The following is a 58195-nucleotide window of genomic DNA, read 5'->3' as shown; positions in this document are numbered from 1 at the left end:
ATCATAAAATCAGAAATCCAATCAATAATTCAATAAAAAGTTTTGTGAAACCGTTTAAAAACCATTAATGCATTACCAATAAATTAATAATGTTTTTATTTAAATTTGATTTTTTGATTAAATTGATTTTTACATATCCTATTTATAGATGAACAAGGTTATAATTTTTTGTAAGAAATGTAATTGTTGAGATGCTCAAAACTTCACATCCTTTCAAAGAATACATAAATAATGTATCTCGTGTTCATTTTACAATGAACTAGTTTTTTTTACACTAATAATTGAATCACTTATTAAACATAATTTTATATGAAAATTCGTTGTTCTCTTTCAATGTTTCCTAGAAAGAACACAACAAAATCAATACTAACCATTACATAAGAGCTCAAATTTCAAGATTAGGAATTAATGAGATTTATTGGGTTTTGAATTAAAATCCTATATTGTTGGATTATCATTTTGAGCTTTTAAAAAATCAATTGAAAATTTTATTTTGTTATTGTTTCTAAGCTATTTATTTTCATCACAAAGTTATATTACAAAAATTAAATTGAATAACTAAAACATCATCTAAGAACAAGAATATTATGATTGTTTCAATTTTCAAAAGAAAGGCAGAATTAATTTAATTGAGAAAATGTGGTGATCTATTTAGAAAACTTTATTCCACCAAATAATTTAAAATTTCTAATTATATCTTGTTAAAGATATATCTCAAAAGTTTAAAGTAAACTTTTAAAAAACACATATATTATTACTTTTTTTTATACTTAACTTGTTATTTACAATATAATTATGAATATAAAATTTATAGTTTCAGGTAATAATATATTATCGTTAATTATACTAATAAGTATTAATTTAAACTAATAAAATATTATCCAAGTATCCATGTGTTTATAATATATATCTTTTGATGTTTTTATATAAAATTTTATTCACTCTTTAAAATTAAAGAAATTTGATTTAAAATTTTAAAATATCTATACTATAAAAAGTAAAAGTTTTCTTTCTCTCTCCTTTTTTTTCTCAACTTCTTTTACGTTTTTTTCCCCAATAAATTTCAATATTGCCTTTAAAAAACTCACTATTAATTAAAATAATTTAGGGGCTCAAATTTTGATTAGTTTCCTCGTTAAGTCACCCCTAATTGTGTGTGCATAAATTGTTAGAGTTCGGAGCCTAAAGGGTATAAAATATTAACAAAAATTTCAAAACGGTATATTAAATTTTATATTGACCAAAACGATAAAATCGCTGCACCAACAGCGACTTACCCCACCGGAAAAAGCAAAATCGCTGCCTAAGCAGCGATTTATAGATTTTTCTTTTTTTAGTAAAGCGATTTCAATTTTTTTCTTAAAATAAAGAAATCACTGCTGGGAGCAGCGATTTCAAATTATTATTTTTTTAGCGATTTCCTTAATTTTTTTTTAAAAAATTGCTACCTAGGCAGCGATTTTGTAAAAAAATATTATTTTTTTCTATAAATCGCTGCTTAGGCAGCGATTTCATTTATTTATTTTTTTAAAAAATCACATTTTACAAAATCGCTGCAGAGGCAGCGATTTTGCTTTTTCTGGTGGGGTAAGTGATATATTCCTTTTTAAAATTGTAACTGATGAAAATTCAAGTGATATATTCCTTTTTAAAAATTTAATTTTCTCTATTCTATTATTGAATAATTGTATTATGCAAATATTGACATTTTCAATAAATATTGATAATGTGGCTAAGGAGTCCTATTAAATGTTAAAATATTGACATTTTAAAAAATTTCTATAAATTTTATAACGAATCTGGTTGCTATCACGTATTAATTGAGAAAGGTAATGAAATGAATTATAACAGAATGTTTGTAAAAAGGGTATAAAATGGTTGTTGGAAAATATATAATAAAGATAGTGAAATTATAATATCAAAATAATAATAATATAAGAATTAAGATAAATACTATTACAACATTACTCTTAAGTAATATATACGTATGTATATATTTATATAATTTTTAATTTGTGCTAGACACTGTCCTAAAACATTATTTTAATAGTATGAAATGTTTCTCGAATTTAATTAAGTCTTCTCTAATTAATTAGAGGATACAGAAATCAACAAATTATAAATACTACAAAATTAAGCAAGTCATCGGAAGGAGATATTTGAAATCGGCTAAGTCTTACTCTTCATTTGGTTGTCTTTCCTCAAGATTTCATCAACTTATATATAGGGGAGTTTAGGCCTTCAAACTTGGAGAAGAAGATAACATAACTTGGGGAGAAAGGAAATTAATATTTGGAGGCGAAGAAAATAAACTCGGGGACAAAGTATTATGACATATGCACATTCGTCATCAACTTAATGACGTAAATGCTTATGTCATAGACTAAAATATCTCAAATTAATTCAAAATATCCAACAAGGGCCACCAAGGTTAACCCTAAGGGCATTTCGTAGCCAATAAGTTAACGAAGAGTATTTTTGAAGCCCTCTCTTCAAATGTAAGCAAAAAAATCAAAAGGAGCTAAACTTCTCTGAATGATTCAACTTTTCTTTATTTTCTTTTTGCTTTCCATGGCCGATCAGGATTTAGGTATAGATTATTTCTACTTTTCTTTTAATTTTCTACTTACTTTTACTTTTTTTGTTTCCTTACATGTGAGCTTTATACTGCAGGTGTTATACTCAGAAAAGCGAAAATGTACCAAGAGTACATGCAGATGGTTCCTATCCCCGCAAGGAAGGCCTCTGTGATTCCTTGTAACTCATGGATAGGGTTGACTGCATCAATCAAGAGGTTATATGGGCAACCCCTGCACTACCTGACCAACCTCTCCATAAAAAAGTGGGATAGCTTGAGGATTGGGACTAGCGATGAAGATGTTCCATTGGATATACTCATCGATCCAGCTAAAGCTGAAGCAGGCATTTGGCTTATAGAAGAAATGCATAGAAAAACTACATCTCCTTATTTCATTGCTAGGCTCTGGCATGCTGATCCTATATATCATGCTAATATTGATGAAATTTTCCCAGATTTGAATGATCCATCCAAATAGATTCGGCTGCAAATACCAATCCATCTTATATATGGATTTGGTTTAGAATCTTGAATTTCTAATTTATTTCTACATGTAATACCTATCTACACATGAGCATAATTTTCTCTAATACAAAAATATGTACGTTTTGAAAAATGATTATAGTATGAATGCTTTTGAGTTTCTCTCATGTTTATTTATGCTAAAAATCATTACTTATTTTGAATATAGAAATTTAATTAAAAACTATATTCTATTGAATAAGTAACTGGTGAAATACTAAAATTTATAAATTTAATTGAAATATTAAAGTTATCAAATTTGACTCCTCTCCATTTCTCTTCTTCCCTTCCCGAAGTTTTCCTCTTTTTGATTTTGTTTTGGTTAGTCTTTTTTTAGATGATTCTTTAATTGAGTTTAGCACTTTTGACTTGAACATTGATGTAAATATTTGGTTGATTTAAAAATCTGACCTTTTAGATTTGTTTGGCCTAAAAAAACAATCAGGATTTAGACAACTAATATTTTGTGTATTAATTTCCTTGAATTTTTTTTAGCAATTTCATAATTATAGCAACATATATCTTGTCCATAAATACATTTTAAAAGATTTTTCTTCCTATTTTTTTACCTACCAAGCATCCATCTTCCAATTCCATATCAGATAATTGATTTTCTAAATCGAATCCAATTTAAAAAATTAAATTTCCTGATAATAAAATGATTTTTTTTCTCTGCTTTCATGCTATTGGTTGTCGTCAATTTTTTACATCAAATATTTTTAACACAAAGAGGGAGAAAAAGAGATGAAATAAATGGTAATTTTTAAATTGATAAGAACACATCTATTTGTATACATTAATTATGGTTATGATACACTTTACTTAATTAAATTAAGGTCAGTAATTTAAGTATAGCTTACCTAAATTATAGTGTAAGGAGTAATTATATCTTATTTCTATTCTTTTTTAATTACAATAATTCCTTTATAATTTCGGATACATAAAGCACCATCTAACTATATTAATTCTGATACAAAAAGAAAAAGTATCAATATCTTACACGCAATAGGGAATAAAAATTGATAACCTAATTAAATCTCATAAATTACGTTTATATTTCTTTTTTACTTTTGATATATAAAGGTAAATCCTAACAAGAAAGAAGAAATTCAAAATTTTAAGTTGCTTTCACCTATTCAGTGAAGTAACTTTTCAGATTTGATTAAAAAAAATTTGTCGAAATTTTGGGTAACCGAGGTCAGTTATGAAGGATACAAAAGTGATGAAATTGTTGTTGGACAAAAGATTTCTTTGGTGAATTATCAAATTCATCAAAGATCTTTTCAATTTTGATTCAAGATTGTCAAAAAATTTTGAGATTGAAAATTCTTCTCCCTGTTCATCGAAGATCTATTCAATTTTGATTCAAAATTATTGAAGATTTTGAGATTTAAAATTCTTCCCCTAATTTTTTGGAGATCCTTTCAATTTTGATTCAAAATTATCAAATTTTTTGAGAAGATACATTATGAATATCTTCACTATTTTTGTTATTATTATCATCATCAGTGATTTAAAGAGGTCCTTGAGCTTCTCTGAAGGCTCTCAGCCTCTCCCTTCGCGCCACCACCGCCACCATTGACTATATATTTGTATACTAAATGTCAAATTCAAATTCTCATTGCTTCTGCAGAGTAAAGAAACGGAAAAAGTAGAAGAACATAATATTGATAGAGCAACTGTATGAATTCACATGTATCAACTTTTATGTATTTATCTATCATTTTCATAAAATTATGATACATTATTATTTATAATTTTAAATTCAGGATGAAGAGATCTAATAATATCTGAAATTATATGTATTGTGTTGTTTAGTCAAGTTTGTAATTTATGATCTCGAGATAGATATATTATTCATGATACATTACTATTTTTAAAATATTTAATAGATTGCTAAATACAATCCAACTTGATACATTAAACTATAAAGATTGCCCATAAGGTGTTTGATTTTAGATCGTTGATATGTATATGATACATGTAATAAAGCTTGATAATTATTAAATTTGATATATGTTATGTTTATGCACATCAATCAATTTGATACATAGTGATTTAGCTATAGAACATTAGGTTTATGTATTGAGTATATTTATTGGGTAATGTGTATATACAAGTAGCCTTCTAATTGAATAATTTTGGGTGTATGTATAAGGTTGTAAAAGATTGCCATTGATATGTATAATCTACTTATTTTTGGATGTGATACATAGTGCTTTAGCTATATAACATTATGATTTATGTATATAAATTTAAGATATATTACATAATTTGATACATGTAAATGATACATTAGATAGGGTTGATGTATCAATTGCATTCATATTGAATATGATAAACACTAATTGAAGATTCAATAACATTATTATGTCTCAATACCTTAAATATGAACATGATGAATAGCATGAAATTAAACAAAGGTTTATATAGGAGTGATGTATCAAATCAATAATAACACTAACAAAGACTAATTTAAGTGTAAAAAAAATAAACGAGATACATTAAAAATCTGTATCTTTGATAGTGATGGTCTTGTAAGAGCTAATTTCATTTTTTCCTACCTCTTTTCAAATTACTAAGATCTTTAAAATTTACGAATTTCAGATACATCACTGGACTTTCGGATACATCACTAGACATTTAGATACATAGGTGACGGGTGTATTCGAAAGGATAGGGATGTATCAAAGAGGGGATATGACATCCGAATACATCACTGGATTTCACCAACAGATATTCGGATACATAGATGAGGGATGTATTCAGAGAGGGTAGAGATGTATCCGAGGGGAGAATATAATGTATCAACAAAAGGAGCGTGATATATCCCAAAGGAGACTTTTGAAAATTTTTAAATGAAAAGAAAATTTTGAAATTATGGTAAAATAATATGTTTATTAGATAACTTTATAAAGTACATAAAAATAGTTTAATAATTTTATATACCAAAAAGAAGAAATATATTTGTTAATCAATTGAATAAAAATAAGGGCAACTTTCACATATAGCAAACGAAAAATTCATATTTGTATACTATAGTAAAGTTTGCATAATTGCGCTCCATAGCAAACAAAAAACTGTAAAATTCGCTATACATATACAATTATATAATTCGCTGGCCTAAATTGTATAATTCGCTATACATATACAATTATATAATTCGCTGGCCTAAATTGTATAATTCGCTGGCCTATTTCGCTGCAATTGTATAATTCGCTATCCTATTTCACTGCAATTGTATAATCCGCTGCCTATTTCGCTGCAATTTTTTTATAAAATTTGCTTTGCATATAATTGAATCGAATTAAAATGTATGTATATTGCATAATTATAAGTGTATAGCAAGAAAATATATGTTTTTCTCTCGCTTTATACAAAAACAGAAACACAATATATACACTTCTGTTGTATAAAGCTAGATAAAATTGTATTTCACTGCAATTGTATAATTCGCAATTGTATAATCGTTGGCCTTTTCCTCTGCAATATTTGTATAAAATTTGCATTTGTCTACAATTGAATTGAAGTAAAATGTTTATAAATTATATAATTAAGTGTATAACACAAAGATATCTCTTTTTGCATATGTATATACAATTTTCTCTCGCTTTATACAAAACAAAAATAGAATTTATACACTTCTGTGTATAAAGCGAGAAAGGCGAGCAGAGGGAGAGTGGCGAGCGAGAATTTTGGGAAAGAGGCGCTTGACAAACTTTGGCTAACGTTTGCTATGGAACACAATTAAATCAAACCCTAGCCACTTCATTTATTTTAGATTATTAGTTTGCTATTATATATAATTTTCCCTAAAAATAATAGGAAGATTATGATTATATAAATTTAAATAATATAAACATCAAAAAAAATTTCTCGTGTAATTATTGATGCACACTATATACACATGAAAGTTACTGTATACAATTATGCATAATATTAATGTTAATTGTCATAAATGTTTTAATATTTGATTGTTATACAATATTCAAACATAATATTTGAGTAGAGTTGTTATACATAAATAATTTAACAAAGAATGTATCACTATAATGAACATCGTAGTTATTAGAATATCTTTTAAAATAAAATATAATATGAAAAATTGATTTTGAAAAAAATCAAGTCACTAAAATAACAAATAATTGTTATGTAAAGATTTGATTGTATTAAATAGATCTTATTAGAAAATTAATATTTTTTTATAATACTCATCAAATATAAAACATTAATTTTTTGTAAACAATTCTAATTTATATTCCATTCTAGTGTTTCTTTTCTATTTAAGGAAACTTAAACTAACTTTAAAATTTGTTACTTTTTCGATGCATTTTGTTAAATTATTCTTATTTTGTTACGCTACGTATAAAGGGAATTGAAGCTTTTATATTATTGGCAAAAAGATATATAATATATTACTTCAATTCAATAATTTATTTATTACGAGCATATCTTAATTGAAAAAAAATTTAAGAATGATAAAAAAATATTAAAAAGTATTTTTATTAAATAATTTCCCTACTCCAAAAATTAGAAAAAAAAAACAAACATCTATAGATTACTCTGTAACATAGTCGAGGCAATACATTCGAAAAATAGAAAAAAACAATCAAATGTAGACGAAGCAAACAAAAAGAAAACAAAATTGAGAATCACTTATTTTCTCATCCACATAAAAAGAAAAGTAAAAGATTATCACTTTTAAAAAATAACGTAATATTTTAATTTTCAATATTCACTTGAGATGCCTAAGACCGCCATACTTGAGTGATATTTAGTACATTATACATATATATTTTTTTTATGATCATAAAATTAAAAAAAAATTCATGTTTCATTTGAGATAGATCATATTAAGATTTCGTATCGAGTTATGAATCCAATTTTTATAATCATATTCAATTCATCAAAATCTTTGAAAATGTGTTTTTTTCTTTCGAGAAAAACAAGTTTAGCCACGATGGTCGATCGATACATCTTCGTCAAAAATTATACGATATATTCAGATATGATTTTCTTAAATGTGTATATACATATTATACGCTTACACTTCTTGGCTTCTATAAAGTTTTTCCTTTTTATGTTTTAACATCTTTTCATTAAAATTCTGGCTCCGCCACTGTCACTGCGACTCAATAAACCTCATATTCACTCTCATACCCACACTACATTTTTCACAGTATTTATTTAGATCGTATGCAAATATCTTTAATAATAATATTATTTACTTACCACAAGTAAAAGAAGACTAACTTAACACACCCATAGAGTAAATTTATTAGAGGGGAGTAATTTTAATTTTCTTTAGATTTTTAATTCAATATTTACTACTTGTATTGGAATTTCAATTAAATTTAGATCGTATTTTCGGGTGAAAGAAAACATATTGCACCAAAAGATACATAGGCAGAAACAAGAAGGACAATTTGGTCAATTCACATGTTGTTTGTATATAAATGGATGAATTTATGTTTTACAGGTAATTTAGTTTGAAAGGATTTGCACGGAAATAGTACAATTATTCTCTTTGTTTGTTTGGTAGAGAGTATCTTATGCTTTTATGAAGAAAAAATAAACTTCATTAATGGTAAATAAATATAATTAAACCTTTTTTTTAGGCATATTTTTCTCCCCCAATTAATATTTTTTTCCTTTTTTTCTCTGAAATTCTCTGACTTTTTCTCACGAAGAAAAAATCAAAGCAGAAAAAGAAGATTTGGGTCAAACTTTGCGTCTGTAAATGTTTAAATGCCAAAATCTTCTTTTTCTGCATAATGGGTTTTTGATTTCACATTCTGGGTATTCTTCTTTTTTTCCCTTCAAAAATTTATAAATATATTTTTTATTTTTTTTATTTGTCCGGGGAATTAAAAGGTCGTTTTCTAAGGGTTTACTTTTTTTTTTTTCTCTCTTTTTTAATTTGATTGGTTTTCATTTATGTGTTAAATGGATTGGTTGGTGATGAGAAAAAAAGGTTGCGTAATTGAACAGATCCTAAAAGTCAGTTCTTTTTTATTTTCTTTGAATTTTTCTTTGCTTTTTTTTAGTAATTTATATTATTTATTTGTCAAATTTGGGGAAAAAAAAAAGAATTGGGTTTTTGGGAAGGTGTGAATTTGATATTTTTTTCATGTTCAAATGAAAGATATCCTTATTTTGTATTGATTTTGTTTACTGATATGAACTTTTTTTTTTATTTGGTTTACAGATCAGAAATCTGCTAAAATTTTGTTGGTATTGTTGAGATGGATTTAAATAGTAAAGAGAAAGTTGAAGAAGGTTCAAAATTGGATGGGGTAGGTACTGTTAGTAATAACAATATGGAATCGAAGAGTCTTCGAAGCATTAGTGGCAAAGATATGATATTCAGGGCTGATAAAATTGATCTGAAAAGTTTGGATGTTCAATTGGAAAAGCATTTGAGTCGAGTTTGGTCGAACAATTTAGAGAAACAAAATCAACAAAGGCCTAAGGAAGTTTGGGAGATTGATCCTTTAAAGTTGGAAATTAAGTATCTTGTAGCTAAAGGAACCTATGGTACCGTTTATCGCGGTACCTATGACAATCAAGATGTTGCAGGTAAAACATTAGTTGCTATGTTTGTTTTTTATGATCTTTGTTGCTACATGTTGTATTGTGATAATTATTGGGACTTGATCTGTCGTCGTCTATGTAAATAGTGTAAACATTCAACATAGTGCATCATTTAGCCTTTCTTGTAGCGTGGGTGCATAATATTATATCAGAAATGCATACTTTTATAGAAAGATCACGGGTTCACATGCCTCATATTTTAGTCTATGAATTAGTCCTTGTTTTTCAGTGATATTGATGTTTATATTTTGATGTCGTTCATTACCTTTGATACACAAACAAGTAAAAGAAACTAGAAAAGATTCATTGTGATCGTTGATGAAATAAGTTGAGCTGGATATCGATTGTAATTGGACTGTAGTGGTAGCGAGTTCTGTGAACTTTGATATTGGTATTGATGATATCCATTTTTAACCTTTACGAAACTGATTTGGATGTTTAGAAAACTAAGTCCAAGTCCACTAAATTTTCTCTGTTTATCAGATAGTGACAAGTAATACCGTAAAAAGCTGTTTTTTTTGGTGGATTAACTTGTTTGAGATGAATTTATTGATATTCACTACCAGTATGCGAATCACTGAACTGTATTGTTGGCATTGCAGTTTGCGATAAATGATTATTGCCTTGTATTATAATCACGTAAAGCACTATTTTTCTGATAAGATATATAAGATTGACATTGAAAGTTCCTTTTATTCTCTTCTCAACAATAAAAAGAAGGTTCTTTTTATTCTTTTCTGAGGGTGATTGGATAAAATTACTGTGAAAAAACTTGATGAGTTTATGTTCCTTGTTCACATCATGTATAAGCATTTAATAGTGGAAAATAAAGACAGTTGAGAACCATGAGGTCTCATATTCAAAATCCTAGCAGACACAAAAAATACTAGGTGATTTCTTCCATCTGTTTTTTTGTTGGTGGGTGGTGATAGGTATCCTGTGGAATCAGTCGAGGTGGGCGAAAGTTGGCCTTGACCATACGGTTATCATAAATAAATAAAAAAACACAGAAGTAAAACTCTCAATTCATTCCATAGTGGTCTGCTGAAAGGCCTATACCTCAACGTCAAATATCTTCACCAAAGTCCAAGCTGAAAATATACGCGTAACTAGTGGTTTAATAGAAGGGCCTACACACCTGCTAAAAGTTTTCTAAATGCGTCAAGACTTCTAGGATTTTGTCAGGGAACATTTTTTCTCAATCAAGCTATTTAGGCCATAATTTTTTGGGACTTAGTTGTTGTTGTTGTTAGCTATTTAGGGCAGTATTGTCCGCTTCCGCAGCGAAATCTTCAAAGAAGCTGTGTTTGTGGTGAAATTTACTGCACTTCTTTAGAGAGTGATTATTATCAAATAGTATTCTCAAAGTTTTTCAGGAATTTTACCAACCACCGGTAATAGTTTCTTATGGAATGTTATTTGTGTAGTGAAACTATTGGACTGGGGAGAGGATGGCATGGCCACAGCTGCTGAAACTGCTTCTCTGCGGGCATCATTTCGGCAGGAGGTTGCTGTTTGGCACAAACTTGACAATCCAAATGTTACCAGGGTACATCACTTTTCAGCTTTTAATTATGAGTACTTCTACTAAGATGTTGCCATGCAGCTTAAATCAAGCTTTGGCAATTTTAGATATGGTACGTAGGATCTAATTAAAGAACTCAATGTTCTGAATTTCCATTTGATTGTATTTGCTGTTTTCAGTTTGTTGGTGCTTCTATGGGCACTTCAAATCTTAAGATTCCTTCGAAGAATCCTTCTGATGGTTACACTACCCTTCCTTCTCGAGCTTGTTGTGTTCTTGTGGAATTTCTCCATGGTGGAACATTGAAAAACTACTTGTACAAAAACAGGAAGAAGAAGCTTGCCTTTAAGATTGTCCATCAGCTTGCTCTTGATTTGGCCAGAGGGTACGTCTTTTTCCAACGTTGTTTTCTTGATAAATATACCCAATGATGCTTATATTCTTCTTCCAATTGTGCAGGCTGAGCTATTTGCACTCAAAAAAGATTGTACATCGTGATGTGAAAGCTGAAAATATGTTGTTAGATACTAGTAGAAATTTAAAAATTGCTGATTTTGGAGTTGCTCGTGTTGAAGCACAAAATCCCAAAGACATGACCGGAGAAACCGGAACCCTTGGATACATGGCCCCAGAGGTATTCCTACTTTTATGAGAGTTGTTTGGTTGGCTTTGCCCGTCTGAGATATATTATGTCAGCATGATATTGTCACTTGTCTACCCTCTCCCTATATCTTTTCAGAAAATTCTTCTTAGTTTTTCGTTAATGTTATTTCTACGTCACATTAAATCTACTTTTTCTTTATCATGTACTAAGGATTTAATCACATGCATTGTGTAGGTACTTGATGGCAAGCCTTACAACAGAAAATGTGATGTATATAGCTTCGGTATTTGCTTATGGGAAATTTATTGCTGTGATCTCCCATATCTAGATCTAAGCTTCGCTGAAGTCTCTTCTGCCGTTGTTAGACAGGTTTGTCCTCTGATTAAAACTTTGTAACTCAGTATCTTTTCTTATCTTGCTCCGTCTCTCCAACAATTGTTGCCTAATGTCATGCACAAAACATAGCTTCGATATTATATAGTATATACCTTTGAGTGTTCATGCACTTCATTATTAGAGGGCATGCTTACCATTCTCGACTCATTGCTCATGTGTTGTGTTGCTCGGACTCTCAAAATAGTTGCTGCACCTGTGTCGTATCTTCCAAAACGCACTATTTTGGAGTATCCAACACACACCAGTCGACATTTTTGAAGAGTCCGAGCAACATAGTCATATCTTGAGTTAATACTGGTCTGTTATCTTTATGTTTTTCTTGATGTATGAAAAAGACGCTGCTTAAATTATTCACATGTTATAACCATCCTGCAGAATTTGCGACCAAATATCCCGAAATGTTGTCCAAGCTCTGTATCAAATATCATGAAGAAATGCTGGGACGCAAATCCAGACAAACGACCTGAAATGGATGAGGTAGTGAAAATGTTGGAAGCCATTGACACAAACAAAGGAGGAGGAATGATACCCGAAGATCAAGTTATACAAGGCTGTTTCTGCATTGTTCGTAGTAAGGGCCCATAGTCCTTGTTTACTCTACTTTTTAGCCCTGTTGCTCATGTTGATGATATTGTACTATTAATTCATTCGGTTGCTTGAACTCTTTGAGCATGATGCTGGAAAATCTTCCTCAATTGTGTTGTAAACGCGTATAGCTGGTGAAAAGTTCAAGAATTTTAAGTTTGATCTTTTCACGAGAACCTTTCGTTCTCCTCCCTTGATGTGGATGTAGAGCTCAGACATCACTATGTTTCACCAGATTGCAATTATTTCTTCTTTTTCTTTTCAGGGAAACTCCGATGTTTCTAATCCACTGGCCCGACTAACCTTGATTATGCCAGAGAAGGCCAGTATGGGGATTCTAGCGTTCCCTATCGAAGAGAAGATTTCATTTTTAAAGCAATTCTTCAAGTATATAGTTTGGCTAAAGATTCTGTTATGCCATATGGTAATGGCAATGGCAATGGCAATGGCAAGACTACAGATTGTTTTTTGGTTTTTCTGTTAAAGTTGAACATGAGATTTCAGAGTCATTGGTGCTAATAATATGACCATTTTGCCCTCTTGATTAGTACAATTCAATTGTTCTTATTGTAGCAAATTGGCTATTTGCTCTGATAAAGGTCAAGAATCCAATCTAAGTTCTCTAAGCTTTTGGCTTTTTGTGTCCATTTGTGGTCATAATGTGCAAAAAAAGTTTCTTACTATAAGTGGGATTTTCCCAAATTGATCATAAAACATTGAGTATTTGTTTTGACTTAGGATTATAGTTAAGTGGATTCCAACACACAAAACCATTGGGAATTAGTCCAAAGACAATTAGAATTGTCTTCTCTTTTTGTTCTTTTGCTTGGTCTCGTCTTTTTCTTTGTATTAGCTATTAATACTTTGTTTATTATGCCTTAGAGCTTATCGAAAATAATTTCTCTGTCTTCGATATAAGATAGGAGTAAATCTGCATGCACATCACCTTCAGACTCCATTTGTGACTTTGTATTTGCTACACATACTCGTTTATTATGCTTTACTTGAATTGAGAGCTTATCAGAATCTTCAGTATAAGATAGGAGTAAAATTGCGTACACATCACTTTCAGACTCCACTTGTAGATTACATTGAGATTGTTATTGATGATGTATATGACCTCCTCTTTTGGCTTTGGATATCAATAACTATCTCATCAAAGTAAAACCCAAAAATTTAATTTTATGTTATGATGATCGAGTTGTGAATGGAGTGTGATGAAAGTTCTGATAAATCAGATTTTGAGTCCCACTTGAGAGAAAAAAGAAGTGATAAACGATTTTTTCTTATCTGCCTAATTGTTATTGAAAAAAAGTTAATCTATACATGTATTATCACGGTGAATTCAATTTGACAAGATATCTTATTTATTATGGAATGGATATAAAAAAGAAAAATTATTATTTACATCTATGTGAATGATTCAATTTACAAGATATTGCATTTATTATCGACTAACTGTAAAAAGAAAAAAATATATGTTATTTTAGTTTACGTGAATGTACGATGCTTCATCCATCGTATTGCTTTAGACTAGGCTCCTTATTTATTATCGAATAAAACTAAAAAAAAAATTATTGTTATATTCTGCATAAATACATAATACTGGTTCACCATATTACTTTTGGCCAGACACTTTATTTATTATTGAATGAAATATAAAAAAGAAAAACCTATTATAATGTCATTAAGAAGGATTATTCTTTAGGACACGTGCACGCAATTTGACATCTTGTTATAACTTTTTTTTAAAAAAAGTAGTAACTAAATTGACCTTTATCAGATAATAATAAAAAACCATAAGATATCAATTATATTTTTATAAAGTTGTTGAGGTTTATATATGTATATTTTCCCCCATTTCAAATAACATTAAAATATCAAAATTCTTGCTAGAAGTGGCGCTTTCAAAATTCCGTGACTCTCAGTCATCTATCTTTTTTTCACCTTGAAATTTTGAATTGGGGGGAGTCCGGCTCCCTTTCCTCCCTATGGTATGCTCCCCGGCGCAGGCCTACCACGCTTCGCAAGCAACTCCGTCCTAGCAAAGTAAAGTCTCTGCCCCTATCGCTTGATTGATCTGATCAGACACTTACTTTTTCCTACTTTTGACAAAAGAATAAGAGCAGAAATTATCAAATAATTATTTTTTCGCTGATCGGTCAAACGAATATTTGTCTTAGATTATACACATAAAGGCTTATGATAATATTTTCTAATTTACGTACTTAAAATAAGTGAAAAATATATCAAACTTATCCCTTAAGAATATATTCCAAAAATTTTCTTAAATTTTTTTTTCCCTACATGCAGAACACACCCATAGAATATGCTTTCTTTATACAATTTTCAATATATAAATAATATATTTTGTGATTAGTAATACAACGTGTTACGTATAAAATAATTTAGAAATAGCGTGAAGCAATTTCTATCGCAAATTATGATAAAAGCATCTTAATCCAAAATCTGCTTTTATTTATTTAAAATGTTTTTTCCAAAAAAAAAAGGCCATGATAAGTGGATATGTTTAATTACATAACATTAGCGTGAAATTTAAGTTAAATTATTTTATTATTTGAAAAACGTTAATCAAGATAATTCTTGTTTAATACGGCGTTGGCACTAGCTAATTATGTGTTGGCTTACAATTAAGTTTCAAATTCCATTAATATGCTTAGTGATTTCGAAATTAGACTGAAATTATATGTAAGGGTACTCCATGTTAAAAAAAAAAAAAGAAGGAAAAATTATCTAATTAAATAAATATTTTTATCATATTTATTAAGTCTTTTTATAATTTGTAATAAGTATATTTTTTCTCGCTAATTAATAATTTCATATCAGATTTCAAATCGAACACAATACATGTCTTTTTTTGCTATCATTGAAATAAGGAGAGAAGCGAGCGAGAACAAGAGAGAGGTGAATGAGATTTGTGTATGTATCCAGATACACGTGAATCACACTAAATACAAATTATATGTGACATCAAATTTGCGAGTGAGATATGAGTGACGAGCGAGATAAGAGAAAGATAAGTGAAATTTATCTATGTATCTAAAATACGTACAAATTCATTATGATACAATATATCTAAACATTGTAATTACATTAAAATTTAATAAGATATGTAATATTAGAAAGTACAGTGTATTTTTTTAAATTAGAAAGATTTTGTTATGTTACCAAAGAAAGGAAAAAGGCACATCATGTGAAATGGACTCTAAAAGACAAAATGGGTCGATTTTCCTTCATGTGCGCTAGATATATATGTAAACGCTTAACCAAATTTGATTTTGCAAAAAAAAATATTTTTTTAACCTACCCAAAAATTTTGTCCAAATTCATATAAAAAAAAATATATCGTCTAGATACATTATAAAATTATGGCTAGATACACGACACTTGAATTTAATCTTCTTCTTGGAACAAAAAAAAAATCCAAAAACTTGCTTACATAAGGAAATGTTTTTGTGAAATTATCCACCGTCCAAAAATAGCTTCTTCCTTTTTCCTTTCTCATCAAATTTCTAGACGTGAGTGCACCTATCTGAAAGAGATTATAGAATTTTGGAAAGAAGTACACGTATCTGAAAGAGATTATAGAATTTTGGAAAGAAGTACACGTATCTGAAAGAGATTATAGATTTTTGGAAAGGTATCGATCACAATAATTTACATTTTAATAGCTTAAAGTAATTTTTAAAACAGTATGTTGTTGTTTTTCTTTTTATGTATGAATTTATTTATTTTTATGTTTTTCCATATTAATATTGTAATTTTTTATAATTACATATTTCTTCTCAATGTACATGAAGTTATTAAAGAAATACATTCCAATTAAGATAGATCTAAATGGTAAGAAAAATCAATTACGATAAGACCTATTTGGTAAAAAAACCAATTACGACAATTTAAACCGTATCAAACAAATCAATCGAAAAAAGTATGTAATAGGAGTAGTAACTAATACTAATATCTTACTAAAAATAAGTTTTTGGGTATTGGAAGTGATATTTTAAAATATTTAAGGACATTCAAATAATTAAAATAAGTGATCATTTAAATATTGAAAATAAATAACATTTGATAAAGAAATGATGTTATATTAAGTTAAATAAATAAAAGTAGATAATTAAAAATGAATAAATTGCATATTAATCAAAATAAATAAAAAAAGCTAACTAACATATTTATAATTTAACACAGATAATTTGAGACGAAAAGAGACACAGCATATATATATATATATGGGAGACATTCCTCATTAAACTCATTTCCCTTTTTTCAATTTTCTGCCAACTTCTGCAAAGTTTTCAAAATAAAATATATTCACTTTCCTTCTAAATTTCTACACAATCTCCTCAATTAATTTTTAGTCAATATTTTTGCAGAGATTAATTTAATTATAACACACACAAAAAAAAGATGGGGTTGAAAAGTGAGTCAACATTTTTGGGTGATTTTCTCCGGCAGTGTGGTGGCTACGCCGTGATAGACGGTGGACTTGCGACGGAGTTAGAGAGGCACGGTGCCGACTTAAATGATTCTCTTTGGAGTGCTAAATGTCTTGTTAGCTCTCCTCATCTCATAAGAAGGGTACGTTATTTATTGTGTTTAGTTATCGCATTAATTTATTTGTTGTTTTTTGTGATTCAGTTATCGTATCTATTTGTTTTTGTTATTAGTTTTTGCTTTTAATATTTGTTATGATTTGTTGTTTATTATGTTTCAGTTATTATACTGATTTGTTATCATTTTTTTGTTTATTATGTTTCAGTTATTACAGTGATTTGTTCTTGTTATTAGTTTCTTACTTTTAATATATGTTTTCACTTGTTGATATATTATGCTTCAGTTATCGTATTAATTTGGGATTGTCATTGTTTCTTTTCTTAAATGTTCTACATTATCTTTTGTTAATTGTCATAATCTTTTATAACTAATTTGATTTATCGCATGTAAATCAAAAATTCTTCTGAATAATCCTTTCAATCGATAGAAATAAAATTTATGTTTTTTCTTTTAATTAATAAAAAGAAAGAAACGATAAAAATTAGTTTCGTGTACGTACGTTCAATTTTTTTTTATATATATCGTCATGACATGTTCATCCTTAGCTTGAACTTTTTAAATATATTATTATTATCCCTTAGCTTTTTCTTGATTTTCTTAAAAAAGTCATAATTGGAATTTAAAAAACTAATTGAAGAACTAAAATATGTAAAACTATTTTCATCATCTTAGACAGTGACAAGACTCATTCTTGTGTTAATTAATCATTCTTTATTAGAAAATTATATCATAAATATATACATTTTGTTAATTTCTTCGTAATAATTTAAATTTTTTCTCGTTAGTGAAAAAATGTTACTCCGTTTCTTTTTTATTTATGTGGAAGATTCGAGCTGTCCTATGCTTGTTGTTTTAATTTTTTTTTAATATTAGTTTCTGTGGAACATGTGAGGTGTTACACTACATTTCTTTTGACATCAACAACGTGGATGCTTTTGTATTTGACACCTTATTATTCTGTTTCAGTTTTTATGCTGACACATCTAGAAGTTACGACAAGAATATAAGTACGTGAAAGTTATTAAATTCTATCGAATTCGTATTATCGACTCTAAGTCGCCACCCCTAACATGGAATATGTGTACATAAAAGATTATTGATATTTAAAAAGTATAGTGAAAGTATTGCTAATTCTATCAAATTTAAATTATATAATTTCGTCTTTGCTTGATGTGTATTGACATAACCAAACCAAGGGAAAATATTTTTATTTCTTGGTTAACAAGAGGAATGTAACAACCTTTAACAAAAATCCAAGATAATTGCTTTGACCTATTTGTGCAAGACATCTTTAATTATGTATTGCACAAATAACAAAACATATAACAAGCACTACTATTATGCATTTCTTTATAATTCAAAGCTTTCTAATTCCTTTGAATGAAAAATACACTACGTCGAAAATGAGCTTTAGCGGCAATTAGTTGACAATTGTCGCTAAATATGTACTTTTAGCGGCGTTTAACATTTCTTGTATATGTCCCCATAGGCTTTAGCGACATTAGATCTAGTGTCACTTAACTAATGTCGGTAAAGACTTTAACATTCTTTATTCATGTGTTATTGCCACTAAAAGTTGTTTATCTTTTAGTGTTAAGAAATGTTACAGAAAAAAGTTGGTAGACCTAGGGCTTATATCCGCGGTGTTGATTAGCGATTGGCTCGTCTTTATCCAATTATGTTTGTAGTCAAATGGAGCTAGGTGGAAATTTATGGGTTCAGACAAATCCACTAGCTTTTTCATAGACCCTATATTTATATCAAAAAATTAAATAAATATATGTATATTAACATTTGAACCCCTAAACAAAATTGATCTAGAACCCCCAAAAGCATAACTTTGGGTCCGCCTCTGTTTGTAGTACTTGGATAGTATTATACTAGTTTAGGAGACTTATGTTGATCTCTACAGCAGTAGCAAATCTGCAGCAATCGCGACTCGTGTCACTGATCAACCAAAATTTTCACAACATGGATGAATCCCATGTTTCCATAGCCTAGATATCCTTTAGGAGATGAAGAGTATGTTTTTCTCGCGTAAATCGTAACCCAGGAGGAGGACAAGCTAACGGACTATAACATGAATAATAAAGATCAAAATAATTATGATTGTTATTCTTTTTCGATGTAACAGGTGCACCTAGATTACCTGGAAGCTGGTGCCAACATTATAATCTCTTCATCTTATCAGGTTTTTGCAATGAGCTTATGTATTTCCTTTTATTGCTCTTTGGCTAATTAGATAGCTAGTAATGCTCACATTAGTTGTTTCACTTTCGTTTGCACGAGACAGGCAACCCTTCAGGGATTCGAAGCCAAGGGAATTTCAAGGGAAGAAGGTGAAGCATTGCTCAAAAGAAGCGTGGAGATAGCATGTGAAGCGCGAAACATATATAATGACAGAGCTTCCAAAGGTTCTTGGGATGATTTTATTGATGGAGCCGGTTTGAAACGCAATCCGGTCTTGGTTGCAGCGTCTGTGGGAAGTTACGGAGCTTATTTGGCTGATGGTTCTGAATATAGGTGAGTTAATGTTCAATGTCTTAGTAGAACGGTTGAGGTGTATTTTGATTTAACTTAAGATAATGTGAAATTGATATTACTCTGCCCTTCGTGGTTTTGTAGTGGAATTTATGGTGATGCGATTACTGTGAAAGCTCTAAAAGATTTTCATCGAAGGAGAGTACAGGTTCTTGCGGATTCAGGTGCTGATTTGATTGCATTTGAGACAACTCCAAACAAAATCGAAGCTCAGGTATTAACGTTCTTGATCATATATACTCTTGCTCATTTTCCCCCCAAGTCGAAGTTATATCCCTTAGTAGTGTCAAGTGTGCTTAACTTCATTTTTTTCGTTTTATATAGGCTTATGCTGAGATTCTTGAGGAAGAGGCTATCAACGTTCCTGTGTGGTTTTCCTTCAGTTCTAAAGACGGTATCAATGTAGCCAGTGGCGATTCCATTGCAGAATGTGCTTCAATTGTTGATTCGTGTAAGCAAGTCGTTGGAATTGGAATCAATTGTACCTCTCCGAGATACATTCAGGGGCTGATCCAATCAATCCGAAAGGTATAGTTACTTCTTTGGTTTGTGAAATTGATAGAAACGTGTCGTCATGTACCAAGATTCATGTTGAAACTCTGAAATGTTGATTGGTTCCATGGACAAATGATATTGCAGGTAACAAGTAAACCAATACTTGTATATCCAAACAACGGTGAGACTTATGATGGAGTAAAGAAGGAATGGGTGGTAAGTCTTTTCAATACTCTATATAACCTTTCTTGTTTCTATAACATGTACGTCTATCAAATGATTGAACAATCGAGAGTCAACGTTTCATAAAAAGAACCTAATGAATTGTTGTAGGCTTCAAGGGGCGTCGTAGAGGAAGATTTTGTGTCATACGTGGACAAGTGGTGCGACGCTGGGGCGTCACTCGTTGGAGGTTGCTGCAGGACTACCCCAAATACCATTAGAGCTATTTCCAAGGCTCTCTCCAGGAGGTCTCGCAGTGTTTAAACCAAGTTTTTTAGGGCTAAATATGTTAAAAGAGTTATGGAACTAAAATGATTCTGTTTTATATGTTGTTTCTCACTACAATGGTGATAGTGCTATAATTTTCTTACATTGTACTTTAGGCATTTCAATTCAATTTATATGACCTTGTTTTCTATTTTGGTTCGTTGGTTTTAAATTTTTAACTTTTTTATTTTACTCTTGATAAAATAAATATAAAATTTATAGCTAGATAAGTATATATTCTAGAAATTACATAATAAATTAGAATTTTCTTTGAGTTTTTGTGAGAAATTTGAAGTGAAAAAGGTGAATGAAACTTTTTCATTATCTTATGGTCAAATATATGTGTTGCAATTAAAACTAAATAAAGAAAGGAACTCCTCGCACCATCGTTGCTTGGCTTTCGAATTTATTGTCTGTGACAAAGTGACTGTTGTCTTTTATATCAACTTCCACGGGCCAAATTCATTGATTGATCCTTAAATTTGCATCAAATTTCACTTAGATATCTTAACTGTTCATTTTAGAGACTTCATGTAAAGTCTCGTTATGTCATGTTGACTTTTTTTATTGATATGTCAAAGTGAATGTAATATCCTCAACAATAGCGTGTGAAAGACTAAATTTAAACAATTTTTTAATTTTATTTTCTCTTCATCTTCTTCAATTCTCAAGTCACTACCTCCCTTCATTGGTGGTAAATTTTTTTAATTCAAATTCGTTTTGAAGTCATTCTTTTTCATCTTTATTGTATTACTATTTTGAATTTATCATTGTCTCCCTCTGCCTTTTTTACGGGATAAATGAATACCAACACTCATATTTCATATTTGATCTCTCCATCTTCTCTTCCCACACAACAACACTAGAAAGAAAGAAAAATAGTAAAAGAAAAAAACACAAAAGAGATCTAGAGTGTATGAAAAATAGACAATTTTTATAACACTTTTTTCCCCGAAAAAATATTTTATAATTTATCTTTCTTTCTCTCCTTGTCTCCCTCCTTTTCTTTTCTCTCAAAACAACACTAAGATAGAAAGAAAAAAAATCTAAACCAGTAGAGAAGACAGCTACCATAAGAGGGAGGTGTTGAATTATTTTTTAGAATAATATTTTTATTTTATTTACTAAAATAGATTTTAGAATAATTTTTAACTTAAAATAACACATGTAATCATTTATCATGTCATCAATGAATGTATCACACTTTCCTTCGGTTTTTTTCTTATTATAAAAAAGTGTCAAAAAAATATAACGAAATCCTAAAAATTTGATCTGATGTCAAATAAATAAGGACATTTTTGGACCAAAATATTGATGACGAGCATTTTGGACCAAACTACAAACGGGGGACATTTTTGTTCCTTTCACATAATTTTAGGGCATTTTTGAACCAAAGTATTGATGGTAAGGACATTTTTTAGCCAAACTATAAACAAAGACATTTTTCTTCTTATCACATTAAGGGTATTTTGACCCTTTTCCCCTTTTTAAATAGCAAATGTTCATCTTATTTTAATTTAGAAAAAAATAAAAAATATTTATTATAATTTATACTATATTTCTTGTAATTATACTTTATCGTTATATAAATATAAATTAATAATGGATATACAATGATCTTTGTATATATGACATATATTATATGTTAAAAGGGTTCATGAAGTTATTCAATGTTAATTGATAAGATGAGATTAAGAAAAAAAAATATTTCCTATATTTTATTTTTTAAAGAGATTTTAAAAGGAAAAAAAACCAAGAATGTGATTCTTTTATAATTATTTAATTAAGAAGAAAATGTTTTTTAAAAGAAAAAAATACTATAGTTATTTGAAAAAGGACAAGGCATTTTGACCCATTTAGTAACTATAGGGGCATTTTTAAACTACAATATTGACTGGAAGGATATTTTTGAACTAAAATATTGATAACAAAGGCAATTTTGAATCAAACTATAAACTAAGGACATTTGACATCTTAATCCTTTTCCCTTGTTTTTATGATTATATCGTATAAATCCGTTGTTTGATAATAATAAAAAGTCTAATTTTATGTAATAACCAATCATGATTCTGATGTTACCCTGATGTATTCTTTCTATTTTATAATACATTTTCATATTAGTTGTATTCGTATTTTATATATCTTCTGGATTTATCATTTAATTATTAAAATGTGATTGATACAATATATATATATATATTATCTAAATATATGCCACTTAAAGTAATACTGCTCTGGTTAAACATTTTAGTTCTCATCAATGGAGTTTATCAGAAAGAATGGTGTCAGTTGTAAGCTCTTGAAAAGCTGAATAAACACCTCGAATAGCAATGGCAGCAACCATAAATCTATCTCTTTCTCCGCTTCTCTCTACTACACAAACTCAATCGAATCGAATATCAACAACAACTGACTTAATAAAATCCTCCAAAAATCTGAACGAAATCAAACAACTACACGCCCATTTCACAAAACAGGGGTTCAATCAGGACCCTGGTTTTCTCGGTAAACTCATTGCTAAATGCTCCGAATTGGGTTCCTATAATAGCATGGAATATGCACAAATAGCTTTTGACAGTTTCTGTAGTGGTAATGAAGAAGGTTATGATAATACATACAAGTTCAATTCTTTGATTAAAGGGTATTCCTTAGCGGGTTTGTTTCATGATGCTGTATTGATTTATGTAAGAATGGTTGTTGAATGCGTGGAGCCTGATGGGTATACTTTTCCTTTGATTTTGAGTGCTTGTGCGAAGGATGGGAGGTTTTTTACAGGAATTCAAGTTATGGGTTTGGCTTTGAAATGGGGTTTTGGTGATGATGTGTTTGTTTTGAATTCAGTGATACATTTATATGGTGAATGTGGGGAGGTGGATAAAGCAAGGAAAGTGTTTGATAAAATGTCTGAGAGAAATTTAGTGTCTTGGACTTGTTTGATTTGCGGGTATGCGAAGAGTGAGAATGCTGAAGAGGCGGTTGCTTTGTTTTTCGAGATGGTAGAGGAGGGTGTTATGCCGAATTCTGTGACAATGGTGTGTGTGATATCGGCTTGTGCAGAGTTGGGGGATTTGAGATTGGCGGAAAGAGTGTGTGATTATATTGGGAAGGCGGGATTGAAGGTCAATAGTGTTATGGTAAATGCTCTTATTGATATGTATATGAAATGTGGATCTATGGATAAGGCAAAAAGGCTTTTTGAGGAATGTGTTGATCGTAATTTGGTACTATACAATACAGTTTTATCAAACTATGTACGTAAACGGATGGTAAGGGAAGCGCTCGAGGTCTTAGGGGAAATGCTATCCTGTGGAGGACCTCGTCCGGATAGAGTAACTTTGTTGTCTTCTATATCAGCTTCCACAGAGATGGCTGATGTTTTCTTAGGAAAGCAGTGTCACGCTTATGTTTTGAGGAACGGGTTAGCGAATTGGGATTCCATTGGTAATGCTATTATTGATATGTACATGAAGTGTGGGAGTCAAGAATGGGCTTGCAGAGTTTTTGATCAGATGTCAAACAAGACAGTAGTCTCATGGAATTCACTCATTGCTGGATTTATGAGAAATGGTGATGTGGAGGCTGCTTACAGAACTTTCAATGAGATGCCTGAGAGTGATCTTGTATCATGGAACACCATGATCGGTGGTTTGGTACAGCAGAGCATGTTTGAGGATGCAATTCATCTATTTCGTGTAATGCAGAATGAGGGGATTAAAGCAGATAGAGTGACAATGGTCAGTGTTGCATCTGCCTGTGGATATTTAGGTGCTAATGATCTTGCTAAGTGGATATACAATTACATTGAGAAGTACGAAATTCATCTAGATATGCAGCTAAGTACCGCACTTGTTGACATGTTTGCTAGGTGTGGTGATCCTTCAAGTGCAATGAAAGTGTTCAACAAAATGAAAGAGAGGGATGTTTCTGCCTGGACTGCAGCGATAGGGGCCATGGCTATGGAAGGAAATGGTAAGCGGGCAGTCGAACTATTCTATGAGATGCTTCGGGAAGGGGTGGAACCTGATCAAGTTGTGTTTGTAGCTGTACTAACAGCATGTAGCCATGGGGGCTTAGTAGGAGAAGGAATGGAAATTTTTACGAGTATGAAAGAGATACATGGCATCTCACCACAGATAGTGCATTATGGGTGCATTGTTGATATGCTTGGCCGCGCTGGGTTATTGAAAGAAGCTGTTGGTATAATAAAAAGCATGCCAATGAAGCCCAATGATGCAGTTTGGGGGGCTTTTCTTGCTGCTTGTAAAATGCACAAAAACGAGGAGATAGCAACTTATGCAGTTGATATGATCTCCGAATCATCCCCAGATAAAGCCGGGATCCATGTGCTTCTTTCAAATATTTATGCTTTGGGAGGGAAGTGGACTGATGTTGCGAAGGTAAGGATGTCCATGAAGGAAAGAGGGATAAAGAAGAACCCCGGTTCAAGCTCAATCGAGGTGAATGGGAACATTCACGAATTTACTTCAGGTGATGAGTTTCACCCGGAACACACACACATTTGCCTAATGCTAGACGAAATGAACTGCAGGATTAGAGAGGAAGGTCATGTCCCTGATCTAACGAATGTTCTGTTGGATGTTGATGAACAAGAGAAAGAATTCTTGCTTAATCGACACAGCGAGAAAATAGCCATGGCATATGGACTCATCTCTACCTCTCGGGGACACCCCATTCGTATAGTCAAAAACCTTCGCATGTGCTCAGATTGCCATTCATTTGCAAAATTTGTTTCAAAAGTATATCATCGGCATATTGTTGTCCGAGATAACAACCGTTTCCATTTTTTCCAAGGAGGGTTGTGTTCTTGTGGTGATTATTGGTAGCTTAGCTGTAATATGTATATGTTTGTACAATACATACATTGTATTGATACTTTACTTGTGTAATGAAAGATCAATTCCCTTTATCCTATTCCTCAATTGTTAGAAAGAATCGAACAACCCAAGACATTTCTGATTTGTTATTTAGCATTTCTTAAAGTTCATAACAACAAAAAAGATATGAAATTTGATCAATATTTTTATCTGTCAACATGAAATAAACTCAAAAGCATTCATAAGATAATCATATTCCAAAACGTGCATATTTTTGTATTAGAGAAAATGATGCTTATGTAGATGAGGATTACATTTAGAGAAACTAGAAATTCAAGATTCTAGACCAAGTCCATATATAAGATGGATTGCTATTTGCAGCAGAATCTATTTGGATGGATCATTCAAATTTGGGAAAATTGCATCAATGTAAACATGCTACATAGGATCACCATGCCAAAGCCTAGCAATGAAAAAAAGGAGATGTAGTATGCATATGCATTTCTTCTATAAGCCAAATTTTTGCTTCGGCTTTGGCTGGATCGATGAGTATATCCAATGGAATGTCTTCATCATTGGCCCCAAACCTCAAACAATCCCACTGCTTCATGGAGAGGCTGGTCAGGAAGTGCAGTGGTTGCCCATATAACTCCTTGATTGATGTAGCCATCCCCATTCAGGACTTACAAGGAATCAAAGGTCTTCCTCGTGGGGATAGGAATCATCTGCTGGTACTCTTGGTACATTCTCGCTTTTCTGAGTATAACATTTGCATTATAAAGCCCATATGTAAGGAAACGAAAAAGTAAAAGTAATTAGGAAACTAAAATGAAGGGAGAAATAATCTATACCTAAATCCTGATCAGCCATGAAAAGCAAAAAGAGAACAAAAACCAGTTGAACCATTCAGAGAAGCTTAGCTCCTTCTAATTTCTTTATTTTATTCGTACCATCGAAGAGAGGACTTATATATAGAGAGATCACCACATAAGGATAAAACTAGATCACGTTTTCTATATGTCCTCTTTTGGATGATTCTGTAGAATATAATCATTGTCATATCACGAGGAAAATAAGAGCTATAGTGTACGAATTCGTTATTTTTCTTTGTTCGATCAAATATTGAAAAATATGTTAAAAGCATCAAATTAGTATATTCTCATGATCGAATATATAAAAATATCAATTTGATGCGTTAACACACATTTTTCAATATTTGATCGAAAAAATAAAAATAGAAAATTCATACACTGTAGCTCTTATTTTCCTCCTGATATGACAATGATTATGTTCCATAGAATCATCCAAAAGAGGACATATAGAAAATGTGATCTAATTTTATCCCTATGTCACGTGATCTCCATCACCTGACTACTCTCCCTATATATAAGAAGTCCTCTCTTCGAGTGTAATAATAGAAAGAAATCAGAAGGAGCTAAACTTCTATGAATGGTTCAACTTTTTTTTTATTCTCTTTTTGTTTTCCATGGCCGATCGGAATTTAAGTATAGATTATTTCTACTTTCCTTTGAGTTTCCTACTTGCTTTTACTTTTTTTATTTCCTTACATGTGGGCTTTATAATGCAGATGTTATACTCAGAAAAGCGAAAATGTACCAAGAGTACATGCAGATGGTTCCTATCCCCGCAAGGAAGGCCTCTCTGATTCCTTGTAACTCATGGATAGGGTTAGCTGCATCAATCAAGGGGTTATATGGGCAACTGCTGCACTACCCGACCAATCTCTCCATAAAGAAGTGGGATAGTTTGAGGATTGGGGCTAGCGATGAAGACGTTCCATTGGATACACTCATCGATCCAGCCAAAGCCGAAGCAAGCATTTGGCTTATAGAAGAAATGCATAGAAAAACTACATCTTCTTATTTCATTGCTAGGCTCTGGCATGCTGATCCTATGTATCATGCTAATATTGATGCAATTTTCCCAGATTAGAATGATCCATCCAAATAGATTCGGCTGCAAATACCAATCCATCTTATATATGGATTTGGTCTAGAATCTTGAATTTCTAATTTATTTCTATATTTAATACATATCTACACATAAGCATCATTTTCTCTAATACAAAACTATGTACGTTTTGAAAAATGATTATAGTATGATTGCTTTTGAGTTTCTCTCATATTTCTTTATGCTAAAAATCATTATTTATTTTGAATATAGAAATTTAATTAAAAACTCTATTCTATTGAATAAGTAACTGGTGAAATACTAAAATTTATAAATTTAATTGAAATATTAAAGTTATCAAATTCGACTCCTCTCCATTTCTCTTCTTTCCTTCCTGAAGTTTTCCTCTTTTTGATTTAGTTTTAGTTAGTCTTTTTTTAGACTAAGGACATTTCGTAGCCAATAAGTTAACGAAGAGTATTTTTGAAGTCCTTTATATAAGAGAAGCCCTCTCTTCAAATGTAAGCAAAAAAATCAGGAGGAGCTAAACTTCTCTGAATGGTTCAACTTTTTTTTATTTTCTTTTTGCTTTCCATGGCCGATCAGGATTTAGGTATAGATTATTTCTACTTTCCTTTTAATTTCCTACTTACTTATAGTTTTTTTGTTTCCTTACATGTGGGCTTTATAATGCAGATGTTATACTCAGAAAAGCGAAAATGTACCAAAGAGTACATGCAGATGGTTCCTATCCCCGCAAGGAAGGCCTCTCTGATTCCTCGTAACTCATGGATAGGGTTGGTTGCATCAATCAAGGGGTTATATGGACAACTGCTGCACTACCTGACCAATCTCTCCATAAAGAAGTGGGATAGTTTGAGGATTGGAGCTAGCGATGAAGACGTTCCATTGGATACACTCATCGATCCAGCCAAAGCCGAAGCAAGCATTTGGCTTATAGAAGAAATGCATATTTATACTACATCTCCTTTTTTTCAATGCTAGGCTCTGGGGCATGCTGATCCTATGTATCATGTTTATATTGATGCAATTTTCCCAAAATTAAGTTATATTATTTTAATTTTTTAGTTTTAGTTTTCATCTAAGACTTATTTAATTAAATATTTTACTCCATAATATATATATATATATGTATATATATATACTAGAGAGGCATGGCCTGTGCTGAGCACGGGCCCAACATATTAGTAGATTTGTTCTCCGTAAATAATAAAGTATGCTGAAAATTATTCAGATATAGAACCCACAAATTGCAAGGGAGCAATATTATTCAAATTATGTGATGTTTGACATGCAAACTATACACAACCTCACCAAATAATCACATAGTAGGACTAATAAAATGTTGGCACAACTCAGAACAAATTGTACCCAAACAAAATAATCAAAAAGTAAGAAAAAAAGGCAGAATGCTCAAAGTTGTTAGGAACATTCTGCATCTACAGTTTATCATTCATATTCTTTTGGTGTCACAACTTCTGAATAATTCAGTGTACCATGGAGAACATTAACTCACTATATGTTGTTTCTGAAAATTATTGAAAAGTGAATACAACAGAAATAGTCAACACAAGTTTCTTTAAAAGTCTATCAATTTCAATATTTGCCCAAAAAGAAGATTTAGACAGGAAAAAATAAGTAATCCTTTTAAGAGTCAATTTCATTTTATCTGCTTGAACAAGTCATGTTTTTATGTAAACTACAAACACCTTTTAGAGTACATATTTTCTCAAGCCCTCTCTTGGCAAAATTGGGATAAAAGTGAGCCACAATCTCTATGAAAGATGAATTCATAAGAAGGTGATTTATTGATAGATTTATTTTGGCTACCAAAAAGCCATCTTTCTTTTAGAAAGCTCAATAAAGATGCTATTTAAATTATCTCACTTAGACATTGTAGCTTCTATATTTAACAAAACGATAAGAACCTTATAAGTTCAAGCAAATTAAAGATAATGATACAAAGGAATGATATAAACTTGCTTTGACATTAGTCTTACCTCTAGCATTAATAATTTGAGTGTCTAACTTGGATAAAAACATATTATAACTATGTTTTTATCCTTTTATTTCAGTTTACTACTTGTAACTTAAGATTTCCAATTCAATAAAGGAAAAGTTGAACAACAATTTTTTAAAGCAAAACCTATCCTACATGCATAATCACATAAAATGTGAAAGGTAGATAACACAGATAAATACCTCATTAAGGAAATGAATATTACCTAAATCATTTCCAAACATCATTAGTCTCCTACCGTATGATCATCCTCTCGATCCCAACATTGTTCTTATGAATATGATATACTATAGTGTTTTGGTATCAGAAGTTGCAATTCAAACAATACAAGAATAACAGAAGAAATTCAGATCATAGTAAAAGTATAACTTAAGAATAACTACTAAATACTAATACAACATCATCCAAAATAGAACACTATGGTTCCCTACAATTCTTAAAAGTTTGAAAAGGGTGTAAAATTGTACCTGAAGGCTTGAAAAAATTAGAGAATCTGAAATCAATCAATTTCCATGGTTTGACCAGCTTGTCGTTCTGGTTCTAGAACTTAATTGTTTTTCTCGATTACTCAGCAACACAGTTGTTAAAGCGAGTAAGGATCCAAAAATTCTAATTGGCAAGTATATCAAATGTTTTTGAATCACAAAGGAGTCAAATAGTACACATAGTATATATTAATACAAAGTAAAGGCAAATTACCAAGGATTTGGTAACTCTTCATCTTCCATGTCATGGGAACAATAAGAGTAAATTCCTAAAGAAATTGTTGGACATATAAGTATATCTACAAATAAAAAGATATCAACATATATAAAATCTTTCCATCCATACCCACATTTTACATATAAAATAAAGATAATCACCAAAAAGTAAAACTTACTTGATTGAAGTAGCACTGTATACATTCTTAATATCTTGTCTCTATCTTTCATAATTAGTTAGCAAGGAAGTTAAAAGCATTTCATTAACATCCTAAAAATATATTATTTTCATATTAATCGGACAATCCGTTTGTTGGTCATAATGTCTTTTGTGGATCTGGGGGATATGATCGACACAATTATCAAAATGAAGCATCATTTGTTGCTAAATTATATATAAATGGACTCCAAAAATTTATTCGCAGATAAAATCATAACATCAATTAGTATTAGATAGTTGAAAGTAAGATATTTCAACTTACAAAATAAATTAAGCAAAGCTTGAAGAAACCGTTAAATTGGACCTATGATCGAATAGAGAGAACCAACTGAAACGCGATAAGAAACGTATAAAACAATGTATTAAAAGAAGATTTCTTTGTTTGATATGAAGTAATTTTATACAATACCCATTAAATACCGGTCTGCTACAAAGCAAAAGTATGTGACTTCTTCAGTTGTCGTGTCATGCCCCAATGCTATTTTTCTTCCTTAGAATCCACATCCCTCTTATATGTTTTCGAAATTTCATTTTCATATGGCCTTGTAAAGTTGTACATGTACCATTCACCTTTTTGAACCCACACTTTTGTAATCACCCTTTTTAAAATTACCTTTACTTCCACATTATATTTTCATAACCACTTCATGAGAAAATTATTTTTTTCCTTCATCTAGTTATTTCTAAGGCTGCTAATTTCTTGTTCAATGTGACATTGTCCCACTTAATTAGATGTATCGCCTTATTCTCTCCGTTTCTTTGTCATTTTTCTCCTTCTCATTATGTCTCTTTCATAAAATTTCTATGTCATATTTATAGCATCGGGGGAAGGAAGACATCAAATAAATACTATTATTAATTAGCATTACATTTCTTTCCATAGTTTAAAACTATTATTTCTCGCCTAAGTTAATATAGGATTAGGCAACATAATTTAAATGTCAATACCCAGTCTACTTGGCCAAAAAAAGATAAATTTCGTTTTAACAACAGTGTCATCATATTGAATCATCACTTGAATCTGAATATGAAATTCAGTACACAAAACAATTAAGAGTTAAAATATGAAATTTATAGCACCACATACTGCCATCATTGCATTTCCTATAAATATGAAATGTCCAAAATAATATTGATACATAGTTTATAATTTTATATCTCAAAGAAATGATAGAATTTACTCATACAAATGGAGAAACATAATTTGCATCTTACCGTAAGTAGAGGGAATCATATCATTCCTGACACAATCCAAATCGAAGGCACATTTTCATGCAGTCTGCCAGAAACAACAAAAAGAACATAGAAAAAGATCAATTTTACTTGATTGAAAAATAAATATAAATACATAACATGAGAAGTGTTTTTCAATCATTTGTAACATTAATAATGCCATCCAACATGAGTGATACACTAATTTTCGTTTTCACATCTATCAATTAACTCCTGGAGGAGCAAAAATAAGTAGTTTGGAAGACTATATTTCGAAAATTCCTACGGGTTCATGGACACTATCTATTTCATTAATAGGGAATAACAAAACTCATTCTGCAACAGAACTCCTAAAGTATCCTTATATTTTAGTTTCATCATTGAACGACACTGCCAACTATTTATCAAAACACCCATCAGCCATCAAAAGTTCACTTCTCCTATGTGAATCGATGATTGATATTGCAGGTAAGAAACTCACACACACGATAGTTTAGATAAAGTTTTCAGCCTTCACTGCAGAAACAAATAATCAAAAAAGCAAAATCAATGAATTTTTCGAAGCAATTAATATAACTTTCCCTGTTTTGGAATACCCATTTCCATTTGTTTCCAATATTCTTGTATAGTTGGTTGTGGAGATCATCAAATCCACCCATTATCCAAATCGAAAATTCAATTTCAGGTATTGCTGCTCAATTTATCCAAAACAAAGGAAAGTTATATATATGAAATTGAGAAAGAGAGTAGAGAGAGAGCTTGATGTTCCCAGCCTCTCATCTGTTCAATTTCTCTCATTTCCTTTCTTCTCCAAGTACATACAAAGGGCTACATGAAAAATTAACAGATTGAAAGAACACCCACATCCAAAACAAAACAGAAGAAACAATAACAAAAATTACAAAAAAAAAATTGAAATACAAAGTCGTAAATAGGGGATGACGGAGAAGTGAAGGAGAAAACGGCAGCAACAACAACATCGAATCAAGTTCCTACCACAACTTTAAAAAATTTTGAAACCCTCATCAGATGAAAAAATTGACAAAAAGTGATCAATCAAAGACTAAAAAAGAGAAGAAGAAGAAAAAAAAACAGGTAAGAGGCAATGCATACCTAAGATGACTCAAGTTTCACTGGAAATTTCAAATGAAGCCTTCCATTTTGCAAGAGTATTTGTTCTTAAATTTACCAATGGGAAGGAAGAAGGATATATCACAGAGGAAAAAAAAAGGTGTTACAAGCTCATATATAGTATGTTTCATATTTATTCATTACAAAATAAAGTAGTACAATTAGAGCTGTCAATACGTGCTAGGCCCATAAGGGTCCGTTTGGATAGGCTTAATAAAAGCAGCTTTAAAAAAGTACTTTTGAAAGTGCTGAAACTTATTTTTAAAATAAGCAGTTATGCGTTTGGATAAAAGTGCTGAAATTGTTATGCCAAACGTGAAAAGGGAAAAATAGAAGAAAGAGATGTTAGGGTTATATGGGTAATTTGGAGATTGTATAAAAATATTAAGTAGGGTTATATGGGTAATTTGGAGATTGTATAAAAATATTAAGGGAAATAACATAAAAATATGATCAACTTAAAACAGCTTATAAGCTTAAAAAAAAAAGCACTCCTACCCTAGCTTTTAACTTTTGGCTTAAAATAAGTTTTTTTAACTTAAAATAAGCTATTTTGAATATTGCTTAACAGTTAAATAAGTCAAAAACCAGCTTTTAAGTTAGTTTGGCCAGCTTTTAAGCTGAGCCAAACAGACTCTAAGCTGGCCTGATCTAACCCGAAATTTAGTAGGGATGTATTAAGATTTTTGAAGCCCATTTAAGAAAATGACTTTTTATCTCGGCCTAGCTAAGCATGTTGATTTGAGGGGCTTGAAAAATATCAATAGGTCAACCCGTGGGTCAATAAAAATTAATAAAAATATAATATAATATTAAAATTTAAAATTAAAGAGAGTCTAAACTCAAAATAATCAGGTTAATATTTCTATGTCAAAATTGTATATAATAGCAACCTATTAATTCAAATTAAATGCTATAAATATACGATTGTACCCTAAATAGCAAACTATAGCTATTTAAGCCACTCTCCTTGGTGGAATCTCGCTCGTCACTCTGTTTGGTGACTGACTCTCTCGCCTCTCTCGCTTTTTATACAAACACAAATGTATAAAATGTTTTTGTGTTTGTATAAAGCAGGAGAAAATTGTATAAATACATATATTTTTGTTCCCCTCTCCTATATCTCGTCCGCCACTCTCCCTAATCTTGCTCACCACCGTCTCCTCTCACGCTTGTACAAATAGAAAGGAAATATATAAATTGTGTTTCTGTTTGTATAAAGCGAGAGAAAATTTATATACACATGCAAATATATATATTTTCATCTTATACACTTATAATTATACAATATAAATATTTTCCCGCCCAAGTCTCTTTTGCCTTTCTCTCTTTCTCATTTTATATAAATTCAAATTGTATATAATTTCTCTCTTTCTCATTTTATACAATTCGTTTTATACAATTTTCTTCAATTTTATATGTATAATAAATTATATATATATATATGTTTGCTATGGAGCGCAATTATGCAAATTTTGCTATAACATAAAAATATGAATTTTGTGTTTGTTATATGTGAAAGTTGTCCTATTTTTATTTACATTTTATTCTTTTACTTGAAAAAAAACTTAATAAATATTATAAAGATAATATTATTTGTGGATTTAATTAACAAGTAGTAACATTAACATGATGTAATATTGTTTTGTCGAAATTTATGATAATATTTTTAAATTATAACTTATAATTTAGTTTAATAATTATAAAAATATATACTTTTTTTTAAAAACTGTCTGGTCCGACAAGCCCGTAGCCCACGTACTCGTGGATTGAGCCGATCATTTTCTGGCCCACATTAAAAATGGCTAGCCCGACCTGACCTGGAAAATGTCAAAGTCTGTATCGGTTAGCCCGGATGGGGTGGACTACCCATATTGACAGCTCTAAGTACAATAATGTAGTACAATTTAACTTGCTTGTAGTACAACTTTCTTATGTTGTGTTAGTTCCTCTCCAACTGTCTCTTCTTAATATTCTACATAATATATATATATATATATATATATATATATATATAAATAAAATTTTAACTATATATTACAATATGAAATATTCAACCAGATAATATGAATTTGATCGTTTTAAAAAAATAAATCTGAAAAAGAAGCACTTGAGAAAGTTGATGACATCTACAACAATCACGACTTGTATTATCGATCTGATTTGTTGGGAATCCTCACAAGTAGGAAGATGGATGAGTTCACATGTTTTCTATAACGTCTCGAGCCTACATCCTGGACGTAGCCAGCACTCGAGAATCCTTGTTAGCCCCAAGCGAATTCTTGACATGGCTCAATACTCAGGGGAAGACTTACAATATATGAACAATTGCAAAAGATCTTTTAACTCAAGAATATATAAGAATATTCAACTAGCCAGAAATAGACAACTCAAGTCTTTAAAACGTTTAACAAATAAGTGGAAAAGACTCCTCAAAACACTACTATCTATCTACAAAACTCCTCATGAATTCATTTGGAAATCGATGTTTTTTCTAATTTTAAATGCAAAAAAATTACTTTTTGAAATACTTAGTTCCCATATATTTATTTTGAAAATGAAACTCAACTCTCTTCATCCTCATACTCAATTACTCAAATCTTAAAATAAGTTTTAGAAATTTGTAAAAGACTTTTCAAAACAACTCAAAAAACTCTCTCAAACTCGATTCTTAACCTTTTCTTGAATTTGCATTATGAATTCAAGAGTTACGACTCATGATACGAAGGATCTCTTGATGATTAAATGTAATTTAAATTGTTAGAATTAAAAAATGAATGAAAGTTCAATTCGAAGGGATGGAAACAAATAGATGATCCTTGATGTAAAACCATAGTTAATAGAAACTCCTTTATATTTTTCAGGGCTCATTTGATATAAGGGACAAGAAATAATTAATTTTAGGATTAGTTCATGTCATGTTTAGTTATATATATATCACGAGATTGCAGTGTTATGATATTCCATATTATGAGTGAGATAACTAATTTTGAGATAATTAGTCTTGAAATAACTTGTTAGTTAATGACTCTCTTATCTATGTCATTAGTGAATTGAAAGGGATAGTCTCATCAATGTATCAAATCTCAATTTCTACTCTAAATTGCTTTATTCTAATGCCATATTAGGAATATCTTCAAGTGTGTAACAATCAAAAGCTTTATGCCATATTAGGAATATCTTCAAGTGTGTAACAATCAAAAGCTTTTTTCAGGTATTGCTACTAGATTATTATAATTATAATAATAAAGAGATTTTAAACTATTAAAAAAATAGAAATAAATTAAAATTGCATCTAATTTTAAAACACATGACATGCTGTGTGTATTTACTCCCTTTGTCTAATTATATGGTTTACATTTCAATTTTTCGATAAAGATTTATATACATCTTACCTTTTTCGGAATCAATTTCATTTCGTTGGGTATGTTATTTTATTTTTAAGAATATAGATTTATCTAAACAAAGGGAAAAAAAATTCTTACTTTAGCTAGCACACAAGGTGTTTGAGTAAATTCCAAAGAGAACTTTTATATAAGTTTCCTCCCTAAGTCTACTCATTTATGCTTAGAATTATTACCCCTTCTTCTGAACTAACATATAGTTCCATCAAAGTTCAAAACTTTTTAGGAAAATTTGGGGGTAGGTGGGGAATTGAAACCGTAAGTTGAAAGTTCAGGTAGCCAACAAACTGTCGCTAAGATTTTTTGAAAAAGTTTAAAACTTTAATAGTTCAATAATCAGAAATCTTGTATAGCAACATAATGATATTACATAGTATTTTAAAATGTTTCAACATACAAGAATCATAAAAAATTAGGACAGTATGGTTTTCAGGTTGTGTTAGAGAGCTTAATAATTATTTTCCTTTTTGGTTGCATCTTATTTTTAATCAAATGAGTAGAGTTTTATGGATTTTTTGCCGTTATTGTGTGTCTTACACATTATAATTCTTTTTGCAGGGGTAGATTGGCTAAATATCAATCTTTTTAAGCTGTTACAGACTGTTGTTGGTATTGCAAATGTGCCACAATCTTGTTCTTACTCATTATAGTTTATGCCCTCTAGCTTTAGTGTGCAACGCAGTAACCTTCTTCTTTCCCAAATTCAGAAGTTCATACCTAAAAAGTGGACAAGTGTAAGAGAATCAAACACCCGAAAAAACTGTGGCCAAACCTTGCTGTGTAGCTCACATGAATGTATTTCAGGGCCTTGTAAAGGAAGTAATGAATCAATGGTGGATTGCTTACTGACAACCTTGAAGGACTTTGCAGGCCAAGGCCACATATGCAAAGCCTTTAGAACCTTTTCTCTAATACGGACTCATGTCTCTTCTCAAACCCCTTGTGATCTTGTTATACAGTCATTATCATCTCTTTTATTATGTTGTACTAATAGCAAGTCACTCTCTGAAGGGAAACAAATTCATGCATGCATTATTAATTTGGGCATTGCACATAGTTGGAATTTGGTGCCGAGGATAATCACCTTTTATACGACCTCTGGTTTAGTTGATGATGCTCATGTAATTGCTGAAACTTCAAATATCTTGCACCCGCTTCCTTGGAATCTCCTTATTTCTTCTTATGTTAAAAAGCGGCAAAATGAGGAGGCATTCTCTGCCTATAGGCAGATGGTGAATAGAGGTATAAGACCTGATGATTTCACTTATCCGTCTGTTCTTAAGGCCTGTGGTGAACAACTAAATCTTGCTTTTGGCCGTGATATTCACAACTCTATAGATGCTAGTTTACTAGAGCATAACTTGTTTGTCCAGAATGCTTTAGTTTCTATGTATGCAAAGTGTGGGGAAGTGGATGTTGCACATGATATATTTGAAAGGATGCCAGTTAAGGATGCAGTTTCTTGGAATTCGATGATCTCTGGTTATGCTTCCAAAGGTAGGTGGAGTAAAGCTTTTGAGATTTTTGATAGAATGAGGGCTACTGATGCTGAATTCGATATTATTACTTGGAACACCATAGCTGGAGGTTGCTTGAAGACAGGTAACTTTGTTGGGGCTCTTAAATTGTTATCTCAAATGAGAACTTGTGGAATTCAGCTAGAAACTGTGGCAACACTTATTGGCTTGGGTGCATGTTCCCACACTGGTTTGTTAGAAATTGGAAAACAGATTCATGGCTTAGTGATCCGAAGTCACCTTGATGATTTTGATAATGTAAGAAATGCTTTAATCAATATGTATGCCAGATGCAAGGCACTCAAGCAGGCACATCTTTTGTTTCAGTTTGTTGACTCTAAGACTGTAATTACTTGGAATACAATCATATCTGGCTTTGCACATTGGGACAGGTCTGAGGAAACTTCCTTTCTTTTCCGAGAAATGCTGCTTTCTGGTGTTGAGCCGAATTATATCACTATAGCAGGCATTCTTCCCCTGTGTGCTAGGGTGGCAAATTTACAACATGGTAAAGAATTTCACTGCTATCTTACAAGACGTGAAGGGTTTGAGGAATATTTGCTCTTGTGGAATTCTCTTGTGGATATGTATGCAAGATCTGGAAAGGTATTAGCAGCCAGAAAATTATTTAATTTGATGAGCAAGAAAGATGCAGTTACCTACACTTCGCTGATAGCAGGATATGGTATTCAAGGTGAAGGAAGAGAAGCAATTGAACTATTTAATGAAATGATAAGGCTCCACATAAAACCAGACCATGTGACCATGGTTGCTGCTTTGTCAGCCTGTAGTCATTCAGGCCTTGTGATGCAGGGCCAGAAACTATTTGAACAGATGCAAAGTACTTATGGTATAAATCCTCATTTGCAACACTTCTCTTGCATGGTTGACCTCTTTGGTAGGGCTGGTCTACTTAAAAAAGCAAAGGAAATCATTATAAAGATGCCTTTTGAGCCGACACCTGAAATGTGGGCAACTCTCCTTGGAGCATGTAGGATTCATAGGAATACTGAGATAGGAGAGTGGGCAGCCGAGAAACTGCTGGAGCTGAGGCCTGATAAGCCTGGATACTATGTGTTGATTGCTAATATGTATGCAGATGCTGGGCGTTGGAACAAACTGGCAAAAGTGAGGACCGTCATGCGAGATTTTGGTGTAAGAAAGTCTCCAGGATGTGCTTGGGTTGATACTGGTTCTGGCTTTTCCCCCTTTTTGGTTTCAGATACCTCCAGTGGCCAAACAAATGAAATTTACTGTCTACTGGGAGGACTGAATAGGTTAATGAAAGACACTGGTCATTTGACTACAGAGGATTCGTCTTCCGAAGAAGAACTTTGTGAAGGACTTCTTTTGTAGTAAAGAAAGGCGAGACTATGTCCAGTCCTTTGACTGTTCCCACAAGAACTTTGCTCATGTTTCCTGTTGCAAAGTATTTGTCATCGCTCATGCAGAATATGTGCCAGTTTGATCAAACATTCTGTTTTTTCTGCCACGGTTGAGGTAAATGACTCTGGCATTAAATGCCTTGTTTTATGCATATCAGCAGTTTCTTTTAACCATGTCAGAGAAAGGTTAGCAAATTCTTAGGCTTGTGATTCTTGCAATGCCATAGTTGTCTTTTCACTCCCCCTTGTCTGAAGCTCGGATTTTTCTTGATATTTTTGACTGCTGATGATTTTTCTTTTTACAAATTGCAGCCTTGCAGGTTTTGGAGAGTAAGGAAACACTTCTAGAATCTATACCAGTCTTCAAGGTAGAGGACACAGACTCCTAAACTGATGAATTATGTTTTTCAAGTGTTAAAGTCTATTTTCTCATTAGTTTTGTAGGCTTGTGATCTCAGTTGCAATGCCCAGGGTTCTTTCCCTGCAGCATATGCTTCATTTCGCAAGATAAATCCCTTGGTGCAGACTCATTCTTTTCCAAATATTACGACCGTTCATTTTATACTGATGCAGTTTTTAGGTATGTTCATCCTTTCTTGATTTACTCTCTCAAATCCCTTGGTGCAGACTCATTCTATCCAAATATTTTTTTTGATGTGCTCCGTGATGTATTTATATCAATACTGCCTTTAATAGATCTTGAGACTAGTCAGTTTTGTTTGAAGATGAATATAGAATTAACAAATGATAAGATTCAACATTAAGTTATAGAAGTTCTATCACCTTCCGTTGGGTTGAGCCATTTAGTTTTTATTTGAAGTTGGAACTTCAAGCTTCGTAACTGTTCTGATGAAAAATGCATTTTGTAGACTGCATTATGAATTATATCATAGTGTTCTATAAGTACAAATAAATAATAGCATTTTAGCGAATGCCTGAATGGTACATCAACTTGCATGTGCCACAGAAATACATTCAAAACACTGCAGTGCTAAATCATTGTTGAACTGATAACCCTTTCTGTTTTACTTTGTGAATTTCCGCGCCATTGCTGAAACAATTGATTTGATTTTCATTCTCTTGCCAAAAATGCAGAAGCAAACAATGGACGAAAATCTGGCATTTAAAATGCTAGAAAACAACTTGAAGTTAATCTGGGATCATTGTTTGTTAGATGGTTCTTCAAGCTGACCAAGTTTTGCGGCTATGAATATAATGTAGCTACGGAGAGATGGTTCGTAGTCCTGCACGAAGAGATAGAAGGTTAGATTAGCATTACTAAACTGAACCTTGAATCCTGGAAACACCAACGTTAGCCTGAAAACCTCTTTCAAGAAAAGAAATACTTGTAAAACGAACATATATTATTATTACTCATATGTGTTCCACACCAATGTTTTAAAGAGGCAAAGTGAGGTGATTCATTGGTGAATTTGTTCAGTTTGATGTTGACCTTAAATGTATCAAACAACTGGGCAGAAGCTGTTGCTCTTCTTTATGGATACACATGAAGCACAAAAAGAGGACATACAAGATTGATTACTGAGAGTGTCCTCCAAAATGTTAGTTGATTGTATCAAATGGAATAATTGAACTCCATGGAGGATGCTTAATGAAGTAAGGATGATCAAAGATTTGCTCAATCCACATTCAACAATGCTTTTAGAGAAGCTAATCAAGTAGCAGACAGATTAGATTACCTTGATGTGAATGTCGAGATACCCTTTTTATCCATTTTATTACATCTTTGAGTCTTTTTAACGTATCATTTTTAGGTGAAAGATATGAATTTTGTTAAATGTATTTGAATTTTGATGAATATGAATTCAATAGGTTTATAATTTTTAAAAACGAGCTTTAATCACATGATATACCAATGAGAAAATGAGTTTAAATAAAAAAAATTATTTTTGAGAGAAATACTGATATTTAAATAATTTCATTATCCTAAAAAATTAAAATCACTTTCAATAGTCAATTTTTTAGTAGCTCCGAGATGAAAGAGATAAAGAAGAAAATATAGGGAGGACCTAAAATTATTTAAAATACGACTGTTTACACTAAAAAGGGAACTGTGATTATTTACTTAGAGATGGACATGGTATAGTATTAAAAAATTTAAGTTGGTGTATAATTTTGATATTTGAAAATATATATATCCACAAACCTCTACTTTGAAGTGAAGCGACTTCGTTCATTCCCGAGTCGATAATTGCCTTTATTATCAAAATAATTAATACGATATATTTAAATTCAGTTTCAATAAATTTATCGATTATAATACAATAAAATTGATAATCATAATATATCGGACTTCAATTTGTATATATTCGTATAATAAAAATAACTTCAATCTTTTCAAAAACATTTCATTTCAATTATATTAACATTTATTTAAGAGTGAATAAAATTGAATCGAATTCAAACATGATTGATTCAAATTGATGTGAATAACACAAAATAAAAAATAGAAATAAACTATGTATTTAATTGTCTACAATTTCTAATTACAATTACCTCAATAATAAAATATCAAAAAAATGTGCAGAGATTATCAACAAACCATTAAAGAAAACTTAAGCTAATACTCTTTGTCTCTGTATCATCATTTTAGATTTACGCTCCTTAAGAAACTAAGTAAATTTTGAAATAATAACATAAATTAATTTATTTGGTTAATCAATCGACAAATGAATATGAATTAATCATTTAATTTTATTATGTTAGTCAAATTACAACTTTCGAGGGATAAAATAGGAAGATTAGTAACAAGGACAACATATAAATAGAACGGAGTCGGAGTACTAACAATAAATACATGATTTTTTAAAAATATATACTTCTTATTGTTTCTTCGAAGTGTTAATACGGTGCTTCTCTTTTTAGGTATGTACCTTCTTCATCTTTTGTGTGTTCAGTGCTTATGGTTCTTCGTTGAATCTTTGCCTTTTAATCGAATTTATTTGATTTTTCTGCGTTTATATGTATATATTGAGCAAACTGAATTTGGGGTTCTTTGGAGGATTTGTAATTTTGATGGTTTTAGGGTTGAGCCGCCCTTGGAAATGAGTGTTGAGTGTTGGGCTGTGAAAGTTTTAGACATATCCACAGAGATGAGTTGTTGCTAGGTGACTAAGCTAAGATAAGATGGATATAGGGTCATACAAGATTAGAAATGAACACAGCAACATACAATGAGGATAGAATGAGAAAATGTAAGGCTTGGGCAATGTATTGCATAGACTCTAGATGCATTAGCATATAGGCAAAGAACAATAATGAGTGTTTAAAGGAGAGGAGGTTGATACTTATCATTTCACAAAAGAAGAGGGGACGTGGTAGAATCAAAATCACATGAGAAGAAGTTGTATTTGAAAGACTTACAATAGGGCACATTGGAGTGTGGAAGAAAACAATTTATAAAAGTGATACCTATTAGTTGTTGGGAGTCTTGGGACAAAATTCTAGTCGTGTTAGTCCGTTTACTTTAAGTCTTATGTTTGTAGAGTCTTTAATCCTATATGAGATTATATGCTAATAGAAATATAAAAAATTTTAAAACCTAAGTATTATTATGTTTTTTTTTTGTATAATATGGTCTATGATGACACACGCAATGAGGACTCATATAGTAATCCCATCTTATTTGGAATTGAGGTCTATTGGTTGTTGTAAGATACTAAAATCTGTATTTTTGTTAACAAAGACAAGATGTCTTTGTTTAAGGGTATTTTTAGCATTTCAGAGTTCTAAAGGTATTGCTATTTCATATTCCATATGACCTAAATAATAGATGATTTTCATTAAAGCTATACAATGTATTGTTTATGTGGGACGAAAATGGTAACCAAATGCTATATTGGTGATATCAAGCATAGTATTAAATAGGTAGAGTTTTATGCATTGTTATCTTTTCTATGCTAGAAACCGATCAGCTCGTCATTGTCTATCTTAAAGATGCTTCAGTGCTGGTTCTTTCTGACTTTGTCATTCCAGGTTAGTTGAAATGATATCCAGCTTGAAGCGTTTACCGCATTTCTGGTGTTTGGGAGCTCAAAGGCGTCTGTATGTCTGGAGGAGTTCTGTTCACTATGTTTCTGATGATTTGTTGTGCAGTAGATTTTGTTCTATGACTGAGACAATTGACATTAATCAGCAGCGAAAGGTGACCGAGTCACCAGAACTTCCAGATTGGGTTAGAATTGTTAAGCAGGAGGAAGCAGCAGTCAAACTGGAAGATGATGACTTCTTACTTCCCTCATTCTCAGAATGGGTAAAAAATGAGAAGCTTCGTGCAAGAGAAGTTGATGTGAGAAGTTTGGCAAGTGATTTGACGGAAAACGATGTTGATAAGATTAGCAAAGTACTGAGGTTTAATTTCAAATCACCTGATGCCGTTGTGGATGCATTGAATAAAAGCAGCTTTGTTGTTTCAGAGTGTTTAGTTGAGCAAATTTTGAAAAGGTTCAGTTTCGAGTGGATACCTTCTTACGGGTTTTTTAAATGGGCCAAAATGCAAAAGGGTGTCACACTTTCCTCTGACTTGTATAATCTAATGGTTGACAACTTGGGAAAATCGAAGAAGTTTGGTCTTATGATGGAATTGTTTGATGAAATGAGTCACTTACAAGGATATGTTTCATTGAATACAATGAGTAAAATCATGAGAAGGTTTGCCAAGTCTGGTAAATATGAGGATGCCATAGGGGCATTTGAAAGAATGGAAGAATTCGGTTTACAGAAGGATACAAGTGCGATGAATCTGTTAATCGATGCATTGGTGAAGGGAGGAAGTGTCGAGCATGCTCATAAAGTGTACCTTGATTTGAAGAATCATATAGTTCCATCAGTTCAAACATATAATATCTTAGTGCATGGTTGGTGCAGAGGAGCTAGAAAAATTGATAAAGCAAATGAAACAGTTAAAGATATGGAAGAACATGGTTTAAGCCCTGATGTGTGTACTTATACTTGCTTCATTGAAGCCTATTGTCGTGAAAAAAACTTCCCTAAAGTTGATGCTATTTTCAAAGAGATGCAAATGAAGGGGCACTCACCAAGTGTGGTGACATATACTATAACTATGAAAGCTTTAGGGCAGGCAAAGGAATTGAACAAAGCCTTGGATGTATATGAGAAGATGAAACAAAATGGTTGTGTTCCTGATAATTCTTTTTATAGCAGCTTGATCCATATAATAGGAACAAGTGGGAGACTGAAGGATTGTTACGATATATTTGAAGATATGCCAAATCGAGGAGTCTCACCTGATACGTTCACATATAACACAATGATTACAATTGCTGCACACAACTCTAAAGAAGAGGATGCTTTAAAATTTCTCCAGAAAATGGAGGAGAGTCGATGTAAGCCTGATATTTCTACTTACATGCCATTATTTAAAATGTGCTGCAGAATGAGGAGACTGAAGGTTCTATCCTTCTTATTGAACCACATGTTCAAAAATGACGTGAGCATGGATCTTGGAACATATGCTCTTCTGGTTCGCGGCCTTTGTAGGAACAGGAATCCTGAGCGTGCTTGTGCTGTTTTTGAACTAGCAGTGCTACGAGGGTTCCTCCCTACAGACACCATGTATGATAATCTCGTCAAAGAACTCGAGAAAAGGGGTTTAAAGGAAGAAAAGAAATATGTAGAAGAACTGATGTCGCAAGCTAAGCAGCAAGCATCAGACATTTCATCTGAGAGACCTATAAATATTGAAGAATAGATCTTTTCTTGTTTGTAAGGGAAATGTTGTACAAGATTTGGTTGACAAAATCTTGATGTTTGTTTTCTTTATTTTTCTGTTCATGATACTGAAGTTCTAACTCAAAGGTTCTTTACTTAAAAGAAGATTGAACAAAAAAATTGTCACAAAATGAAAGAGGTACCTTATTGTATTTAAAGGAAAATAAATACAAAAGTATACTGTGTATAATCTGTTGAGAACATATATTTGAGCATAATGTACAGAGAACAACACATTCAATTTCTTCAACCTAGGAAATAAAACTACAAAGGCATATTCCCTTGAAACCAGCCAAACTTCTTGACTAGAACCAGTGTTGAACATGGGGTGTATTTCGTGATTCAGAAGCTTCCATCTCGAGCCATCTTGTTACAGACATATTTGAGTAGTTTAAAACTTCTGTCTAGTTTCATGGCTTTCATCTCGTGTTACAGAGACATTGAATAGCAACACCGAAGAATTAAAACTTGTGTCTTGTGTCTTGGGAGATCAGTGAAATCGATCTACTCTTTTGAGTTAATCTCTTTGTCCTTGGCCTTTGCCATCCTTGTCCTTCTAGGAACTCCTCTATTAACCTGAAAAATGAACGATTAAAGAGCATTAGATATCACAAATGACACAATTAAAACAGACAAAAGGCTACTAATTATACTCACATGCTGCAAATAGCCTTCTGTGAGGAAGCCAGCTCGCGATCTGGAAAGCTCTCTTCCAAGCGATAACTCAACCAAACATACAGATCCAAAACCTTCCAATTATGACAAACAGTGAATTTCATTTTTTAAAAAAACAAAAAAACAAATAGCTAACAATGGTATATTCTATTTGAAATGTTATCCAGGAAACACCCAAACAGAAAACATCAGTTATCATCACATTTAGCAACCATCCTTGTATGCATTGTCGCCACCAAGTAATATTAGTTACACCAGTCTGAATGCACACATCAGAAAAACAAATGTGAGATCTGTAACAGGAGGCAATGATTTTTAAATTCACAGGCAGACTGTCATACTCCCAACTTCGGTTTCAACTTCCATTTTTTACGACTTTTCAACTCATTGGATAGATAAGAGCAAGAAATGGAACATATGAACAAAAAATCTGGTCAAATTCCATCCAACAGAAGATATAGAAGATTGTCTATATGAAGTTCTCAATGAGTTATGGAAGAAAATGAAATTTTGACATATACCCAATAGAGTTAACTACATACTCTCAGAATAATTAATAATCATAGAGTGGATATCCCCCCACCCACCCCAAATTATAAGAATGAGGGCCTCATGCTCATGAAAATTCATGGCCTACAATATCTATGCACAAAAAACTAGAAGACTTTCATAAAATGGAAGAAGATGCTGAGATGAAGTTCCAAGAGTTCTGACTCTACCCTTGCACGAAACGAGACTCTTCTACAGTTGAGCACAATAAATATGAGTCAATCCATCAATTTAACCTCAATTCCTAGTCCCTAGACTACTAAGGATCGGATACATGAATCCTCCATATCCATTAGACTTTATCAAGGCCCATTTCATCAATAGTTCCAAGCAGTTTGTCTTTTGAAGCAAATTCAGTTTTGACAAGGATCACCATAAGTGCAATTATTGTGATCACTAAGGTAAGCAACAAAAATGCTTGCATAAACATAAAACATCATATGTTACAGAGGATATGAATTCAGAAATCATCTGAACACTTGTAAGCAATCACTCTTAGGGTTCAGAAATTAAGAGAGCCAGCTATGGTTTTTATTAAAAGGACTGCTCCCTTGACTATAGGTACTTCACCTTCCCCTGGTGAACTGCTTAACGGGTGTGGACAAAGTGCGATATAGCAAAATACGACATGCTAACCTTGTGAATTGATTCAAGCTCCTTAAGTGCAGTATGAGATGTTGGCACCTTAAGTGTCCCAGGAGTAAATATTTCTCGCAGTCGTACCAGGCCATTGTTAGAATAATTTGTCGCAAACTGATGCATCAAAGCAGTGATCATTAAAGTAGTCATTCAAAACAGCCATCCTTGAAATGCTTAAGGTAAAAATCATCTTACTTGAGTGAGGCCTTGAGATGAAATGTCATCATCCATTTCAACCGGACTGCATATGACAAATAGAAATGAGTCAATGCTAGAAGCCCCTCCCCCACCCCAAAATTATGGATTTGCACACACTTTTTGCTATTGCCAAGCTACAAAACACTACAATAAATGTCACAACTTTCACTTATCTTCGCTGTAAGAACCAAAGATGTTACCTTATACAGAAAAGATATTTATCATGCAAACTGAGGGGTAGTGTATCAATAATAGCAGCAACTTTCTATCCCGCAGGTACAGTACAATCAACCCAAATAAAAAGAAAAAGATTAGTAATCCACAATGGAACAGTTTTGCTACAAGGAGGAAAGAAAACAAACTGAACAAGAATATCATACCAACAATTCATCACAATTAGCAATGAAATAATGTTCTGATAACTTGGCATTGTCCATAAAATGCTCCTATAAGGAAAAAAGTAGAGAAGTTATGAGCACTCTACGTGCTATCTCGCAGAAAGCAAAGAAGAACAAACCACTGTGTAACAGTTTCAGTGGCAAAATCCACTATGTAGAGAAATTATGAGTACTCTACGTGCAATCTCGCAGAAAGCAAAAGAACAAACCACTGTGTAACAGTTTCAATGGCAAAATCTATTGTATTACATTTATTAACATTTTATTTTTTCCTTCCCAAATTTCTAATAACATATAACAAAGACAGAAACACACATGATAGAGGTCCTTTGCAAGTTATAAGTAGATGATTATTGTAGAACTAGACTATGAGAATCTGAGCCAGTAACTCACCAGTATCTCATGTATTCCATGCTTTGGATGTAGACGAGAATACATGTATAAAAGGTCAAAGTTTGGAAAGACACCAGCTCGCTGCATTGTAAATTTATTGCTCTTGATTAGAACATCCCACTAAAACTGAAAGCACTCTAAGGAATTGATCTTGTAGGGGAGACTGCCTCTACAATAAAACGACAACAAATGCAACGATGTTATTCCAGAATTTAGTATGGCGCTAATTCAGCCGTAAGTCAATAACCTCAAGTACAGGAGATGGATGATCCAGTGAGGAATGAAGTAATGGCAGATCATCTGCATTTAAGCAAGTTACTTCACCGACAGGAAAATTGGATTTGTACCTGCCTGCTCGTCCTACAAGACAGTTTAATCGCCAAAATAATCATTTCACAGAATATACATACTTTCTATGCATAAGTGCATAAGTTTGGGATAACGTTCACGTAGCTCCTGAAAATACATCAAAGTGTCCAAATTGAGATTTGAAGCTCACTGGGTTCAGAAAAAGGGCATTTAGTAAAGCTGCTAAAACAGCTACTCAAAAAGTTCAGAATCAAAAAAACCAAGGAACAACTTTTTGGGAACTCTTTCTGAACAGGTATTTCATCAGTAATCCAATGTCGGAATGGAGTGAATCTGAAAAACAAAATTAAGAAAATTTCCATTTGGATGGTATTTTTTCTCACGACACAATGTTGATCTGTTCCAAAACTGAAGTGTATAGAAAGGAGGGGTTAGCTATTGTTAACCCAGTACAAGAAAGTAAGGGTAGCTGATGGCTTCAGATCCCATGAGAATACTTCTCTGAAGCCTCAGGCATCAGTCACAGCTCACACTCACTCAGTATTTCTTCCCCTTCTTCATTCTTAAGCTTTTCAACTGAATAGCTTTTGAGGAAAGATTTTTACTCAATACTTAAGTGAGTAGTTACTGTTCCTTTTTCAGAATGCTTTGTCCTTGCCAATTTTAGTATTTTGCCTTGGTTTCTTCACTCCTGTAATTCTCTTGGGCCGAGGATCTAACGGAAACAGCCTCTCTACCTCCCAAGGTAGGAGTCAGGTATGCGTACTCACTAACCCTCCCCACACCTCACTAGTGGATTGCACTGGATATGTTGTAATTTTGATCAAAGAATATGAAAAACAATTCTGGAGTTCTTGTAATAGACTTCCACAGAACACTCTACCAGATGTCATAAACCTATACATAATCTTAGGTAAGGAGGAGGGTAAAGAGGAGAAAGAAGAGGTCTTCATATAACAAAATAACTGTACAGGAAAAGAAACACAGATGAATAAAATTATGAATGTCCAGGGCCAGGGCTCTATATTATGCTTCAATATAAAGCATTTTACTACATCCAAATGATTCAGAATCTTCAGATGGAAATGAGCCTCCCCATCCCGACACCCATCCTCTTTGTTTTTCATTTATGTAATTGTTCTTTATTTTATTCAGTAAATGGCCACCCATATAAAATATCTCCTGTAGTATACACATTACAAGGAAGGAGGATAAGATGTGTCTTATTACAACATTAAGTGTTGATTTAAAAATGTACCTCCCATAATTTATACTCCCTCCGTCCCATTTTATATAAGTTAGTTTGACTCGGCACGGAATTTAAGAAAAAAATGAAGACCTTTAAAACTAGTGGTCTAAAATAAGTGATAGATATTTGTGGCTATAAATTATTTCATTAAGGGTAAAATGGATAATTTAAAATTACATTGTTACTTAATATAGAAATTTGTCATTCTTTTTGGGACTAACTAAAAAGGAGATAAGTCATATAAACTGTGACAGGAGGAGTATTAAAGGAAGGAGGTTAATTGCGTCTAATCACAAATATTGCTTTCATTTTTTATGAAGAAAGAGCATATTGAATACTACTAAACCATTTTCAACCACCTACAGACTATAGTATTAAAAGGAAAGCTATGATGGTGAATTCCTGAAAAGATAAGTACTCAATCAGATCTGACCCTCTGTACCAAGTTTCTCCACAGTAAAATAACATACCTGCTATCTGCTTTATCTCTGGTACAGTTAGGTCCCGTATTTCAACACCATCAAATTTCTGTAATGTTGAAAATATAATTCTAGAAATGTTAAGGTTGAGACCCATCCCAATAGCATCACTCGCGACAAGAACATCAGAGTTGCTGCTTGCATCATTGAACATTGTTGCCTGCAATCTTAAAGAAAGTACTTACTAGCTAATTTGCCAGCATGATAATAGACATTAAAAGTGGATTGTAATTTAGGTGAGTCATCACATGGAATGCCATAAAAGCTGTAATATAAACTAGGACTGATCATAGCACACTGAAAGACAAAAATAAAACATAAAAAAGAGGATGATAGCTCATATTTAAGAAGAATAAGTCAGGGCAGTGACAGGAAGGCCATATGGCCATCATAAATACTTGATGATTAAAAAGAGACTCTAGTAGAATGATAATTTTTATAAAATGAGTTATCCTCAGCCTGAAAAAAAAGATGGGTTACAACTAACCAAGAAACTTATACAATGAGTTATCCTCAACCTGAAAAAAAATGGATTTCAACTAACCAAGAAACTAACACAGGAAGCATCACCAGGAGACTGGATAAGGGCCAATCTTAACTCTAGATAGACAAAAGGAAGGATCAGAAGTAAACCTGTCTAGTTCGAGTCTCTGGCGGCAATGAACCATAAACAACAGAACAACGATGCATTCCTCCAGCTTCAATTTGCTTCTGTCAATATTAAGAACAATGGTATGAATCAGGATAAGCAGAACTTTAAAATCTAAAATTTCATTTATCCTTTGAGCATATCAGGACAAGAAGTTCAATAGCTATTACAAAATCTTGGGATTATGCAAAGCAGAACTAGATTTAACTCATCAAAACTTCATCAATTGAGTACCAAATGATTTCAATTTGCTATCAGGATACATTTTACATGCCAATTTACTGTTCCCTACCCAGTTGTGCTGTGATTATGACTTGCCAAGCCAATTACTCCAGTAATCAAACTTCACTTGCTCTTAACTTCTCCTATCAGTTTAAACCTGCTATCTAACAAGTTACAATAAAGCAGCATCAGCGTATTACTCATCAATCACTTTACTAATTTAATATCTCACCTGATCACAGCTACTTCTATAAGTATAACTCATATAAGCATGTTATATAACAAGTTACCCCCCAACAGGATTTTTCCTATAGTATGACACTCTTTCTTCTTTTCTATTCTACTGTGACAGGGGTGGCCATGACATAATGTGTAAGGTTGTTCCTCACCTTCATCTTGTATATTTCCGTACGCGAGAAGGTGACAACGCAATCACCAGTCCGTATTTTGGAGAATGATCCCAAAGGAACCTTTAAAGGGACAAGAGGTGAGAGCCTCTCATAGTACTGAACCTGGCAGCATAGGGAAGCAAGGAAAATCGCATTATTTGTAGCGGCATTAAAAAAAAATAACCTAAAGTTACTAGCACAAATAAACTAGGAAGCAATGCAAAATTAGCTGGGAGTATCAAACTGATATTAAAAGAATCCATCCCCTAAAAATAGAAGATATGCACTCTCCAATCACAAGGGTGACAGTAGAAACATAATCCAATATTGTTTCTTGCATAAAAATGGCAACGGTCACAAAACAATCAAAAGCTCTTATCAGTAGGATGTGGTCTCAGCAGTAAGATTCAAATCATGACTTACAGGACCTTTTTCTGTCTAAAGCCAACTGAAGGAAGCAAGGTTAGCGGCATATCACACTAAAAGACCCTGACCCATTCAATCTGGTCGGGTAAAAAGCAGAAGAAGTACAAGACAGAAGTAAAAGAGAAAGGGTAAGGAGATATGTTAAAAGGTAAAAGCAGGAGGTAGTAAATCAGCAATTCCCTCGCCCCCTTCCTTGCTCACCTCTGAACGTTCATAGATAAAAGAATAGGTTATCCGACATCTATAAATCCTAGGCATAACTACTGTACAACTACTTCAAGTTAGATTTGATCTTTTTAAATCAACTAAACTTCAAGTATCCCACACATGCAGGATGACCTGATGAAACTTTTTCTTCTCTTCGGCACTGAACTAAGTTACGCCTCATGCAAACAAGCCCATTAAACTTAAGGCCCTAGACGTACACATCAAGTTCAATGAGTACAATATAAGACTTGTCAAATAAAAGAGGAAATTTTCCTTCAGCTTCGACTATGTTGAAAAGATATTTTTTATGGGAAGTATGTCGTCAAGATAATTCTTTTTTAATGAAGTAATTGGTTCCATTTCTGGCATCAAGGAGATATAAAATACCTTGTGTTGTCCTAGATATTCATTTACCCTAGTGGCCTATAGACGAGTATCAGGACTCAAGAAATTGACTATGCAAGAACTTAGCCCCAGCTTTCCTTATCGCTGAACAGATTTTGAAGAAGGTATCTTCAATTAATTCTAAAAAGAGCTACAAGCATGTCAGATATTTCTAGACAAAATATTGAAATGGTCAGATTGCAGTTTGTAAAATTTTCGGAATTATTCTGCCCGCCTTGGAGGTACTAACTTTTGGCAAGCAATCTTCTAGAGGGAAGGTCATGTATTTACAACTAAGTACAGGCCAATAAAGGAGATGTCAAATCATAAAACTAAACACAACATTCAAAGAGTTCACAATTGTAATATCTTCGTTACAACAGAAAGATTTGAAAACCCGAGTTTAGAACTCAGAACAAAATTAACATGTTTGCAAACTCGAGTTTTTGAAAGTTTTCAAATGCACACCACCTTTTGTTTAAACACCAGCGAAGAAAAGGTCAGTACCTTGATGCTGTCTCCTGTCACTTTGAGGATTTCCTGAACAAGAGGTACAGCTGCTGCATCTCCACACAGATGCAACTCATTAGCAGCTAGTCCCAATAACGCACGTGTAAATGAAAAACCCCTTGTCCTACACCCTATCATCTGAACAAAGTTGATGGCATACACAATCAATAATTCTAGGATACAAGAAACAGTAACAAGCAAAACTGGATAACTGGTAATCCTTTAATAGGCATTAGCAAAAAGAACACATTTAGATTAGAATAAGTGATGAGGGTTAAAGAAAAGTCTGAAACCAAAATCCCTCTCTCTCTCTCTTAAAATTTTGAGACTGAAGACCAATATAAAATCAATTTTTTCTTTTCCATTGCAGCCAAATTTGAACTTTCTGAAGAACCTAGAAAGGCTTCATAGCATGATGGAAATATAGGAAGGAGGAGAAACAAAGGGGAGTCTCTTCCTGATTTCACTTCATGATCTTCTCATAAATATTCATCATCAATTTGTGGAATATATGTACCCTCAAGACCTCTTTTAGTACCATTGTTCCTATCCTGGACCTGGGCTCTCTTCAAAGCCCTAGAGACGTAGGAAGAAATTTACTCAGCCAGCATAATAACTCCAACAGATAGAAAAATCTATCAAGAACACCCCCCCCCCCCACATGAGCAAATATCCCGTCACTTTTACTTGTCCACTATACTAAAAATCCCACCTTACCATATCAACAAAAGGACATATTTTTTCATGTTTTACCCCTTCGAGATTAATTACTTATTCCCCGGATCATTTCCTAAGGCTTTAGACTACAACAACAGCATAACTAGTGGAATCCCACAAGTGGGTATGGGGAAGGTAGATTGTACGCAGACCCTTACCCCCACCCCCCACTCCCACCCAACTTTGCGGGGTAGACGGGTTATTTCCAATAGACCCTAAACTCAAAGGAGATTCTTTTGAAGCAGGATTGCAAGAAAAATATGACAACAAAATAGCAATATACAAAGCAAACGAAGCAACCTATAGTAATGCACATTGAAGATTAAGAGACTAAGCAACCACTAAGTGTTTCTATTCATAAGGAGAAGAGGAGAGGAGGAGGCTAGCCCCCTACCTCTCCGACAAGAAGTGCCACAACACTCAGCTATCTTCTAACCCTTCTACCCTGATCCGCAACCTCCAAACCTTCGTATCTAGGGCGATGTCCTAAGTGAGTTGTTGTTGTGTCATAGCATGTCTAATCATCTCCCCAGTTCTTTTTCAGTCGGCCTCTACCTCTCCTAACTCCTACTACAACCAATCTCTCACACCTCCTTAATGGCACATCCACGCACCTCCTCTTCACATGCTCATAATATCTCAGTCGCCCTTTCCTCAGCTTATCAAACCATGGAGGCTATTCTCATCTTGCCCTGTATAACTTCATTCCTAATCATATCTTTCCTAGTATGCATACACATCCATCTGAGAATACTCATCTCCGCTACCTTCATCTTCTAAATGTGGCTTTCTTGACTGGCCAACACTCTTTCCTATACAATAATGCCAGTCCAACTACTAGTCCGTTGAAGTTGCCTTGAAACCTTAGTGACACATTCTTATCGTACAATACCCAAAGTCAAGCCTCAATTTCATCTACCCTACTCCAATACAATATATGAAATCATCGTCAATCTATCCATCTCTTTGGATACCCGAGATACTTGAAAGTTCCTCTCTTGGATATGACTTGCACAACAATCTTCACTTCCACCCTCGCTTCATCCGTTACGATACTGAATTTGCACGCTACGTACTCTGTGGGATAAATATATAGGTATTATGGTAAAATATACACTTCATTTATTATTTCTTAAAGGGAGAGCAAAGTCTATTATGGACAAGTAAAAGTGAACAGGGGGAGTTTATTGATATAACCTTGTCATTATATGTGAAGTAACAAGAAGACACCGTTATCTAAAAGGGTTAGGAGGTAAGCCTGCTTCACAAAGCTCTACTTCTTGGAAATTTCTGGCCTCGTGAAAACCACTCAAGGTGCATTCATGTAGTGACTCCAAAGCCCAACTAGCCACTGTGGTAACAGAAATTTTATTTCCTCAGTAATTGGAGCAGAACATACCAGCTACTTAGGCTAACCGAGAAACTTAAGTTAAGAGGAGTTTAAAGGTTGACATCTCCAAAGACATCCCATCAAAGTGTATGATGAATTAACGACCATAGGTTCTCTGCCAATGGTTCATCTTTTTTACCAAAATAGAAACACACAAAAGAACCCCCCACCTACCAAAAAAGGGGAGTCCAACTGAAACAGTCAAGAAAGTCAATTAGCTTCGCTTCAAAATGATTTATACAGAGATAATTACCTAAAGTTACCCAGTTGGGGTGCTACAAAAAAGAAAGTTCCTTCAGAAAATTAACAACTCTAACTTACAACCTCTACCAAGAAACATTCTATAAAGTAACTCTTTATGTGTCTACCAGATCCAGAAGTGCTAAGTCAGTGTAGATTAATTAGAAGTGGCAACTGTGAATCCCTAAAAAGCTACACTGTGGTCATACAGGTCAGCAAGGAAATAGCTCCACTAGACCAAAGGAGCTAGATTAAATACTGTAGATTCCTAGAAAAAAGCAGATTTGTTTCTCAAACTGAATGGACACCTATCAGTCTATGAGATGACTTGGATTTGGGACATGAAAATATAGGGGAGATGGTTCTCTTACTCATACTTTGTGAGTAAATACAAAAAAAAACACGAAAATGATACACTATAAGTTAGAGGCACACCTGAATTTCATCAATAATTGCACATTCGTAGTCAGATGTAACATCAGCCATCTCTACTGTAATAGACTTGTGTCTTGCACCCTCAACTTCCTCCCTTTCTTGTCCAGTAATAAGATCACAGGGAACATTTGACTTGTTTAACCTTTTTGCGACCTCCCATGCTAACAGCCTCAGAGGACCACAATAAACACCTGAATTATAGATACTTACTGATTAATTATGTGCTTAAGGCAATTCAATTAATTGAAAGCAGAGAAGTAAACTCAGAAGATTTTATGGTATTGACATTTACAGTTTACCAGAAGAACTTGACTCGAGCTGTTTTAGGGCATAATATGTTTTGCCGCTGTTTGTAGGGCCCACATGTAAAAAAACATTGCGGCTTTTCTTTCGAGCATGTGGATACCATGTATGCGGACGACTGAAATTTGAAATGGATTATAATGGAAAAATCATTGTGCACATTTTTTCTTCTTTGATCAAGTAATATAAATATATAGGTTCCTACATAAAATCAAGGAACCAACAAAAATAGTAGATGATCTTCTTTCATGCAGTAAATAAGAGACAAGATACAATTCTTACGTAAGGTCTGTAAAATCAACTTTTCTAGCAGCAGTAGAACTGCTGAATTTCCTTAAGCAATTACAAATACCAAAAGAAGCTTCTATTGCCATATTCCCTGGGAGCAAATAAAACTCCCCACCACCTGTCCAACAAGAAAGTGCTTGAATCGTTAATAATCGGTTGGCTGTAATCCTGCTACATTTTTGCAACTACAACTTCATAGTATTAGAATTGACCAAACAGCAAAGGACATATTACACTCCGCAAGTAGAATCAGTAGAGCACTGAAACATAAACTTGGAATTATGTCAATCTACGCCTGCACACATAGTTACTGTATAAAAAGAGCAAGAACTATTGAAACAGCACATATAAACTGAGCAGAAATCATTCTCACTGTTTTCTCAAAAAAAAGTTGAATTTTGGCAAGAATCATCATACTAGTTCTCCACAAGACAGCATGAACATGTTAATAACATAACGACAGAAGTAGATCTAGGAACTAAGCAGGTCTTGCGGTCTCAATCAACATCGATAATAGTCTAATAGACAATACCCCTCCTGGCTCCTACCATGTTACGGTGAAATTTACATTCCTTGAGATGTGACATCGACATTGCACGTAGTTAATTCACGAGTGAGGTCTGAATAAACTACCAGTAGATAATATCACCTCGTGCATCTAACTATAAAGGATAAATATGTATAACCATCACCAGAGAAGAACTCTTATATTTTTCTTTAGAAGACTTGATGGAGAAACTCATGAATCAAAAAGTGCAAATATGATATAAATAACAGAAGATCTGCACAGAAGGAAACCAGCCCTTCCTAGACAGCAGAGCCATTCACATTATGTACAATATAAAGACAGTGGCATAGACTATGTGAATCATTTCTGCTTTATTTTGGCCTGATTCGCTTGTTCGTACAATATAAAAGACAGCATCTCTGAGCTTAATTACCAATGAAAATGCCGTCAACTATATGAATCTTCTATGCTTTATTTTGGCCTGATTCTCTAGTGAACAATATAAACAACTCAATCTCAATAATACATGGTATACAAAATTCTCATCCTACAAGTATCTACACATCAAATTTCTAGACTACATCAAAATTGGTGCAAAAACCACAGTTTTCTATCCAACATTCCTTCAAAATAGTAAATGAACTTGACAATCCAAAATCTCCTACATTTAGCAATCAATTGAAACCTTACATAACCATTAAATATCTGCCTACAGATTAACAGTTTCTCCATCTATTTTGACAACTCAAATATGATACAAAATCAAAGTACAAAACAATATACTAGCATTCTCTAAAATGCTGAAACAAAAAAAAAACAGCAAAATTCCAATTATTCCATACAATAAAGAAAACAACTTCAACTGAACTTTTTTAAAAATAAAAAAAACATTTTTTTCTTCAATATATTATTTTCCGAGAAAACAATGACAACTACACAATATGAAGAAAAGGGTATAAAGTAAAATTGAAAATTTACCATTTAATAGAGTCTTATACGAAATGCTCGCCGGCGATAGTCTCCGGCGAAAGAGCAAAGACGCCATTTTTTTTCTTCTTTTTTTTTTCTTTTTTTTTTTAGTTTTTAAAAAATATCCCTTAATCTATTTCTTGTGAATATTGGTAGAAATGGGAATTTTTCAGTTTTAATATTTCAGAAATTTTGAGAAGAAGAAATCATCGGAGGAGAAAGGTGCTGAGAGAATTGTTGCGTCTACTCCGACCGCCGACTTCGGTTCTCAACTGAAGAAAACTAAAAATTGAATTAAATCAAATTATTTTAATTACTTATTATTTTGATAATTTTCGAAATAGGCTAAAAAGTAAGAAATTAGGAAAATGTTTAATTGTTTTTTAATTTATTTTCAGGAAGAACAAATAGTTTATTCATTGCTAATTTGCTTCTAACAAACACTTTTGTCATTTTCCTTGTTGTTAAAGAGATCAATTTTAAATTATATTGTATTTATTTTTTATCTTATTAATATAGAAGAAATTCACCCTCTTTGTTAAAGTTATTTTAGGAACCCAAAACCGAAATTATTTGATAGTTTTCTTATGGTAGGTTATTAATTTTTAAGTTACTTTCAAATATAGCAAATACAAAAATATATGTGTATTTATT

The 58195-nt window shown here is 32.3% G+C and overlaps 7 protein-coding genes, 2 long non-coding RNA genes and 1 other non-coding gene across 20 annotated transcripts; 7 read left to right on the top strand and 3 right to left on the bottom strand.

Moving 5' to 3' along the window:
* Positions 1-2433: 2433 nt before the first annotated feature.
* Positions 2434-3221, top strand: LOC101253130 (uncharacterized). The gene is made up of 2 exons (XR_011211662.1): positions 2434-2590; positions 2674-3221. It is a non-coding gene; the product is annotated as an uncharacterized protein (transcript).
* Positions 3222-8574: 5353 nt separating this feature from the next.
* LOC101251512 (serine/threonine-protein kinase 52) lies at positions 8575-13357 on the top strand. 5 transcript variants are annotated; one of them, XM_010328380.4, is made up of 8 exons: positions 8575-8687; positions 9309-9679; positions 11122-11243; positions 11399-11604; positions 11679-11853; positions 12058-12192; positions 12595-12790; positions 13070-13357. In XM_010328380.4, the coding sequence occupies exons 2-8, from the start codon at positions 9346-9348 to the stop codon at positions 13087-13089; spliced, it is 1188 nt and encodes a 395-aa protein (XP_010326682.2). In that variant the 5' UTR covers positions 8575-8687; positions 9309-9345; the 3' UTR covers positions 13090-13357. The 5 variants fall into 5 exon arrangements, with proteins under 5 accessions (XP_010326682.2, XP_010326683.2, XP_004247585.2 ...); XM_010328381.4 differs by lacking the exon at positions 8575-8687 and adding an exon at positions 8690-9074; XM_004247537.5 differs by lacking the exon at positions 8575-8687 and adding an exon at positions 8717-8899.
* Positions 13358-16320: 2963 nt separating this feature from the next.
* LOC101251816 (homocysteine S-methyltransferase 2) lies at positions 16321-21058 on the top strand. Of its 2 annotated transcripts, XM_019215453.3 has the most exons (8): positions 16321-16465; positions 17202-17406; positions 19517-19573; positions 19676-19905; positions 20008-20137; positions 20248-20451; positions 20563-20634; positions 20752-21058. In XM_019215453.3, the coding sequence occupies exons 2-8, from the start codon at positions 17236-17238 to the stop codon at positions 20902-20904; spliced, it is 1017 nt and encodes a 338-aa protein (XP_019070998.2). In that variant the 5' UTR covers positions 16321-16465; positions 17202-17235; the 3' UTR covers positions 20905-21058. The 2 variants fall into 2 exon arrangements, with proteins under 2 accessions (XP_019070998.2, XP_004247586.2); XM_004247538.5 differs by lacking the exon at positions 16321-16465 and having other exon boundaries at positions 16785-17406.
* Positions 21059-23077: 2019 nt separating this feature from the next.
* Positions 23078-25834, top strand: LOC101252818 (pentatricopeptide repeat-containing protein At3g22690). Its single transcript, XM_004247625.5, has one exon. It carries the CDS (start codon positions 23238-23240, stop codon positions 25749-25751), a length of 2514 nt encoding a protein of 837 aa, XP_004247673.2. The 5' UTR covers positions 23078-23237; the 3' UTR covers positions 25752-25834.
* A 1519-nt stretch (positions 25835-27353) lies between these two features.
* LOC138338649 (protein RDM1-like) lies at positions 27354-27695 on the top strand. The gene has a single exon (XM_069289626.1). The coding sequence runs from the start codon at positions 27354-27356 to the stop codon at positions 27693-27695; it is 342 nt and encodes a 113-aa protein (XP_069145727.1).
* A 1229-nt stretch (positions 27696-28924) lies between these two features.
* LOC138338119 (uncharacterized) lies at positions 28925-30017 on the bottom strand. The gene is made up of 2 exons (XR_011211458.1): positions 29900-30017; positions 28925-29202 (listed from the first exon to the last, which is right to left on the bottom strand). It is a non-coding gene; the product is annotated as an uncharacterized lncRNA (long non-coding RNA).
* A 1648-nt stretch (positions 30018-31665) lies between these two features.
* Positions 31666-33070, bottom strand: LOC101251326 (uncharacterized). Its single transcript, XR_183137.5, has 2 exons — positions 32941-33070; positions 31666-31894 (listed from the first exon to the last, which is right to left on the bottom strand). It is a non-coding gene; the product is annotated as an uncharacterized lncRNA (long non-coding RNA).
* Positions 33071-35871: 2801 nt separating this feature from the next.
* On the top strand, positions 35872-41115 carry LOC101252526 (pentatricopeptide repeat-containing protein At1g71490). 2 transcript variants are annotated; one of them, XM_010328376.3, is made up of 5 exons: positions 35872-36172; positions 36921-39379; positions 39577-39632; positions 39701-39844; positions 40360-41115. In XM_010328376.3, exon 2 carries the CDS (start codon positions 37016-37018, stop codon positions 39233-39235), a length of 2220 nt encoding a protein of 739 aa, XP_010326678.1. In that variant the 5' UTR covers positions 35872-36172; positions 36921-37015; the 3' UTR covers positions 39236-39379; positions 39577-39632; positions 39701-39844; positions 40360-41115. The 2 variants fall into 2 exon arrangements, with proteins under 2 accessions (XP_010326678.1, XP_004247672.1); XM_004247624.5 differs by lacking the exon at positions 35872-36172 and adding an exon at positions 36233-36382.
* Positions 41116-42029: 914 nt separating this feature from the next.
* On the top strand, positions 42030-45151 carry LOC101251032 (pentatricopeptide repeat-containing protein At3g22670, mitochondrial). Its single transcript, XM_004247536.5, has 2 exons — positions 42030-42150; positions 43261-45151. Exon 2 carries the CDS (start codon positions 43271-43273, stop codon positions 44993-44995), a length of 1725 nt encoding a protein of 574 aa, XP_004247584.1. The 5' UTR covers positions 42030-42150; positions 43261-43270; the 3' UTR covers positions 44996-45151.
* On the bottom strand, positions 45136-57989 carry LOC101250735 (ATP-dependent RNA helicase SUV3, mitochondrial). 5 transcript variants are annotated; one of them, XM_069288815.1, is made up of 17 exons: positions 57551-57916; positions 56299-56359; positions 56059-56182; positions 55766-55894; positions 55474-55664; positions 52689-52829; positions 51165-51287; positions 50538-50615; positions 49896-50064; positions 48115-48227; positions 47868-47948; positions 47457-47522; positions 47277-47341; positions 47074-47119; positions 46876-46992; positions 45673-45764; positions 45136-45591 (listed from the first exon to the last, which is right to left on the bottom strand). In XM_069288815.1, exons 5-17 carry the CDS (start codon positions 55522-55524, stop codon positions 45477-45479), a joined length of 1257 nt encoding a protein of 418 aa, XP_069144916.1. In that variant the 5' UTR covers positions 55525-55664; positions 55766-55894; positions 56059-56182; positions 56299-56359; positions 57551-57916; the 3' UTR covers positions 45136-45476. The 5 variants fall into 5 exon arrangements, with proteins under 5 accessions (XP_069144916.1, XP_069144914.1, XP_004247583.2 ...); XM_069288813.1 differs by having other exon boundaries at positions 55773-55894; positions 57551-57676; XM_004247535.5 differs by lacking the exon at positions 56299-56359 and having other exon boundaries at positions 55773-55894; positions 57551-57989.
* Positions 57990-58195: the final 206 nt, after the last annotated feature.

Source organism: Solanum lycopersicum, chromosome 9 (assembly GCF_036512215.1).
Source record: "Solanum lycopersicum chromosome 9, SLM_r2.1".
Classification (NCBI taxonomy): Eukaryota; Viridiplantae; Streptophyta; class Magnoliopsida; order Solanales; family Solanaceae; genus Solanum; species Solanum lycopersicum.
The sequence above is the reverse complement of the archived record's forward strand: the minus strand, read 5'-3'. Positions and strand labels throughout refer to the sequence as shown.

Coding starts and splice junctions, on each gene's coding strand:
- LOC101251512 (XM_010328380.4), top strand. CDS start 9,346: ATGGATTTAAATAGTAAAGAGAAAGTTGAAGAAGGTTCAAAATTGGAT. Junction 9,680..11,121: donor TGACAATCAAGATGTTGCAG/GTAAAACATTAG, acceptor TTATTTGTGTAG/TGAAACTATTGGACTGGGGA. Junction 11,244..11,398: donor ACAATCCAAATGTTACCAGG/GTACATCACTTT, acceptor TGCTGTTTTCAG/TTTGTTGGTGCTTCTATGGG.
- LOC101251816 (XM_019215453.3), top strand. CDS start 17,236: ATGGGGTTGAAAAGTGAGTCAACATTTTTGGGTGATTTTCTCCGGCAG. Junction 19,906..20,007: donor GCTGATGGTTCTGAATATAG/GTGAGTTAATGT, acceptor GTGGTTTTGTAG/TGGAATTTATGGTGATGCGA. Junction 20,138..20,247: donor CAAACAAAATCGAAGCTCAG/GTATTAACGTTC, acceptor CGTTTTATATAG/GCTTATGCTGAGATTCTTGA.
- LOC101252818 (XM_004247625.5), top strand. CDS start 23,238: ATGGCAGCAACCATAAATCTATCTCTTTCTCCGCTTCTCTCTACTACA.
- LOC138338649 (XM_069289626.1), top strand. CDS start 27,354: ATGTACCAAGAGTACATGCAGATGGTTCCTATCCCCGCAAGGAAGGCC.
- LOC101252526 (XM_010328376.3), top strand. CDS start 37,016: ATGCCCTCTAGCTTTAGTGTGCAACGCAGTAACCTTCTTCTTTCCCAA.
- LOC101251032 (XM_004247536.5), top strand. CDS start 43,271: ATGATATCCAGCTTGAAGCGTTTACCGCATTTCTGGTGTTTGGGAGCT.
- LOC101250735 (XM_004247535.5), bottom strand. CDS start 57,617: ATGGCGTCTTTGCTCTTTCGCCGGAGACTATCGCCGGCGAGCATTTCG. Junction 56,183..57,550: donor GTATAAGACTCTATTAAATG/GTAAATTTTCAA, acceptor CTTGTTGGACAG/GTGGTGGGGAGTTTTATTTG. Junction 47,949..48,114: donor ATCCATCTCCTGTACTTGAG/GTTATTGACTTA, acceptor TTTACAATGCAG/CGAGCTGGTGTCTTTCCAAA.